The 70,107-nt window shown below is 46.8% G+C and overlaps 5 protein-coding genes across 5 annotated transcripts in view; 1 reads left to right on the top strand and 4 right to left on the bottom strand.

Annotated features, from left to right (window-relative positions):
* LOC135388868 (zinc finger protein 271-like) overlaps positions 1–1,449 on the top strand; it is a 1,599-nt gene extending 150 nt beyond the window's left edge. The window contains exons 1-4 of the mRNA XM_064618723.1: positions 1–442; positions 513–776; positions 847–1,110; positions 1,181–1,449. The exon at positions 1–442 is cut by the window's left edge and continues 150 nt beyond it. Coding sequence (XP_064474793.1) covers positions 1–442; positions 513–776; positions 847–1,110; positions 1,181–1,449 — 1,239 coding nt within the window. The remainder of the gene's footprint in view (positions 443–512; positions 777–846; positions 1,111–1,180) is intronic.
* A 17,355-nt stretch (positions 1,450–18,804) lies between these two features.
* Positions 18,805–39,704, bottom strand: LOC135378745 (zinc finger protein 883-like). The gene is made up of 4 exons (XM_064611831.1): positions 39,496–39,704; positions 37,934–38,086; positions 33,583–33,735; positions 18,805–20,566 (listed from the first exon to the last, which is right to left on the bottom strand). The coding sequence occupies exons 1-4, from the start codon at positions 39,617–39,619 to the stop codon at positions 18,951–18,953; spliced, it is 2,046 nt and encodes a 681-aa protein (XP_064467901.1). The 5' UTR covers positions 39,620–39,704; the 3' UTR covers positions 18,805–18,950.
* A 420-nt stretch (positions 39,705–40,124) lies between these two features.
* Positions 40,125–43,888, bottom strand: LOC135388861 (zinc finger protein ZFP2-like). The gene is made up of 4 exons (XM_064618711.1): positions 43,827–43,888; positions 43,556–43,737; positions 43,335–43,508; positions 40,125–41,599 (listed from the first exon to the last, which is right to left on the bottom strand). Exons 1-4 carry the CDS (start codon positions 43,886–43,888, stop codon positions 40,125–40,127), a joined length of 1,893 nt encoding a protein of 630 aa, XP_064474781.1.
* A 17,654-nt stretch (positions 43,889–61,542) lies between these two features.
* LOC135372503 (zinc finger protein 883-like) overlaps positions 61,543–70,107 on the bottom strand; it is a 15,850-nt gene continuing 7,285 nt past the window's right edge. The window contains exon 2 of the mRNA XM_064606107.1: positions 61,543–64,167. Coding sequence (XP_064462177.1) covers positions 62,552–64,167 — 1,616 coding nt within the window. The 3' untranslated portion in view covers positions 61,543–62,551. The remainder of the gene's footprint in view (positions 64,168–70,107) is intronic.
* Positions 68,782–70,102, bottom strand: LOC135379140 (zinc finger protein 239-like). Its single transcript, XM_064612391.1, has 2 exons — positions 69,934–70,102; positions 68,782–69,852 (listed from the first exon to the last, which is right to left on the bottom strand). Exons 1-2 carry the CDS (start codon positions 70,100–70,102, stop codon positions 68,921–68,923), a joined length of 1,101 nt encoding a protein of 366 aa, XP_064468461.1. The 3' UTR covers positions 68,782–68,920.

The raw sequence follows: 70,107 nt of genomic DNA, 5'->3' as shown, positions 1-70,107 counted from the left end.
TATCACAAGCGAAAACACATGGGCGAGAAGCCCTATAAGTGCGACTTCTGTACAGCGGAGTTCACCCAGAGTTTTAGCCTGTCGCGCCACAAGCGAAAACACACTTGTGAGAAACCCTTCAAGTGCGACATCTGTCCTGCAGAGTTGAGCTCCAGTGCGGGCCTGTTGTATAACAAGCGAAAACACAGGGGCGAGAAGCCCTATAAGTGTGACCTCTGTACAGCGGAGTTCACCCAGAGTTTTAGCCTGTCGCGCCACAAGCGAAAACACACTTGTGAGAAACCCTTCAAGTGCGACCTCTGTCCTGCAGAGTTGAGCTCCAGTGCGGGCCTGTTGTATCACAAGCGAAAACACATGGGCGAGAAGCCCTATAAGTGCGACTTCTGTACAGCGGAGTTCACCCAGAGTTTTAGCCTGTCGCGCCACAAGCGAAAACACACTGGTGAGAAGCCCTTCAGGTGCGACTTCTGTCCTGCAGAGTTCAGCTGGTGCGCGAATCTCGCGCGCCACAGGCGGACACACGGGCGAGAAGCCATACAAGTGTAATCTCTGCCCTGCAGTGTTCAGCCACAGGACAGCACTGTCACATCACAAGCACACACACACGGGAGAAAAGCTGCACAAGTACGACCTCTGTCCTGCAGAGTTCAGCTCCAGTGCGGGCCTGTTGTATCACAAGCGAAAACACATGGGCGAGAAGCCCTATAAGTGCGACTTCTGTACAGCGGAGTTCACCCAGAGTTTTAGCCTGTCGCGCCACAAGCGAAAACACACTGGTGAGAAGCCCTTCAAGTGCGACCTCTGTCCTGCAGAGTTCAGCTGTGGCGCGAATCTCGCGCGCCACAGGCGGACACACGGGCGAGAAGCCATACAAGTGTAATCTCTGCCCTCCAGTGTTCAGCCACAGGACTGCACTGTCACATCACAAGCACGCACACACGGGAGAAAAGCTGCACAAGTACGACATCTGTCCTGCAGAGTTCAGCTCCAGTGCGGGCCTGTTGTATCACAAGCGAAAACACATGGACGAGAAGCCCTATAAGTGTGACTTCTGTACAGTGGTGTTCACCCAGAGTTTTAGCCTGTCGCGCCACAAGCGAAAACACACTGGTGAGAAGCCCTTCAAGTGCGACCTCTGTCCTGCAGAGTTCAGCTGTGGCGCGAATCTCGCGCGCCACAGGCGGACACACGGGCGAGAAGCCATACAAGTGTAATCTCTGCCCTGCAGTGTTCAGCCACAGGACAGCACTGTCACATCACAAGCACGCACACACGGGAGAAAAGCTGCACAAGTACGACCTCTGTCCTGCAGAGTTCAGCTCCAGTGCGGGCCTGTTGTATCACAAGCGAAAACACATGGGCGAGAAGCCCTATAAGTGCGACTTCTGTACAGCGGAGTTCACCCAGAGTTTTAGCCTGTCGCGCCACAAGCGATTAATAAATGATTAATAAATGAAATGAAAGATGAAATGAAAATGACATCCTCACTTTGTGACCGCTTTTCTAGGGAACCATTTCCTCAACAGAAGAGCACCATGTATTTCTCCCCAGTTACCATGACAACTTGCTAAGGTAAAATAAGATAAATTTAATTCGTAATACGTTTTCGTTTTTTTTTTTTTTTTCACTGTTACATCGAGACCGAAAGGGCAGGCCCACAACGCAGACCCTCAAATAAATACACGTATAAAAAGGTAATATAACATAATATAACGTTAATATGTCTGTGACCAAACTTTTGAGGACGGATCGGGTAGAACGTGTCTATTCTGTCCCCGTTATTATGACCACTGACTGACTTTCCAGACGAATGTCGGCACAGTTCCCCCTGAAGTCGTCCCAGGATGCACACTAACCCCCTCCCCCCACTTTTTCTGCTCTGCTGTCCTCTCTCCATCTGTCCACGTCTGCACGCCGCTCATAGCCCCTGTTGATCTCACTGACTATGAACAGAGTTTTGAGGACGATCGGGGAGGGAACACTAGCGTTCTGATCATGTGATGTGATGTGATGTTGAGTGATGGGCAATGATGTGAGGTGATGTTGAGTTTGATGTTGAATGATCGGTAATGACGTGATGGGCTGTGATGGTGATGTCGAATGATGGGCCATGATGTGACGGGCTGTAATTGTGATGTGACGTTATGGGCTGTGGGAAAGGTCGGACACGATGTGATGTTGAATGAACATTTCGGGAAATGTCTACCTATGAGGACAACACGTGGGTGACCTACAACTGAACACACGGCTTGTGACCGTTCAAGTGGATGCAGCAGCAGCGTGAGCAACAGCGCAGTGACAAGGTGTGTATGCCGAGTGCTGCGGAGATTGTTGAGTGTGCGACAATGCCGCAGCTGGTACACAAACGTAAACGCTGGTTGTCGTCTGAGGGAGAGCAGGAGAGAATCAGATGGAGGCCGTAAAGTGAGCCCACCGTAACCTCGATGCGAGTTCCCAAGTGGAACAGTGGTTCCGATGATACTTGTTTTCCAGAAGGTGGGTTTGCCAAAAAATCTAGGATGAACATCAAACATGGCGTTCGTTGTTCGGGTTCACCAAATGTAGAGGAGGTGGTGTCCCTCTAAATGAGCTCTGGCCGTCGATGGTGGAACGTACCAGTGGGCAGATGTTTGTGGCCTCAAGCTTGGACGGCGCCGGTAGAACTGACTTGCAGGCGCAGTTGCGCGCTGGAGCAGAGGTGCGTCATCATCCATGGGCTTCCACAAAGTGGGCAACAAAAGGCCCACAGACTACATTTTGTTGACCCTGCCCCTGGTACGCGGTCTTCCTATGGGCCTGAGACATGGCCAAAAGCTGCAGAAATCTAAATCTAAAGTGGCGTGCAGAGACACCATGGTTTCATTCCCTTTTTAGAACGAGGAAAACGTGAGTCGCAGCCTGGGGAACTGGAACACTCTGACGTGATTTGGTAAAAGCAGTCCTTCGTATTAAACTGGATGAAATGCAACAGCTTGTACACAGTATCACAAAAACATATGGATACGTATTCCAGAAGAAACTTCACGCGAGGCATATTACAGGAATTTTACATAGAGAAGAGGGTCTGCCCTCTATTCCCTCTCCCAAGTACACTACCGAAGGTACAAATTGGGTGGGGGATGAACCTCCGAAGCAAAGCACTGGCTACGCCACTGCTACTATACATATTTGGGTGAAACATGACAAAACACGTGGGGGAGAGCAACCAGAGTTTCACGGGGGCGCACCAGTTCCGACCTCTCCCATGAATTGAGTAGCAGGAATAGAGCTCTTGCGTTACGCTGGTAGATAGGTAGGTGTGTTGCCACACTATAGATGGACGGCGATGTGGAGAACTGCCATACGAAAAAAAAAAAAACAGTACTGTTTATTGTTGGGTAGTGAGGTGCCATAACAGCATGAAAAACAAGAACTGCCACACGAGAACTTTCTTGCAAAGATTCCGTTGGAAGTACTGTGCACAATGGTTTGGCAGGCTCTGGTGGCATTGCTATCCATACTTATGACTACAGTCATTCAAAAACCAGTCAGCGACTTCCGTTATTTTTTTCGTTTTTTTGTGTGTGTGTGTGTGCACGTGCGTTCATCTTTTTATGTATTCAACCTCAGAACAGCCAGTTTCCATCACGAAAAACTTAGTCAAAACAATGCCACATATTGCGGATTATGAATTTTGCGGCGGATTTCACGGTTTTGGTGAATGCTTGTAATAGTAGTTTGCAACCGCTCGCTATTTACATTATGCCTGTGTACAAATCTGTTCACCTCTGTTTTTCTTGATGTCCTTTTTTATCTCTCTCTCTCTCTCTCTGGTGTTTTGACTTCTGGGAGATGAGTGTTGTCGCAAAGGCAAGTAATATCGTGTGCCGGTTGGACTCATAGCTGTAACTGGCGTACATGTCCTTTGTGTGCTCGCGTGGCATAGTCAGTGATGTGATTGGCCTAAGCCATTTCGGGGTTCCTTCTGGAGCAGAAAAAAAAAAGAGTTTTGGAGCAGATATGCTACATCATCATACGCAGTCATATACACTTTATTTTTAATATATACGAATTCAGGGTGAGATTCTTCATACAAAGTGGGGTTATCTCAGTATCTGTTGCACCAAATGCAAACATAAATCACATCGTAGCTAATGTTGCTTTTGCTAATTTGGGTGGTCATAATGTGGGAACATGGCGTAGCGCTCAGAAGTTGCTGACACGGCGCCCATATGCCTGGTTGTGTGGTAGCCGTCGCTCAAACACGAGTCGTCAGAAGGGAGCAGTTTTAGTTTCTTAGATTACACTACAGCTAACTCCTCCTAAGAGGAACTCGAGGGTACCTGGCAAGTCTTGTTCGGCTTATCAGAAGTTTGGCTCAAGAGAAGTGTTCAAAATAACATGCATCCAACTTTTAAATTGCTAATAACTAACATCAAGAGACTTCCATTAGCAGACATGAGAAATCCACTGACTTATTTGAATGGCACAGCATCAAAAACAATGAAAACACTGAAACATGCTTTGCTCCCCACTTGTTAGCTAACTGAACCATTCTGTAGGTTTCAGCTGCCTCTATTGGGCAAAGGTGTCGTGCAGCCACCAAAAAACTGCATCTCTCCAATATTCCTCGCGGTCCTCAATAAATGGAGCGGCACATTCAGAGCACAATCGGCTGCATTGCAAGTCACAAGTGCAACTTCGACATTGCAATCCTCATGGCTGTTGTCATCAATGATTCAGAGTGCCATGGTGATACCAAATTTTTTTGCAATCTCTCTCTTCAAGAGCTTGCCAGAATTAACCTCCAGTAGTATTGCCACTTTCTTTTCAAGATGAATCGATTAACACGTCCGTTTGGACATCGCTGCAGCAGCGTGTAGCACTTGGAAGAAAATGTCGGCGCTCCAGCACAGAGAAACGCATGTGGTCCAGCTCGGCTAGTCAGCATGGACGGCTCCTCCTCATCAGAGGTATTTAATAAGTAACAGCGAATCCATTCAAAACAGAGCAGCACGATTCATCTGTAATGATTTTTCTCCTAGTACATCAGTCACTGCTTTGAAACGCGAACTTAACCTGTCGTCTTTTATTCGCGCCGAACGTGGACAAATTTTAACAATGTATTATTAACGTTTGCAGTTAACTGACCATTGGTTTGGAGAAAGAACAGCTTTAGTTTATTTACTACATCAGCATTACTTATTTGTTGTGGTTTAGTTTATTTATTTTCCGCCTATGTGCAAGTTGAATCTAAATTTGTTTCTTCCAACATACATGTAACCGAAGAAGTCCTTTGAAACCTAGCCAATATAAGCCAGAGAGCAGATCTTTGTACTTTGTCTTTTTTTCTTTTTTTCATGGCGTGGAATTGTAGGTAACTCAGACTACATATGCATACTCTAATCAAGGTTGAACTGAGGTTTTATATGACTGTTAATATAATATATTTATTTTATACTATGGCGAAATTTCATCCTTAGCATTCACAGACTTCGGACCATTCATTCAGACAATTTCGGATCGTTCCCTTAAATTTGTCGCCAGCAATGAAAAGGGTGCCCAGAAGAAGCACAGACTATTGGCTGCTCCCAACTTGAGGCTTTTTTCTTCAATATGTGTCCTACTTGTTCGCGGGATACTTTCGGATTGTTGTATTCAATTTAATTCAATTTTATTTTCCTTTCGGATGGGAGAGTGTAAAAAGCCAGAAGGCTGTGCTGTTCGTGGATGACAAAGGTCTGCAAATAACTAGTGGTCTACCCTTTTTAGCTGAAAAAAAAAGGCAAGAAACACAAAAAAACAGAGGACACTGATTGCCTGCTCCGTATGCTCGAGTCAAAAGTTACCGAAAAAGAGGTGCTAAGGACACGCTGCGAGCTTTGAACTCCCTTCGAACAAACGTCTTTCGAACAAACGGCGTCGATCAAACGGCTTTCGACCAAGCGGCGTTCGATCAAACGCCTTCGATCAAACGGCGTTCGACCAAATGGGCGGACACCCTTTATTTTGTGCCCTCCCTATGCCAGTCTAACGTGTGCAGCTTCGCGATTAGTGAAATGTGTTCGGTTTGCAAGAAACATCTATTCGATTAGGAATTCGAATATCGAATTGCATGTTTGATTCGGAATTCGAATAGAATATACGACTACTCGCTTCGGTTGACCTCTCCTTTTTTTTCAAAAGTAGATGTCCCTCAGGGGACATTTCATTCTCTGGACATTTCTTCCAATTGATAATTTTTCCGGTGGCATTGTTTTTTCGGGAACATTTTTTCCTAAACTCCTAACCAGACCATCTAATAGCAAAAGCAGTGAAGATTTTCATATTCAGTGCAGTTAAACTTGTACGCTTACAAAGACAGCGCCATATAAAGTAGGATCCATGGTCCCTTCCCCGAAAAATTAGCGGCCACTGTGCACAGAAAACAAACAAGGATGATACGACATAGCTGCAGGCCTGCCTGCCGGAAAACGCGCATTGTCATACCGATCAGATCGGAAAAACCCAAGGCAGAGAACAGACTGGGAGATTGCGACACACACACTATCTCCAATCCAATTATCCCAAACAGCAGACGCTTTTGTCGTTCCCTTACCTAATCTCCCAAAAGAAGAGCTGTTTCAAGGACTTCAACAGTGGGAAAAGGAACCTGTCAGGAAAGGGAATCTAGGATAGGGTGTTGGATTTACGATACTGTGTGGCGGAGGGATTCTTTTTACCCCTTTAGCCCGCGATGTGGCGCCCGCAGGGACGCGGCGTCGTGAGCGCGCGGTGGAAGTAGAGGCAGGCTCCAACAGCTCCCCATAGAGCCCATAGTTTGAGATAATTCACACAACACTGGGCACACGACCAATGAAATTGCGACGTGGTGGATATTATGCACAGTCAGTCGGCCAATCAGGAGCCTCCATGTCTGGCTGGCTTTTCGGTCGGTCCTGGCTACCATCGACTTCTACTGGATTTCAGACCTGCCGCCGTTACTCGGTATTCAAAATAACTAAAGCCATTTTGGGGTAAAATAAAGATTTATTTGATACAAAGCACTAATTCAAAGATCTGATACATGGGTGCACTGTGCGTACAAAGCCCACTTGCGTTGCTGACACACTGAGACAAAGTTCGAACATGAAGCAGAACGAACACACCGTTCAACTCCCAATACCGAGCCAGTCTCATGAGTGCGTACCATTTCATGATGAGCATCTTCTTTCGCTGCCTGCGGTGCATCCATTATAGCGAAGCGAAAAGCGCTTGTGTGGCACGTAATCCTGCCTTTGTTGACAGTCCTCGAAGTCCAACGGCGCTCGAACTTGTTCTTCACGCTCCCAATAATAAAACATTCCGGTACCGCAGTTGACAAATTGTTCGTGGGATAACAGTTGTGTCCAGAAACAGCACAACACGCGTAGACTCACAATTACGAACCAATAAACTCGCGAACATATTTCTGCAAACTGTTCTGTCGATTGACACCATCGAACACAGGAGGACGACATGCCGGGCATGCTATTTCGAAACTATGCTGAAACGGCCGAGACGCTGTACGCACATGCGCGCTACAAAATGCGATTTCAAAACGTTCTCGACCAATCGGAGCGCGCACACAGTCTAGGCCAATGGGCTTGCAACATGGTGTATGGGCGCAGTGCTACATACTCTACAGCCGCGTCCGCGGGTACCTGAGGAGGACTGGTAGAGGCACATTTCCACCGCCCCGTCAGCGCGCACGATTTTCCTGCTCCCACCACAGTGGCATTCCGTCGTCCCAAGCAGACGAAAAATCAGGAGGCGTGGCCTTTCTGTGTCACTTAATTGGTCGCCAGCTGTCGTTCTCGGCAGCTCTCGCCGACGTCGCGAGAGAAGTTCGGCATGGCAGCTTTTTTGGCTCGACGTCTCTCCTCTCCCGGCTCCGGAAATGCGCGTCTATATCTGCCGCCAGAGCCATTTATAGGGAGAGTTTGGCCATTCTGTGATCTTTTGCCGCCCAGAGATGGGGGAGCCGCCGTGACGTCACAGACATCATCGCTCCGCCCACTTGACCGGCTGTACCGACTTCAAGGCTGTGCCTCTGCTCCAAAATGGCGGAATGGAAGATTTCAAGGCGATAGCCCTGATCCAAAATGGTGCCACTGGTCTTGGCGCCGCCCATCGTGTGACGTCAAATGGCGCGCTTTGGGACAGGCTCCTCCCAATGGCCAAACTCTCCTAATAAACGGCTCTGTCTGCCGCCCGCTCACGACGCCGCGTCGGGCGTCGCCGAGTGAGAACTGGCCCTTACCTGCCTTCATGTTTTATCATATATCGGGAGAACAGATAATCGGATGCGGATGATCCTGATGTTAAAATGTTCTAGAAAGATTTTTGCTTTGCCACTCCAGGAAAATTTCTGTATAAGTCTCTTAGTTTTTTTAGAAGAGCGTGTCAAAGCTTGAGTATCCAATTTTGGTAATTTCTTGTACTTCAGTAACGTGTTTAGAAAAATAGCTTATGAAAACTAATATTTTTTTTTCTGAACAGACAAAGGGCATTTCCGAACGCTATCCAACAAGACCAGTCTCGTGAAAATCGGTTCATTATTTACCGAAAGAGACTGCAAAGTTTGTCCCATAGAAAATACATGGGGCCGCCGGAGGTGGTATCCCCTCTTAAGTTAACTTACCGCCGCCATGGATGAAGGAAGGAAAGAATGGTGCCGATGCCGTGGCGTGGCGTTAGCGTAAAATGTGGCAAAATACAAACTACGATGATATGCCTAAGAGTACGAAAATCACGGTGTATGGAAGGCAATTTGAACTATCTATTCATCGATACAATTGAATGTGTGTTAGCCTCTTGTGCGCAACAGAAAAAACAAAAACAAAAAAAAACGAGATTATGGCAGCTGACGATGCCCACGCGTCGTCTGCTATGACGGCTATGACTGTTTGCTGGAGCATACGGTTAAATTACTTAAACTTCGTCTTCTACGTCAAAGTTCAGTAGATATGATTCTTACCATCGTTCTGAGTGACGTGATGACACAGCAGTAACGCGCGGCACCGGTCATTTGCAGCAGTAATTAATGGGTTTCGGTTAACATATTTTTGGCGCGGCTGGTAGCACGGTGAAGCGCGAAAGGACGCTCTTCCACCCCCTCATCCCCGAATGAATTACATCAATGAATTCCGTCCTATTCCGCTTCGCCTGAACAAAAACAAGTAAACCGAAACTGATTAATTACTCCAGAAATGACCCGCTTCGGTGGCAGAATCTTCACTAAAACGTGTTCACAGAAGAAGCCAAAAGGGGTAGTACCCGAGTTTTTTTTAGTAAGCTCATTTGAATTTCTACTTAAATTAGAGCTCCTCCCATTCATTCACACGGTCCGCAGCTTGTTGGTGCGGTGATACCCGACAGATATTTGTAAAAAATGAAGTCCTTCGACTGGTGCATCCGTTCGAGAATTTCGCACGGGGATTTAACTGAAACACCCTCTATAAGACTTAACGCAAGTCAAGTTGTGGATGTACTTTAATCATTTCAATTATTCTCGTAACAAGATTTGTACCTCTACCAGTCACAAATTATTCACAAAGGTATACCTCACCCAAATACCTGCTAGTATAATACCCTGACTGCACGCAGCACAAACGGTTTATCTCCTTCGCTTTCCAGTGGTCCAGATGCTGAAAGGTACTGTAAAGCAATAGACAAGCATGATATGCCGGTGATGTGACTAGAGACTTTGTTGCTTCTAAATACCATATGCGGAACCATACGACCGACAACGCGCTATAAATAATTTTAATTTGCTCTGAAAAATGCGGCGTAGCGGAGCGGTGCGACGCCTGGTGTCAAGCAACCCCCTGTACAGCGGGCAACACTGAAAATTGGTATTACACACTATTACATCGGGACTTCGTTATTTTAGTAACCATAATATTAGTTTCCCTGTTTACCTATGCATTCTGAAACCCCTGTTAACAGCGTTTTTTGCGAAGTAACCCAGTGCTGGCCGCTGTTCGGTGGAGGCTCTCCCTACTTCTCTACTGCGCCTGCGCGCTCCTTTTCTTCGCGGCCTCTTTCGAACGAACAAACTCTCTCCGTGAACCTCTGTGAACAAACAAGTTCCGAGCTGTCTGGCTTCTTGAACGTCTGACACATTTTTTTTTTTCAAGGGCTCAGCATTTCATTTCAGTTCGCTTATCCGTTTATCCTCAGATGTGGTTCGTTGTGTGAATTGCAGGGACGGATTTTATGGTGGATTGTTATGTCGGGCCCAGTGTTATACGCATGCAACGTAGTTGCCGCCGTATGTTGCAGGAGTACGGAATCATTTCGAATACCTAGTACAGTGTTGCCCGTAATCTTTAATTGTAATTTTCTAATTAATTGCACCGTCGATTGGAATGAAACTTGCGCAGTTTTTGTCGTGGTGGCTTGGACTATCGAATAGCCACACTAAATGACATTTGATCGGTGCTGCTTTACAGTACCTTGAACTGGCTGAACCCCAACACAACACAATACACAAGGAAGTGTCGCAGCACATCACACGTGTGATGAGGAGCCGTGAGTTGCTGAAGTGTAGCCGCCCACGGTCATCATCTTTCCAAACTTTTAATATCCCGTACCCAACATGAGTGTCTCCCAATGATCACGATGCAATGATCGCGAAAGCCACTCGAAGTCTGTGGATTCTAAGAGCGAAATTTGGCCATGGTACAACGAAAGATATTGTACAGGCATACAAAACCTTCGTTCAACCTTGTTTAGAGTATGCATCTGCACTGTGGGTCCCTACACATGCACGCCATCAAAAAAAGAAGAAGACAGTGCAAAGATCTGCTCTCCGGCTTATATTGTCTAGGTTTCGAAGGACTTCTTCGGTAATATGTACGTTGGAATAACCAAATTTAGATTCACTGGAACATAGGCACAAAGTAAATAAACCAAAACTCTTCTTTCTCCTATACAATGGTCAGCTAAATATAAACATTAATAATACATTGCTAAAGTTTGTCCATATTGGAGGCGAATAAATCATCCAAAAATGTCATAGATTTTTTATTGTCATAGGTATTTGATTTATTTATAAAAATGTCTATTATTTGACATCCAAAGTGTTGGGGATTAGGGGTGAAAAACATATATGACATGTTTAGTCACTATGCGTTAGAGCAGAAAAACCTATCAAGTTGTCGAACGGGCTAGGGTGAACAACCCTGTCTCTTGGACCGCTTTTTGGACGTTAAATAAGTGGGTTAGCATGAGAAATGTGTTTGTGGGCAAGCGGATTACACACGGCACATGTTCCTTAAGATAACGGCAAAGAAATGTGGAACGAGGTCCATGAACGCCTAGCATACTTTTACAAGGCAGGCAGGGTGTGTGCCATTTCAGCGGTACAAGAATGGCTTTTATATGGTTAACGAGCACAAAGATCCCATGAAGCTGAAGATACGAAGGCTGAAAATAGGCAATTAAGAACTACATGCACTTGTACAGCCAACGGCAGCGCATCATCGAGGTATTTTTCGCACGGAATATGCGAACCAAGGGCGCGCGGCCATGCTATTCTGACCACCGAGAGCCACCAAAGATGATGGCGGCGGCACGGCGCAGCTCGCGCATGCGTAGCACGTCCACCTGAAAAAGGTCCATTATCCCAAACAGCAGACGCTTTTGTCGTTCCCTTACCTAATCTCCCAAAAGAAGAGCTGTTTCAAGGACTTCAACAGTGGGAAAGGAACCTGTCAGGAAAGGGAATCTAGGATAGGGTGTTGGATTTACGATGCTCTGTGGCGGAGGGATTCTTTTTACCCCTTTAGCCCGCGATGTGGCGCCCGCAGGGACGCGGCGCCCGACGCGGCGTCGTGAGACCAGCGTTTGCCGGGAGGAATGCACCTCCACCCGATTGGACATTGTGTATGACGTCATGCTCAAACCTCATTGGAAAAAATCGCCGGCAGCGTCGTCTGCTGCATGGTACGCTGTCTGTTTAGCTCCGCGTCCCGCTTGTTTGTGTAATTTGTGTGTGAACCACGTTGTTTCAGGATTATGTCGAAGTTTTCCAGTGTAGGAGCGGGGAAAAGGGTGCTCAAGTCGCAAAAGTCATGCAGGATTAGGAGTCACTGCTTCGCTTCCATGGGTGTAACACGAGAGGAAGGAACCGCTGGTGCACGAATGAAGGTGCGGGAACAGTACACAAGACATAGTGTTGACCCACACTGAACAACAACAACAACTTTATTTTCGGCCTTGGAGAGTGGGGAGTTTCATCGCAACAGGCGATACTCTACCCCAGTGCTTGGTGGAATGGGGGGAATAAAATAACGAGCCCCTTTACAATAACGATCGAAGTCCGATGGTGTCCAGAAATGTCAGAAGAGCTTTGAGCGCAGAGCGTTGCTGGGCTGGATTGGGCCAGGGACCAAGCAATTTCGGTAGGGAGAAAGGGCGAGAGTCCAGCTGACGAAGAGACGCGGAGAGTGTGATTCGGGAAGGTTCGTAGTGAGGGCAATGAAGAAGAATGTGCTCCAGATCCTCAAGAGCACCACAGTGGCAACAGGTGGGAGAATCAATTTGTCTCAAGCGGTAACGCCACTGAGCTGTAAAGGCCACATCGAGGCGCATGCGGTGGATTAATGCAGCATCCTGACGAGATGTGTTTCGTGGCATGCGGAAAGCGAGCATGGGATCAACTCTGTTCAACATAGAGGGGGGAAGAATGTCGGTTGTCCGTTGGCGGGAAGCCAGGGGTGTCACTAGACGTCGCAGAATTGAACGGCGGTCTCCTCTGAGCAGAACAATACGGGTCCGGTTCCGAGACGAGAGTGCTGCTTCTGCGGCGCTGTCGGCCTGCTCGTTCCCCACGACACCACAATGGGCTGGAACCCACTGGAGAACTAGCCTGTGGCCTGCGGCGTAGATAGTGTGGTAAGCCATTAACACGTCGGTGACTAGGGGTGCGGATGGGCCTCGTATGCCGGAAGTTTCAATTGCTTGAAGTGCAGATTTGGAGTCTGTAAAGACTGCCCATTCCCGGGGTGGAAAATCAGCGATGTGTTGTAGAAAGAAAAGGATGGCATAGAGTTCCGCAGCTGTGGAGGAGGTTGGATGTGAAAGGCGTCTTCCGTGCACGACGCCTTCGGATGGAATGACGAAGGCTGAGGCGGACTTGTTGTTTCGGGATGCGCCATCAGTATATGCTGCCGTAAACGTAGAAAACTTCTCGTCTACCAGAGCATGAAAATGGGCTCGGAGGACTTGAGGGGGGACCTGATCTCTTCTTTGCAGAAGGTTTGGGAGGCGTACAGACGTGGGCGGTACCGGGAGAGACCAGGGGGCTTCCGGCGGTATAGTGTCCTTAGTTATGAAGCCAGTGAGAGTCTGGCGTGTCCTCTGCGCTACTCGATAGAAGTCGCTTCCAGGGCGGTATCGAATTTTCCTGAGTAGCGGGTGGCGGGGAATGTGAGCACGCAAACGGACCCACACTGTTTTCAGCTGTCACCCAACGAAAAGCAAGGACTACAGATATAGTGTGCTGCAGTGACACAGTGTATTTCATATTATAAAATAACACGTACATAGGGTCTGACACCTACCTTTCAGCCGATGCCACCCTGTCCATCAACAATTACTTTCTGCGAATAACGATAATTTATTGTGAGACGATGGAGAATAAAGTGTGTTTATTCCTGTACCCTTTTTGAGTGCACACTGTTTAGTCGCATGTGTATAAACACATGTGATGTAAACTTCATATCAAAGGAATAGTAAGGTGTGGGAGACTGAAGAATACTTATATAATACTTTTACACTTTTGATTCCAAGCAACCTGCTGGACAAATGCCAATGGTGGCTGGACAAAAATTACCAACGATGCCCAAACCTGTGAGTAGCGTCCCATTTTACCCCGAATTGTGGGTTCAAAGATAGCACCCAGTCCTTGTCCCCCAAATGCAGGAAAATTTTAAATTTCCTGAGGAAAGCTTTAACACCAAATCCTTCCAAAGCATGCAAAAAGGGTACAGGAATAAACACACGTCATTGTCCATCGTCGCAGAATAAATTATTGTTATTCGCGCGAATTAATTGTTGATGGACAGGGTGGCATCGGGTGTAACCTAAATGGTCAGACCATTTTATAATATGAAATATAATCTGTCACTGCAGCACACCATACCTGCAATCCTTGCATTTTCGTTGGATGACAGCTGAAAACAGCGTCGGTCAACACTATGTCTTGTGTGCTGTTCCTGCACCTTCACTCGTGCACCAGCGCTTCCTTCCTCTCGCGTTACACCCATGGAAGCGAAGCAGTAACTCCCTATCCTGCATGACTTTTGCGACTCGAGCATCCTTTTCCCCATTCCTACACTCGAAAATTTTGACACAATCCTGCAGCCACGTGCTTCACACACCAATCACACAAACAAGCGGGAGAGCTGCAGACCATGCAGCAGACGACGCTGCCGGCGATTTTCTCCAATGAGGTTTGAGGTTGAGCATGACTCAATGTCCAATCGGGTGGGGGTGCATTCCTCCCGGCAAACGCTTGTGTCGTGAGCGCGCGGCGGAAGTATTACCAGCTCCGGTGGCGCAGCGGTAACGCGTGCGCTTGCAGACTGGGAGGTCCGCGGTTCGAATCCGCGGGCCGGCTGTGCGGTCTGGGGTGTGTAATAGGCGTATGCCGGCACAGTTCCCCTGAAGTCGGCCCACGGACGCTATCCTCCCCCAGCTATCCTCCCCCCACCATCTTCCACTTCACCCTCTCTCCTCCTCTCCACCACCTTTCCCTTCCCGAGAAACATGCCGCCTAATCAGGCAGGCAGACCTCTCGGGTTCCTCCCAACGACACTCCTCCTCCTCCTCCCCCGGCGGAAGTAGAGGCACATTTCCGCCGCCCCATCAGCGCACGATTTTCCTGCTCCCACCACAGTGGCATTCCGTCGTCCCAAGCAGACGAAAAATCAGGAGGCGTGGCCTTTCTGTGTCACTTAATTGGTCGCCAGCTGTCGTTCTCGGCAGCTCTCGCCGACGTGGCGAGAGAAGTTCGGCATGGCAGCTTTTTTGGCTCGACGTCTCTCCTCTCCCGGCTCCGGAAATGCGCGTCTATATCTGCCGCCTATATCGACATATGCGCCTGTGGTGTTGGAAAGCAATGCGCCCGGTGTATGGAAAGCATTTTAAACTATCTAACTATCGATACAATTGAATGTGTGTTAGCCTCTTGCGCGTAACAGAAAAAGAAAATAAAACGAAATTATCGTAGCTCATGATGCCCACACGTCGTCTGCTATGACGGCTATGACTGTTTGCTGGAGCATACGGTTAAATTACTTCAGTTCAGTAGATATGATTCTTACCATTGTTCTGAGAGACGTGAAGACACAGCAGTAACGCGCGTCACCGGTCATTTGCAGCAGTAATTAATTGGTTTCGGTTAACATATTTTTGGCGCGGCTGGTAGCACGGTGAAGCGCGGAAGGACGCTCTTCCACCCCCTCATCCCCGAATGAATTACACCTATGAATTCCGTCCCATTCCGCTTCGCCGGAACAAAAACAAGTAAACCGAAACTAATTAATTACTCCAGAAATGACCCGCTTCGGTGGCAGAATCTTCACTAAAAGGTGTTCACAGAAGAACTCAAAAGGGGTAGTACCCGTGTTTTTTCAGTAAGCTCATTTGAATTTCTACTTAAATTAGAGCTCCTCCCATTCATTCACACGGTCCGCAGCTTGTTGGTACGGTGATATCCGACAGATATTTGCAAAAAAGGAAGTCCTTCGACTGGTGCATCCGTTCGAGAATTTCGCACGGGGATTTAGCGGAAACACCCTCTATAAGAATTAAAGGGGCAATAAACAGGTATACAAGGCGCACTGTTTTTGAATGTATCGTGATACGTTGCCGACGGTGAACGTTTTCAAAAAATTGTTGTCGCAAAAAAGTAAATAATGACGCCAAACCGACTGAATATGCAATGCACTCTTTCGCCCTTATGCTCCGCCCTGCGATCTCCTGGCGACAATAGCGACACGTCATTTTGACGTCGCGCATCATCAGCCATTTAGAATGTGGGACGCCTATACATCAATTTTGTTGTAATATCGAGAGGTAAGGTCAACTCTAAACACATTCCCACTTGTCAAATCCAAGACAGCCAGTTCAAGCCGTACCAAAACCCCTCAATATTATATTTCACGTGCGCACTATGTTTCCGATGCTGTATTGCTCCGCGAGGTCACCGCGATGTCCCCACAACCGGTTCCCTCGCGAGCTGCAGCTTGTCTCAGTGGGGTCCGTCATTGGCTAGGAGAGCGAAAACTCCCCCACTTCCAGCGCCTAGAATTCGGTGTTGCTATACGCTGGAATATAATGACGTGACTCGGTTCCAAGGATAAGGAGAGACTCGCGCGGATTATGCACTTTGAATGGCATTGTTTCGTGTTAAATACGCTCGCTAGTAGCAAAAGAATTTCATATTTGGATATCGTGAGCTATGTTCTTTCATTGGGCATAATAATTGGAGAATGTTCCTCGACCTGTTTTGTGCCCCTTTAACGCAAGTCAAGTTGTGGATGTAATTTAATCATTTCAATTGTTCTCGTAACAAGATTTGTACCTCTACCAGTCACAAATTATTCACAAAGGTATACCTCACCCAAACACCTGCTAGTATAATACCATGACTGCACGCAGCACAAACGGTTTTTCTCCTTCGCTTTCCGGTGGTCCAGATGCTGAAGTGGCTGAACCTTAACACAACACAACACAGTACACAAGGAAGTGTCGCAGCACATCACACGTGTGATGAGGAGCCGTGAGTTGCTGAAGTGTATAGCCGCCCACGATCATCATCTTTCCAAACTTTTAATCTCTAGTACCCAACATGAGTGTCTCCCAATGATCACTCCTGAGATGTCATTGGCAAATTGTAATGCATTCCACGACGTATGCTAGTGACCAGAGCTCGAGGTAACTCGTCACTGTAACTACGTTCCATTCTTTTTTTTTTTTTGGTAGCTCGTAATTTAACTCGGAACTTTTGTGCCGTGGTAACTTTCACAGGAACTCCTTTGTCTGTTGGGTAACTTTGCCAAAGTAACTAAAGCTAAGTTCCAAGTTACTTGATTCGCTTTTCACTCACGTCCACTTATTTTCTCGCTTTCCCTCGAGTCCTTTAATGCCATTTTATGCCATAAAACGTGACATTGAATCAATGACAGTATTCTATTGAGGAAGTAAGAACCACTGCATTAAAATGAAGCTGAACCACTGTGCGCCCACAGGGAGTAAGATGCAAAGCGTTCCAACTGTGGAACATATGCAAAATCGATCTAAGCGTGTTGCACTCCTCCGCACGCAACTCAAGGCCCTCAACTGTTCACGCGTGCTGCATCTGCGTAATGCTATTTTATGTCCGAAGTAACTTGGAAGTAGCTCGTTCTTTTCTATAAGTAACTCCGTAACTGCGAGTTACATTTCAGGCCGAAGAACTTTGTTACTAACTTACATTTTTCACACGGTACCTTAACTCGTAACGAGTTCCTTTTTGATGGGTAACTTCTCAATCTATGCTCGTGAAAGAAAAGGTAATTCCCGGGATTCTGGTTACAAGTTGGTTTGGTTGCATAGTGGTAAGTTGGCTGCAAGTTCGTCTTGCAGATTTTTTTTTATTTCTTCAGGTTGATTTATTTGTTTATTTCATCGGTTTAGCAGAGGTGCGTTTGTCACAAGAATAATCAAACGGGAATAGGAATTCTGCGCATGGAAATAAAGGAAATAAACCTTGGTTGGCAGTACACAGCCTGCGTGATGATGTCCTTTCCGTGGTTATTTGTTCCTTGGCACTGGGTACACTATTTCAGATTTCACATGCATCACTGCCCAGTCCAGCACCAATTCAACTCTCTCTAACCTTGGTCCGTTCATGCGTTCGAGTACCAGAACAAGCATCCAACAGAAATAACATGCAACGGCATACAGATAGCATGTGTACAGCCGTGCTCCTTTATGTCACCAGGACAACAACTGAAATAGAACAGAACTGACACTTGGACGCCCTCTTTCATGTGTATGTGACATCTGCACTTGTACAGTCTATTTCAAGTGTGTCATGCCTATCTCTGTGACATTTGTACCGTGTGTTGTGCCGTACCTACCTGCACAATATTTGTGCTACTCTGTGGAACTCTGTGAACTTGTGATTCCCGGCTGGTGTGTGTTTGCACTGTGGCTGAACTCTGCAGGACAGAGGGTACATTTTTCGTGCCCATGCAGGTCCGCTCATGGCAATGCTGCAGGTCTGTGATCTGCCTCGAGTTCATGGAACAGGAATGTTCTGTATATCTCCCCGCCCGTGTGCGTCCACTTGTGGTGCAGCAGGCTGTTCCTAGAGCTGAACTTTGCAGTACAGAGGTCACAGTTGCAGGGCCCTTCGCTCACGTGTGTCTGCTTGTGGTTCTTAAAGTTCCTGCTGTCCATGAAGTCTGCAGGACTTCTCTCCTGCGTGTACTGTAGCTTGTGATACTTCAGGTTTTGTGTTATTGCCAAACTCTGCAGGACAGAGATCACACTTGTAGGGCTCCTCACCTGTGTGTCCCTGGCTGTGGCACGACAGGCTAGCGTTCTGGGTGAACTCTGCAGTACAAAGATCGCAGCTATAGGGCTTCTTGTCCACGTGTTTTTGCTCGTGATAGAACTCGAGCTCCGGCTGAACTACACAGCACAGAAGTAACAAAATAACATATCTAATCCTGCTTATCACTATAGTGCAATCACCAGGGCTGCCTGTAGCATCGTAGGTTCGTGCTGTGAGTGAACGCTGCAGGACAGAGGTCACTTTTTTGTGTGTGCGCTCGTGACAGCAGACCGCTAGGACAGAGATTGCACTTGTATGGCTTCTCGCCTGTGTGTGTTTGCTTGTGACATGACAGGTCCGTGCTCTTGCTGAACTCTGCAGGACAGAGGTTGAACTTTTATGGCATCTCTCCCATGTGTTTTTGCTTGTGATTCCGCAGAGCCCTGCTATCACAGAACGCTGCAGGGCAGAGATCGCACCTGTACGGCTTCTCGCCTGTGTGTGTTCGCCTATGACGTGACAGCGTTGTGCCAAGGCTGAATTCTGCAGGACAGAGATTGCACTTGTAGGACTTTACGCCTGTGTGTGTTTGCTTGTGACGAGAGAGGTCCGTGCTTCTTCTGAACTCTGCAGGACAGAGATTGCACTTGTATGGCTTCTCACCCGTGTGTGTTTGCTTGTGATACCGCAGAGAACTTCTATCACAGAACGCTGCAGGGCAGAGATCGCACCTGTATGGCTTCTCGCCTGTGTGTGTTCGCCTATGACGTGACAGGGTTGTGCCAAGGCTGAACTCTGCAGGACAGAGATTGCACTTGTAGGGCTTATCGCCTGTGTGTGTTCGCTTGTGATGAGAGAGGTTCATGCTCCTGCTGAACTCTGCAGGACAGAGATCGCACCTGTATGGCTTCTCGCCCGTGTGTGTTCGCTTATGACGTGACAGGTGTGCGCCATGTGTGAACTCTGCAGGACAGACACTGCACTTATAGGGCTTCTCACCTGTATGTGTTCGCTTGTGATTCCGCAGCGTTATGCTCTCATTGAACTCTGCAGGACAGAGGTCACACTTGTATGGCTTCTCGCCCGTGTGCGTTCGCTTATGACGTGACAGGTTCGAGCCATGTCTGAACTCCGCCGGACAGAGATTGCACTTGTATGGCTTCTTGCCTGTGTGCTTTTGCTTGTGGCGCAACAGGCTTGAGGTTTGGCTGAACTGTGCAGGACAGAGATTGCACTTATGGGGCCTCTCGCCTGTATGTTTTAGCTTGTGATATGACAGGCTCGTCTTATGCCTGAACTGTGCAGGACAGATATCGCACTTGTGTGGCTTCTCGCCAGTGTGTATCCGCTTGTGACCCTGTAGGTGCCCTCTCTGCCTGAACTCCGCAGGGCAGACATCACACTTGTAGGGCTTCTCGCCTGTGTGTCCCCGCTTGTGGCACGACAGGTTTGCGCTTGAGCTGAATTCTGCAGTAGAGAGATCACACTTGTAGGGCTTCTTGTCCATATGTGTGTGCTTGTGATGCCGCAGGCACATACTGTGGCTGGACCGTGCTGGACAGAGATTGTGCTTGTACGCGCTCAATGTGCATGCAAGTGCACATACCTTGGACTTGCGCGACCCTTCTCCCCTGTGATGTTCTGCATGCACCCGCAGAGTTGATGCATGACGGAATGTCGCAGAACATGTGTCGCAGGTAAATGTCTTCGTTCTATGAGTTTTCTGATGAGCTTCCAAATGGCCAGTATCAACACATGTAGCCAAACAAAAGTTGCACTTATAGGGCCTGTCTTTCTCTCGTTTGCTTGCCTCTCGAGTCTCGCTCTGGTCTGAGGGTCGCTCAGTAGGTCGATTGTCGGTAGTGATCGGTGCAGGGGTTTCGAATCGTGTTTCAACTGTGGTTGTGCTGATCTCGAACTGCGCATTTGAAGAAGTGCAACCCGAAGATGCTTCATCACAAGCGTCACTGGGCTCATCCTTAATACGAAGCCCACCACTGCTTACTTTTGTCCCTGAAATTGCAGAAATCAGACATTGAGACCTTAGACAGTTTGGTAGTCGACTAATAACGTAAGCAGAACATTTCTCACCAAACTAAGGCACAATACCGCACAAAAATGAAATTCGTTAAGGCGGAGGTTCACCGAACTATTATCGAACTTCGTGGTTCGAAAAAGATTCGACATCCTTAACTTTGCACTCCTCTGGCGCTATCAGCGACCCCTCTTGCCTGCACTCTCCTCGGCAGCCTTAAAGAAAGATCTCTTCTGTTCCTCTCGTTCGCATGCTCTTGCAGAAGAATTACAAACCACTTTGTGGATTCTGCCTTTTGCCCTGCTTTTGTATGGAGATGTGTTTTGTTCGTCTGCCTTTTCTTTCTCCGTGTTGTCTGTTCACCAACTGTGTCAGCTTCGAAAAACAGGGTGCATGACTCGTTTATTTTCTATACGACCCGCCCAACTTTCTATATTTCGTGGTCTCACTTGTTTTTAATGTGCTAGCACTAGGAGTGTCAAAATGGAAAAAGCTGTATGTATGTATGCGTGTGTGTGAGATGGTGAAGCCTCACTGAGGCAGAGGGTAAATGTAAATGGGGGTAAATGATTTGAAATCGGGGTAGTCGAATGCAATTAACAGTAAGATGTAAGGATAACTGAATGTTGTCAGAAGTATGTAATTAAAGGCAAGGAAAGCAAAGTTGAGTTTAAAGGCAATGAATGTAATATATATGTAATTAATATAAATATGAAATAAAATTAAAGATTATCGAAGGTAATCCGATGTGATTAAAGGTAATGACCATCAACTAAAGGGGAATTGGGAGCAATTAATAATGCAAGTAAACATAATTAAAGGGAACTAAATTAAATTCAAGGTTACCTCACATATCCTGCAGTTACTGTCCGTAATTAAAGGGTACTTGAAAGTAATTAAGTCTAATTAAGGGTTAATTAAATAAACTTGCATATAGTAATCGAGAGTATCGAACCAGAAGTCAGGTATAGACTGGGGGGCGGACAACCAGAAGTCAAGCATAGACGGGAAATGAACAACCGGAAGTGGGCAACCAGTAAATGTGTACCTTGCACCACGCAATGGACGAGCGTTGATTACGTCAGAGCAAGTGAACATTTTCTGTTGTTTGGTGACAGTTTTCTCTTCAACAAGGCTCCTCTCAAACAGCATCGATCAGCACGTGTCCTGACAGGGGCGGATTTAAGGGTTCGTCGTGGGGGGGGGGGCGGTCTTAAGGAAATCTCGTGCTTTGCGGCGCAGCACCATCCAGGAGAAGAAGTTTTTACATAGGGAACACAGCCGTATGGGGGCACAGCCTCTGCAGTACTGACATGCTGCGCAGGGAGGCCCTCTTCCAGTGAATGCATCATGTTCCAGTAAGTCCAATATGAAAGTCCAATAGAGATCCCAATGGACGTCCCTATAGCATGAAAAGGAGTTTCATATAGACGCGTTTTGGACTTGCACTGAACCAAATTCGCACAACGGTCGAACGTCCACAACATATGCAGGGGGACGTCCCAGAGACATTCCTCGGATCATTTTGTGTTATCTGGGGACCAACGTTGGTCCAAGGTGCAGTGGCCGAAGTCGCCTGCCGACCAAACACCGACCACTGGCCGATGGTTGATAGCTCAAGGGTTCTTTTCCTTTCCTTTCCTAGGGAAAAATCCTTTCCCCAGTAAAAACAGCACATCACAGAAAAAGCGTGCCTTGTTTCTTGGTTCTTCCTTCGCAGTTCACGTGCCGCTTACACATGCTTGAGCCGTGCTGTTGTACACCACTTGTCATGTGTGGGGGAGCAGCATATGTCGCTGCACCGATCATCGCATCGATCATTTTGTTCCGATCGCAGCCCCTGTCGTGCATTCCGCCATCATCGGTGGCTTGTGCTGGTACGTTGATAAAGGTGAAATGTTTCATTGTGGCATAGTTTATTGTCCTCTCGCACAAGGGGGAGGGCACCTGGACGGAGCAGACAGTATGCAAATAAAGCGAGCACGCTTCACCCAGAGGTAATTTTTTGGCTGCCAAATTTTTGTAGAAATCTTGCAAAAAATATAATTTTGGTAATAGTGTGTAACGGCCGCAGGCTTCTGAATTCAGGAAGAGAAATGCCGCATTTGTTTGGCAATGTTTTTAGTGCCAATGTTTAGTGCCATTTAGTACTTAATTACGCAACCTAGTTCAATTAATGCGTAGCATTAATAACGTAAACGGCCGCAATCTATGGCCAATGTCAGTATGAGTGTATTTCCATGATATTTTTAGGATCTCAGTAACATCCTCTCATGAAACACTTTGTATAGTTTCTTTATTGTCTCGCCGGCAACGGTCAGGTCGGCAGCATTCACCTCGGTTCATACTCCACATGGTAAATCGGTTTTGAGGATTTCTCCGTGGTCCCAACAGACAACAGAAATAAAATACAGTGGGATACGGACTGTGTCCGTACCATAGGTGGGGAGTAACGCGTTACGTTCGAGTAGTGAAATATAGTAACGCGTTACATTTTTTACTAACGCGTAACGGCGTCATGCATTACTGCGCGTTCGGGAATATTGCTTCATCGTCTAAACTTGAAAGCTTGAGGGAGGACCGTGCCTGCAAAATCCGAGAAAATCTCTGATATTTTCTATTCATTCTCAACTATGACAAGCAGGTCACAACGTGAAGAACGCAAAAGAAGGATTATTGACCAACCCTGGTTGAGATGTCACCTATGTTTACCACCTCGATTTTTCACTCCCTTTGGTATTTTTCGGATGAATGGAGCAAAAGCGACAGAAAAATAGCCTCTACGCTCTGAACAAGTAACAAAGTACCAAGGGATTGGCTGTTTGGATTTGTACTGTGTGAGATAAAAGGTCACCGTCTCTATCAACCTTGACAAGGAGCACTCGCTGGTCATTAGGCGTCCTCTCAGCCAAACGGGCGAAGCTCACAGATGAAAATTTTGAACATCAACTACTGTGTTGCGATAAATCGTAAATGTAAGTTGTGTTCATGCGAGACCTTTGTTTGTGCCTAACATTGCTTGTATTGATTTGCGGAATGTACTTATGTGACTCAACCAAAAATGGAACATGTTGTAAAGAAAAACAGTGAAGTAATGCAACAGTAACAGCACTACTTATCAGAAGTAACGGCGTTAATAACACATTACCTACTACCGCAACAGTAGTGAATAACGTAATGCGTTACTTTTTGAAAAAAGTAATGAGTAACGTTAGTGCACTACAAAATAAAAGTAACTTCCCCACCTATGCTCCGTACAGCCTTTTTCTCACTGTGCATTACAGGCCTTCTGCGTTAAGGACGTGCGACAAAAATTAAAGGGGTACTTGGATGGTCTTTGAAGTGTACGTGGCCCCTGCACTTGTACATTTTCTATCCAAAGCATGTCTTGGCTACATGTCAAACCACAGGTCAGTGCTCTGGCTGAACTAGCCCGTGCTCGTGTTAGCCCTAGCTGCTCGTAGTCGGAGCTGTATGTGTTCCTGCAGCATGGAGGTTGCATCTGTATGGCTTCACACCCATGTATGTCCGCTTATAGCGTTCTGCCTCAGGTTTGCAGAACAAAGAATGCTCTTCTATGCCTTCACGCTCGTGTGCGTCTGCTTGTTATGCCCCTGTTCCATTGATGTGGCTGAGCTCCGCAGGGTAGTCATTGCACTTGAAGGGCTCCCCGATCATTGTGTGGGTTCACTTATGATTCTGCAGCGTAGCGCTCTGAAGAACATATTACACGTTACATATGTTCATTTCCAGACTGTGTATATCCGCTTGTGATGTTGGAGCTGCATATTATGGATGAACTTCACAGAGTACTTGAAGGACTTCTTGCTCGTGTGTGTCTGCCTGTGACAGTACCAAACGTAAACAGAGCAAGAGACACACACACACACACAAAACGAAGAAGACAACAGGACTGTGTACACTCAACTGAAACGTTTATTGTTGACACGCACTTTAAATACCAGATTTGTTAGGCCATCATGAGTAACTCACAGACAGGAATTTGAAAAAAAAAGAAGTGGCGAACGTATCTAGTAATAGACATATCTAATCTTGCTCGTCAGTTGTGCAATCACTAGGTCTGCTTGTGGCATCGCAAGCGCGTGCCGTGAGTGAACTCCGCGGAACAGAAGACAGCCTCACGACTGCTTGCCTGTGTGTGTCCGCTTGTGACGTGACAGGTTCGTGCTCCAGCTGAATACTGCAGGACAGAGATTGCACTTGTAGGGCTTCACACCTGTGTGCGCTCGCTGTGGCGCGAAGGGTTCGCTCTCACGCTGAACGCTCTAGGACAGAGATTGCACTTGTATGGCTTCTCACGTGTGTGTGTTTGATTGTGACATGACAGACTTGTGCCATTATTGAACATTGCAGGACAGAGATTGCACTTGTATGGCATCTCGTCCATGTGTCTTCTCTTGTGATTCCACAGCCTCTTGCTGTCGCTGAACGCCGCAGGACAGAGACTGCACTTGTACGGCCTCTCGCCCATGCGTTCTCGCTTGTGATTTGACAGGCTTGTGCTATGTCTGAACTCTGCATGGCAGAGATTGCACTCGTAGGGCCTCTCGCCCGTGTGTGTTCGCTTGTGATTTCACAGCTTTGAGCTGGCGCTGAACTCTGCAGGACAGGTATCGCACTTTTATGGCTTTTCGCCCGTGTGCGTCAGCTTGTGACGTGACAGGCCTGTGCTATGCCTGAACTCTGCAGGACAGAGATCACATTTGTAGGGTTTCTTGGCCGTGTGTCTCTGCTTGTGATTCCGCAGTTTCGTGCTCTCTCTGAACGCTGCAGGGCAGAGATCGCACTTGTATGGCTTCTCGCCCGTGTGTATTCGCCTGTGATTCCGCAGTTTCGTGCTATCGGTGAATGCTGCAGGACAGAGATCGCACTTGTACGGCTCCTCACCCGTGTGTGTTCTCCTGTGAATCCGCAGCTTGGTGCTCTCTCTGAACGCTGCAGGGCAGAGATCACACTTGTATGGCTTCTCGCCCGTGTGTGTTCGCCTGTGATTCCGCAGCTTCGTGCTATCGGTGAATGCTGCAGGACAGAGATCGCACTTGTACGGCTCCTCACCCGTGTGTCTTCTCCTGTGATTCCGCAGCTTGGTGCTCTCTTTGAACGCTGCAGGGCAGAGATCGCACTTGTAGGGCTTCTCGCCCGTGTGCGTTCGCTTGTGACGCGACAAGTGTCCACTCTGGCTGAACTCTGCAGGACAGAGGTTGCACTCTACGGCTTCTCGCCTGTATGTATTCGCGCGTGATTCCGCAGCTTTGCACTATCGCTGAAATGTGCAGGACAGATATTGCATTTATATGGTTCCTTGAGGGTGCGTATTTGCCTGTGACACCGCAGTCTCCTGCTCAGGCTGAACTCTGCAGTGCTGAGATTGCCGTTGCGTGAGCTAGACACGCCTGCAAGTGCACACGCCCTGCACTTCTGCAACCCTTCGTCTGTGTGATGGTTTGCATGCTCTCGCAGGGTTGCCTGGTCGTGGAATGTCTCGGAACATGCGTCACGTGCAAATGTCTTTGTGTTGTCACTTTTTGGGTGGACTTTCAAGCAGTTGGTCTCGATGCGCGTAGTTGAACAAACGTTGCACTTATACGGTCTTTCTTTCTCCTGGCCTAATCTTCCTGCCTCTCGAGTCTTACTCTGCTCGAGAGGTTGTTCCGTAGGTCGACAGTTCGTGGTGACCAGTGCTGTGTTGTCGAACTGCAGTTCAGCTGTTGTTGCGTCGACCTTGAACTGTGCATCTGTAGAAATGGGACCTGAAGATGCTCGATCACCAGTTCCTCTGGGCTGGTCCTTAATAGGGAGCATACCGTTTCTTTCTCTTGCTCCTGAAATACTAGTAGGAGTCGGACATCAAGGGTGCAGACATATTCTTGCTAATAAAAGTGACACTGACTTCCTTTTTTTCTATTCCTTAGTCTGACCAATGGAATCTAGATACAGAAAGGCTGCACGTTCGTCAACGTGATGTAACAATTACGAGTCAGCCTACCAAGATCGTGTTTTCAACAGCCATGCCCATGCATGACGTAAAAGCCCCGAGACTAGGGAACACGGAAGGACAGACACAACACGAAGTCTCAAACACAGCTGAAAATTTTACTTCACATACAAGAATCATCATAATCTTCCCTCTGCTGAGAGTTAGCTTCTCCGTTTGAATGATGCTGGTTACCCCCAACATATGCTACTAGGTGCTAAATGCTTTCTTAAACACCTGCTTCCTCGTTCGCCTGAAACTAAGCCTTCTGTCTCCAAACGTGTGGTATTACCTTAGTTCCACAAAGTGTCTCACAACTTGTTGGCCGTTGCGAAGAAATTTCAAATCAACCTTGTTTTCAAGAACAACGTCCGTCTTGATCGCCTCACACCTTTTGCGAATCCTGAAGCTACCTGCAAGAATCACTGGAACAAATTCGTCCCCTGTTCTTCAAACGCTGTGTATCAGATCCCCCTAACTTGTGGTTTCTGTTATATTAGCCAGACAAAACGTTGCTTAAATGATCGCTTCAGAGAGCATTCATTACAAGTAAAAAATAAAGCTTCAAACTCCGAAATTGCCAAGCATTTGGAGGACTGCTCTGATTGCTTCCGTCTATGGGATGAAACAATTGTAAAGGCTCCTGAAGTGGACCCTCACAGAAGGCTTTTGAGAGAGACCCTATGCATAACCTCTTGCGGGAACTGTGTCAGCAACCCATCCGTAATCCTCGGTCTGGCCTTCAGCAGTTCTCCAGGCTCCGGCCTTGTTCTCACGAACTGATCCACTGACCACTGACCCATCAATCCATGGAAAACGCACAACAAGGGCACAATCCGATCTTGGTAGAACTCTAGAGCTGACCCCGGAGTATGGACCACAGGGTTTTGGCCTTCTCTATGGTCTCCTTTGTTGCACAAATCAGTCGTCTCGTATTGTCTGCGGCTTACCTGCGAGTGCGGCTTATCTGCCAGAAATTTTTCAAAGCTTTCCTAAAAATGCGTCCTGCGGCTTATCTGCGGTGTGGCTTATACGCGTGACATTACGGTATTACCAGAGCCACTTCCTCCTCGTGTGGTTTCCCCACCTTTATACTATGAATGGTACAGTTTTCAAAAGTCAGTTTAAAATTTGGCACGCCTCCCACTCTTCTGTTAAATGTGTCACTCTACGACTGCGAGACAACAACAAAAACCCATAATTATTAAAGGGGCTCTAAAATGCAAAAATAAGTTGACTTCAAATTACGAGGGGTGTTCAAGTCAAACCGGGACTTTCTGACTCCTGAGTGTACAAGTGGCTCGCGCTACTTCTTTTTCGTCATTTTCACACGCGACAGGCCTCCGCGTTCACCACGTGGTGGTCCAAAGTTTGTGCAAAACAGAAGACACTTGCTGGACAAGCTGGCCGACAACGAGGTGAGCGCGCACATCGAACAGCGAATTGTAATGAAGTTTCTCGTGAATGAAAGGCGTAAGGCCATCTGAAATTCAAAGAAGACTTCAGGCTCAGTATGGCCACGATACACTTAGCCGCAGCAGAGCGTTTGAGTGGTGCAAACGGTTCCGAGACGGTCGTACATCAATGCAGGACGATCCCTGCCTGGGCGGCTAACAGCCCAGTGTCAGAGTTCCTGAGAACATCCAACGTTTTTCCACGGTTTTCTGGGACAAGGCTGGCGTTGTTCATGTTGATTTTCTGCCCAGTGGTACCACCATCAATAGTGCATATTACTGCCAGGTTCTCAGGGGTGTGCATAAGGTGCTGAAGCAAAAGTGTCTCATCACCAAAGGAGTCCTCCTCCTACAGGACAATGCACGCCCGCATAACGCGCATCTCACGACACGCACCTTACAGGAACTTGGCTGGGAGATGCTGCCACATCCCCCTTACAGTCCAGACCTCGCCCCAAGCGATTTCCATCTCTTCGGGCCACTGAAGGCGTTCCTTGGGGGCCGCCACTTCAGCTGCGACGACGAGGTCAAGAATGCGGTCCGATCATGGCTGCTACGCGCCAGTAAGGATTTCTACGCTGCTGGCATCCAAGCCCTCGTGAAACGCTGGGACAAGTGCATTAGTGCAGCTGGAGATTACGTCGAAAAATAAAACATAATTTCTCGCCTGCAAGTTCATTTTACTTTTGTGAAAAACGAAAATTCCCGGTCTGACTTGAACGCCCCTCGTACGTTACATGTCACGTTGTACTTCCGATCTTGTTATCACAATTCAAAACTTTGATTCTGTTACGGAATTACAATCGAGATTATACCGGGCTCGTTCTTGCGTTGGCGCTATGCAGTGAACGTCGTTTCAACTCGTGCATCGGTGCTTTCAGTACATGCTTACCACTCCATGGAGATACATAGCACGCAATAGTGCACTTTGCGAAGTACCGTAATTTCACATGTACTAGCCACGGCTTATGCACGATTTTTTTCTCTCACGGACGCTCCACGGCTTATTCACCGGCGCGGCTTATCTGATGACTATTTTTTCCTGGCATCTTCCCCATACGTCGGTTTTAACGAAAAGGCCGACAGTGTCTCTGGACCAGCACGGCCCCGCCGATGCACGAACAGGGACGGGTCCACATTCGAGTAGATAGATCTTCCTGGTGCATTCCCACAAGCAGCTTTAACGAAAGTGGTGACAGTGATTCACGTCTACTGGAAGACCACTGACCCATCAATCCATGAAAAACGCCCAACAAGGGCACAATCCGATATTTGTAAAACTCTAGAGCTGACCTCCTTTGTTGTACACCATGCCGACTAGGAGTATGGGCCAACTGGTTTATGGCCTTCTTTACGGTCTCATTTGTCGCACAAATCAGTTGTCTCGTATTGCCCGCGGCTTATTTGCCAGTGCAGCTTATCCGCCAGAAAAATTTCAAAACGTTCCTAAAAATGCGTCCTGCGGCTTATCTGTGGTGTGGCTTATACGCGCGAAATTACGGCAAACTGGCGTCACTGTCCGAAGGATACGAGGACAAATGTTGTCAGTGGAACGTTCGCGAGAACTGCTGTGGGCTACGATTCAGTCAATCGGTATTGAGACACACAGCAGTGAGCATCATGCCGCGCATATACACAACACTACGGTCGTAACCCGTTCCAAATCCTGTTACGGATTCATTAGCATTGAGATTTATTTTTAACAGGTATAGGCAGTGATGGCCAGTAGTTAACTACATGTAGTTAAACTACTAGTTAAACTACCAGGTTGTAGTTAAAAAGTAGTTATCAACTACTTGCAGAAATGTAGTGGCAACTACTAGTTAAACTACTATTTCAAGTAGTTAACTACAGTAGTTAGGTTACTGAAGGCGCAAACTACTTCCGATTTTGCCGCAAGCTTTAAGGCGGGATTGTGGTTCCGACTTTTACCTTGAGCTACTTGTTTGATGAGAACGGAGGTGCAGAGCAATTGTGTCGTGCATGTGTACTAAGTCTTCACTTTTAATGCTTGTCCAGCAGTGTTGCGGATTTAACGAGTCAAATTGGATTTAAATCAAATCCATGTTTTTCGGAACACCGCAAATCAAATCCAAATCAAGTCCGGATTTAAACATGAGGCGACAAATCAAGTCATTTTAAATCCGGATTTGTTTTTGGTGTGCTAAATCAAATCCGGTTTTAAATCAGGATTCATCAAATTCGTCAACGAATCCGGGGGCTAAAGTTCCCGAAATAACTGTAGCATGCAGCTGACCATGTCTACAAGGTCGTACAATTACTGCATGCATTCGCTGAATAAGACCGTGACATGGTATAAACACCTATAAACCTCACCTGCAGCGAAGAGTATGAACAGCCAACATAGCGATGCCAAGGTTGACACTGACATTTTATTTTCGCGTGGAAATCGGAGTAACATATTTGTCAAATACGCTTACTCGGCACATATGATAAAGCCAACTGCCGGGAATTATGTTGTGTTAAATGTGACGGCTACGTGCAGCACACCGCAGTGTGTTATAACAAACTAAATAGTACATCCGCCCAACACGCGTAAGCAGTCTTGTTCTCTCAGGTTCTTGTTTGGAAAGACCAGCTGCTCCAATGTAGCTGGCTGCAGCTTGTTTCTTTTCGCGGTCTTGATCAGGCTGGCTGCAGAGAGCACTCGTTCAACTGCTCCAGAACTTGCAGGTACCGCAAATATATGTTTCGCTACTTCCGAAAGCAGCCGGTAGCGGGCCACTGCGGACATCCAATAGCAGAGAGGGGAAACAACATCATCCTTTACTCTACACTCGCTTAAATAGAGGACTATTCCGTCATTCGTTCTTGCGGTACGAGTTCTGCGGTGGCACCAAGTTGACCATAAGCAAGCCACTATGAAAAAGAGCAACCAACATTCACATTCCTGTTCCTGGACACAAATGACCTCAACATTCAGTCGCAGTTCAGGACCAATACGTCAACAGACAACAACAACAACAACAACTAAATCATGACTATGGCCTGGGGTGATTCACCGCTTGAGAGCAGTACCCTACCCCAACAGACAAAATACGTGTATGGTAGTCCTTTTCTCGAACGTACATTGCCTGAGCTCAGAGCACCAGTGGTGTGCTTTCTCCAATGCGTTCCATTTCTAAGAAATCATAGAAAGCTGTGATACCGTTGTGAATTAGACATCGAATTACCCATGTGATTATGTATGAGAGTATTGCATGACGTACCTTTAGTGCTCGGAAGGGAAGATGGCTATAGGCCTTAGAGGTGGTATGTCTGACAGACAAACCAGCTCTTAAACTTGAAGGAGTCTACAAACAGTGTCCGTAGACTGCTTCACGCAATAAAAAAAAAAATCATGGTGTTTCTTTTTAAACGAAACATAACTTTTGGCAGGACATTGGGAACCGAGATGGCGGGATGCAAGGCAAGCCATCTCAAATCCAAACATTTTTTAGACCTGCTAATCATTAAGAGTTGCATTGCATCATGTGTAAACATACGTGAAATGCAATTCAGCCAAATGTCTTGTAAAAACGTAATTACAGAGACGGCCTCAGATACGACTGACAAAGCATCAGCCCGCCCATCAACGTCAAATTTCGCAGCAGTCAAATTCCAACCATTTTCCTTCAGGAGCTTGATCACATACACAACCAATTCCGTCGAAAAAAACTTGATTCAATCCAAATCCAAATCATGTGCCAAAATTGTGATTCAATCCAAATCGAAATCGTCGCCATATTTTCCTCGTAAACCAAATCCCAAATCAAATCGACGAGCCCTTTGATGGATTTAAATCAAATTCCTGGATTTAAGTCCGCAACACTGTTGTCCAGTGAAGCCTCATTTGCTGTGAAATAATTATGCAACTTAGTTTACAGCGTAGGCACAGAAAGAATCCCGCCGCAAGCTTTGTATTTGACGATCGTGGCAGTGGCTTGAGCCAAAGTTCATCATTGCTTGTGACTCATATTTAGGTGTCTAAGAACACTACAAGGGATTGGTGTTGATGGATAACGTTAAGTAGTTATAGATGTAGTTAAACTACATTGCAGTAGTTAAAGGAGTAGTTTTAACTACTCCCCGGAAAAGTAGTTGAACTACTAGTTAAACTACTCAGTCACGAAGTAGTTAGTAGTTATAGTTAAACTACTGTAGAAGTAGTTAGTGGCCATCACTGGGTATAGGCAACTCGGCTCTGTTTCAGACCTATACGGTAAAGCAGGACTAGAAACACTGGATCGTGGACGCAAGGCAGCTGGATTAAAAATTTCGTATAATATGATCAGTGGAAAAATCAACATTGACACTGGCCGATACGCAGAGTTACCTGCCGGGCGGCCAACATGTAGTACGCGCAGCTATTATACCAAGCCATACGGTTGCAGAATCGATGCTTTTCAGTTTTGGTTTTTCCCTCGCACTATTACCGACTGGAATAGCTTACCGGATGATGTGGTCTCATCTGAAACTAGTGGATCAATTTGTACCTAAACTTGTTTCTTTCAATGATCGTTGAATGCTTGAATTCTCCTGTTTCTTAAATTGTACTGCTCCTACTTTGGCCTCTAGACGGAGGCCAGTAGTATTTCCAAATAATAATAAATAAATAAAAATAAATCCATATGGACATGATAGGTAAGCGTGCACTTCTCCTGCTGTCTCATTGGATGCCGCCAGTCTTTGCCTCCTGTGGATCCCATTCGTTGGCACCAAAGACGGTTGCGTTTTCATTGCGTTTTTCTTCTATACGGTAGCGCTGTGTGAACTAGTTTTGCTCGCATCCCGCTAATTGAAGCACAAACTTTCATTTGAGAGCGTGTGGTTTTTACATTTTAGTGCCCCCTTTAACTGTGCATCTGACAGGGTGAGGCCACGTAAATTCAAATTTTCGGATTATTTCGAGCGTATTGCAGTGTGAGGAAAGTGCCCAGTAATTCAAACATGTGAACATGCGTGGCTGTTTATTCGAGCGAGATATACCCACCTATGCATCGGCTCTAGTGTTGCCACCTTTTCCAAATTATACACATGCCGAACACCAAGGAGGGGTGACCGTCGCACTTTCCGTTTCGCTATCCCTAATTACCCCACGTGCAGTGCGGAACAAAAGCTCACGGAACACGCTCCGGCTCATTCCTTCCTCAGAGCATGGATCGATCGGATTGGACAAAGAATATCTGCGTCTATTTTCACCCCCTTTGGGAGTCTGCCATAGAAGAGAGCAAGTGTTGGAGAGCTGATACATGACAAACAGAAAACTGAAAAGCATTTCTGTTGCATCCCTTCTTTTGACAACATGGTGCCATCCAGTTTGGTGTTGACTAATATACCTGTCACACAGGTAGTCTCTTCAATTACCACTGAAGCCAATGGCCACTGAAAACATGCACAGCACCACCAACTGTACAACGCGACACGTTCTCAAAGAACACTGGGTCCAAATCACTTGGTGGTGCTGCACACATGTTCAACGGCTGTTGGTTTCAATGGTTATCGAAGACTGCGCATACAAGTCCCCTTGAGCATTTTGTCTCACCTTCTGATGCAGAGTTACGGCTGTGTCCCATCTGGTCCTTCTCTGCCAAGATTTCATCGTTATAAGGCTCTGTTTTTACTACTGTGATTGGACGTTCATCCGAAGAGTCTTCTTGAGGTTCTTCTTTAATGCGAAACATCCCAAGCGTTGCACCTGAAGTAAAACAAAAAGGGGAGAGAAGTGAGCCACATTGCAAGTATATGCAAGTCATCTGCCTGCTGCCCCTGTACCCTTTCTAAGCCTGGTTACATGCTCTATTACACCTAGAAAGCGTGCACCACGGCCCCTTAACGAAACGAGTTGAAGCGTGGGAAAGTGCTGTTGGGTGAGAGGTCTTGGAAGGGTGAAAGGGGTACCGGAAGGGTGGGAATGGGATAGCGTGAGAAAGGATAGGCACAGCCTGTGCAAAATATCCTTTTGAGACTCTATGTCTGCCCTGTGTGTCTATCTGAACTTAGTAGAACTTTCTATCGCGCGTCTCATTTCTCGGGTACAAAGCGGCATACTAACTGCAGGAGCATGTCCTGTCGGGAGCAGTTCGGAGCGCTGTCATCGCTGGCACCAGAATGTGTGCCGCGTTGCCGCAGAGTGAGTAGCCCTCAGCACACACCTCGAATTGCGTACAACAACATCAGTCGACAAAACTAGGAAGTCTTTGTGGCTGTATGACACGAGAAAACTAGAACGCTAGAAAACAAGGAATCCCTTGTAGATATATGACACGAGACTACTAGGACGGCTGACACCCAGGAAGTCTTTGTGGCTATATGATACGACATAACTAGGACACTAGAATACTAGGGATCCTTTGTGGCTATAGGACACGAGGCAACTACTAGGACACTAGAAAAATAGGAATCTGTTGTGGCTGTATGACACGAGAAAACTAGAACGCTAGAAAATTAGGAATCCCTTGTAGATATATAACACGAGACAACTAGGACACCACAAAACTAGGAAGTCTTTGTGGCTACATGACACGACACAACTAGGACACTAGAAAACTAGGGATCCTTTGTGGCTATTGGATGTGAGACAGCTCGGACTCTAGAAAACTAGGAACCTTGTGGCTGTATGACACAAGACAACTCCGACGCTAGAAAACAAGGAGTCTCTTGTGGCTGTATGACACGAGACGGCTAGGACACTAGAAAGCTAGGGATCCTTTGTGGCTATTGGACGTGAGACAGCTCCGACTCTAGAAAACTAGGAACCTTGTGGCTGTATGACACAAGACAACTCCGACACTAGAAAACAAGGAATCTCTTGTGGCTGTATGACACGAGACAGCTGGGACACTTGAAAGCTAGGGATCCTTTGTGGCTATTGGACGTGAGACAGCTCGGACTCTAGAAAACTAGGAACCTTGTTGCTGTATGACACAAGACAACTCCGACGCTAGAAAACAAGGAATCTCTTGTGGCTGTATGACACGAGACAGCTGGGACACTAGAAAACTAGGAATCCTTTGTGGCTATTGGACGTGAGACAGCTCGGACTCTAGAAAACTAGGAACCTTGTGGCTGTATGACACAAGACAACTCCGACGCTAGAAAACAAGGAATCTCTTGTGGCTGTATGACACGAGACGGCTAGGACACTAGAAAGCTAGGAATCCTTTGTGGCTATTGGACGTGAGACAGCTCGGACTCTAGAAAACTAGGAACCTTGTGGCTGTATGACACAAGACAACTCCGACACTAGAAAACAAGGAATCTCTTGTGGCTGTATGACACGAGACAGCTGGGACACTTGAAAGCTAGGGATCCTTTGTGGCTATTGGACGTGAGACAGCTCGGACTCTAGAAAACTAGGAACCTTGTTGCTGTATGAGACAAGACAACTTCGACACTAGAAAACAAGGAATCTCTTGTGGCTGTATGACACGAGACAGCTGGGACACTTGAAAGCTAGGAATCCTTTGTGGCTATTGGACGTGAGACAGCTCGGACTCTAGAAAACTAGGAACCTTGTGGCTGTATGACACAAGACAACTCCGACACTAGAAAACAAGGAATCTCTTGTGGCTGTATGACACGAGACGGCTAGGACACTAGAAAGCTAGGAATCCTTTGTGGCTATTGGACGTGAGACAGCTCGGACTCTAGAAAACTAGGAACCTTGTGGCTGTACGACACAAGACAACTCCGACGCTAGAAAACAAGGAATCTCTTGTGGCTGTATGACACGAGACAGCTGGGACACTAGAAAGCTAGGAATCCTTTGTGGCTATTGAACGTGAGACAGCTTGGACTCTAGAAAACTAGGAACCTTGTGGCTGTAGGACACAAGACAACTCCGACGCTAGAAAACAAGGAATCTCTTGTGGCTGTATGACACAAGACAGCTAGGACACTAGAAAGCTAGGAATCCTTTGTGGCTATTGGAGGTGAGACAGCTCGGACTCTAGAAAACTAGGAACCTTGTGGCTGTACGACACAAGACAACTCAGACGCTAGAAAACAAGGAATCTCTTGTGGCTGTATGACACGAGACGGCTAGGACACTAGAAAGCTAGGAATCCTTTGTGGCTATTGGACGTGAGACAGCTCGGACTCTAGAAAACTAGGAACCTTGTGGCTGTACGACACAAGACAACTCCGACGCTAGAAAACAAGGAATCTCTTGTGGCTGTATGACACGAGACAGCTGGGACACTAGAAAGCTAGGAATCCTTTGTGGCTATTGAACGTGAGACAGCTTGGACTCTAGAAAACTAGGAACCTTGTTGCTGTATGACACAAGACAACTCCGACACTAGAAAACAAGGAATCTCTTGTGGCTGTATGACACGAGACAGCTGGGACACTTGAAAGCTAGGAATCCTTTGTGGCTATTGGACGTGAGACAGCTCGGACTCTAGAAAACTAGGAACCTTGTGGCTGTATGACACAAGACAACTCCGACACTAGAAAACAAGGAATCTCTTGTGGCTGTATGACACGAGACGGCTAGGACACTAGAAAGCTAGGAATCCTTTGTGGCTATTGGACGTGAGACAGCTCGGACTCTAGAAAACTAGGAACCTTGTGGCTGTACGACACAAGACAACTCCGACGCTAGAAAACAAGGAATCTCTTGTGGCTGTATGACACGAGACAGCTGGGACACTAGAAAGCTAGGAATCCTTTGTGGCTATTGAACGTGAGACAGCTCGGACTCTAGAACTAGGAACCTTGTGGCTGTACGACACAAGACAACTCCGACGCTAGAAAACAAGGAATCTCTTGTGGCTGTATGACACGAGACAGCTAGGACACTAGAAAGCTAGGAATCCTTTGTGGCTATTGGACGTGAGACAGCTCGGACTCTAGGAAACTAGGAACCTTGTGGCTGTACGACACAAGACAACTCCGACGCTAGAAAACAAGGAATCTCTTGTGGCTGTATGACACGAGACGGCTAGGACACTAGAAAGCTAGGAATCCTTTGTGGCTATTGGACGTGAGACAGCTCGGACTCTAGAAAACTAGGAACCTTGTGGCTGTACGACACAAGACAACTCCGACGCTAGAAAACAAGGAATCTCTTGTGGCTGTATGACACGAGACAGCTGGGACACTAGAAAGCTAGGAATCCTTTGTGGCTATTGAACGTGAGACAGCTCGGACTCTAGAAAACTAGGAACCTTGTGGCTGTATGACACAAGACAACTCCGACGCCAGAAAACAAGGAATCTCTTGTGGCTGTATGACACGAGACAACTAGAACGCTTGGAAACTATGTCGAAAGTGTTGATGTAATCTTCCCTGAGGCAAGTATGTTGAGCTCATAATGTTCAGACAAAGAGATTTCTAGAATACGATTTTGTATTCCATTAGGTGAAATGTGCTGTATAGGTACGCAGTTACTTGTGTGGGTTAGATCTTGCAAAAGTTCCAATAATGCGAAATTCGTTAAATAATTTTCGCGTCTATTTTGCCACCTTTGAGTGCCATCCACAGAAGAGGGCGAGTGCTGATGCATGCCTGACAGAAAACTAGAGAGCCTTTCTGTTGCCTTCCCTTTCCTGGCCATACGACACCATTCAGCTTGCTGCTGGCTACCATCGCTGTCACACAGGCAGTCTTCAATCAACACTGAAGCTAATGCTCGTTGAAAATATGTGCTGCGCACTGGACACGATTCACACTGACAAGCTGACAGGTTACACACCTGGTGGCACAACACGTATGTTCAATGTTTCAGTCAGTTGTCAACAGTTTTCGCGCCGTTTTTCCCCATTCGTGATGCACAAAACTTGCCCACACTATTGCCTTAACTCAGTTCAATGGCTGTTGGTTTCAATGGTTATTGAAGACTGCCCACATGACAGCCTGGGAATAAACCCCTTTCAACATTTTTGTATCACCTTCTGATGCAGAGCCAAAGCTGTGGCCCATTTGGTCCTGATCTGTCAAGTTTGCGACGTTATAAGGCTCTGTCTTCACTTCTGTGATTGGTTGTTCATTTGAAGGGTCCTCTCGAGGTTCTTCTTTAATGCGACACCTGCCAGGTGTCGCCCCTAAGGTAAAACAAAAGAGGAAAAAGTGAGCATCATTACATCGCAATGCTTAGAGTCACGTGACGACCACCACCCTGTACCCTTTCTGAACCTGGTTGTGCTCTGTTGCAGCTAGGCCTGGTTCCACCAATAACACCCGAATAACATTTGAACCGAGATCAAAAGTCTCTTAACTTAAATTTAGCACTCAGCTGCGCTTCACTAAAGGAAGTTATTGTCACTGAAACATTCATCGCATCACCGAGTAGCGTTCATAAAAAAGAATGAACTTGAAGCTTTGGCGGCCCTTAATCTCGGTTCAGAGTTGACCTGCGTTGGTGAATGTTGGGTCTAGAGGCGAGCGCTGCTTCCCGTAACGAAAGGTCAGCACGGCATGAATGCTGCTGGAGCCGAAGCATGGGAAAGGGCTATTGGGTGAAAGGTTCCGAGTCTTGCAGTTTCTTGGGACAGAGCAGCTTACTAAGGGGAGGAGCTCGTCACGTCGGGAGCAGATCGGTGCACCGTCACTGCTGTCATGGGTAGAAAAGTATACGGTGTGCCGCCGCAGAGTGAATGACTAGAGCCCGAAGTTTTCGGGAAATATTTTTTTTCTAAATTCGGGGGGTAAAAATCGGGTAAATAAACATGTGCACTGAATTTGTGCGAATTCGAGCGAAAAAACTTCCGGTATGCTAAATTCGGGGAGAAATCGGGCTCAGTTACTCAGACTAAATGTAGTGGTTTGGTACAAACGGTGATGTAACTGCATTTGCTGCCAAACAAGTAAGTTAGTGCATTCCTACAGACATCCCAGTGAGGGCAATTTGCCGGGTAAAATTGGGTTTCGCCCTAAAGAGTGAACCTTCAATTCGGGGAGCAAATTCGGAGACCAATCGGGTAAACCCCTAAAACTTCAGGCTCTATGAATGACCTGTACATACAAGACCACCTATACGTATCCTACAAGCAAAACAAGGAATCCCTCGCGGCTATGTGACGTGAGGTAGCCGGGCGTATGGCAACATCATCAGAAATGTTCGTCCGCCGTTTGAGAAGCCCGACTTTTACCTCGAGCTACTTGTTTGATGAGAATGGAGGTGCAGAGTACTTGTGCCGTGCATGTGCACTAAATCTTCACTTTCATCGCTGCTTGTGATTCACATTTAGGTGTCCAAGAACACTATAGAATGGGATTGGTGTTGATGGACAACGTTCAGTAGTTAGAGATGAGAGAGTTAGAGATGTAGTTAAAACACAATGCAGTAGTTAAAGAAGTAGTTTAAACTACCTCCCCTGAAAAGTAGTTAAACTACTAGTTAAACTACTCCATCGCAAAGTAGTTAGTAGTTATAGCTAAACTACTGTAGAAGTAGTTAGTGGCCATCACTGGAGTGGCCTAATGCGCTTACCATAGCAAAGTATGATATTACCTCCTGATGAAGACTCTCTGCAGTGCTGTTCCTGCATCTGGGCCTCTTCTGGCAGCCATGCAACATGAGGTGGTTCTGATTTTACTCTGACGAGGTCGCCACTGAACTCTGGAGAGAGCAGCATTTCTTGGGGTTGCAAATTGGATGCGCTGGAAGGTGATGACTCAGAGTATTTCTTGCCTCTTCCTCAATAAATAGCTGGAAACACTTGTCTCCTGCAAATTACAAAGAAACATTCGGGTCGGGAAATAAATTTTTAGAAAATATGCGTCAACAACAGTCGAATGCAGAGATAACAGAAAAGTGCTGAGAACCGTACAGATTTCGTTTCATTTATTATACGTTAAAGTGACCATAAATTGATACGTAGTATACGTAAATTACACTATGTAATCTATGTAATATATGTGTAACGTGTTTGACGTCAAATGATAACATGTACGTTTGACATCAGTCGGTCCAGTGTTTACCCCTTTGTCTCCTGCCGGTAGTAATAGATGCGTGCATAGGAACAGTACGTAGCTCTTTTCCTTTTTTTTGAAAAGGAACATACAAACACAAGGTATGCAAATGGCAGCTGGCCATATAACACAAGTAGGGTTCTTGGTGTTCAGGTTAAACCCAATTTTTCACGATGGTTCCCCCCTAACAAGTTTTTGAGAATTCGGGTAAAACCCGATATCTACCCGAAATCCTCGTGGCCCTTCAATTTGTCGCTCTGCAGGACAGAGATTGCACTTGTATGGCTTCTCACCCGTGTGTGTTTGCTTGTGATACCGCAGAGAACTTCTATCACAGAACGCTGCAGGGCAGAGATCGCACCTGTATGGCTTCTCGCCTGTGTGTGTTCGCCTATGACGTGACAGGGTTGTGCCAAGGCTGAACTCTGCAGGACAGAGATTGCACTTGTAGGGCTTATCGCCTGTGTGTGTTCGCTTGTGATGAGAGAGGTTCATGCTCCTGCTGAACTCTGCAGGACAGAGATCGCACCTGTATGGCTTCTCGCCCGTGTGTGTTCGCTTATGACGTGACAGGTGTGCGCCATGTGTGAACTCTGCAGGACAGACACTGCACTTATAGGGCTTCTCACCTGTATGTGTTCGCTTGTGATTCCGCAGCGTTATGCTCTCATTGAACTCTGCAGGACAGAGGTCACACTTGTATGGCTTCTCGCCCGTGTGCGTTCGCTTATGACGTGACAGGTTCGAGCCATGTCTGAACTCCGCCGGACAGAGATTGCACTTGTATGGCTTCTTGCCTGTGTGCTTTTGCTTGTGGCGCAACAGGCTTGAGGTTTGGCTGAACTGTGCAGGACAGAGATTGCACTTATGGGGCCTCTCGCCTGTATGTTTTAGCTTGTGATATGACAGGCTCGTCTTATGCCTGAACTGTGCCGGACAGATATCGCACTTGTGTGGCTTCTCGCCAGTGTGTATCCGCTTGTGACCCTGTAGGTGCCCGCTCTGCCTGAACTCCGCAGGGCAGACATCACACTTGTAGGGCTTCTCGCCTGTGTGTCCCCGCTTGTGGCACGACAGGTTTGCGCTTGAGCTGAATTCTGCAGTAGAGAGATCACACTTGTAGGGCTTCTTGTCCATATGTGTGTGCTTGTGACGCCGCAGGCACATACTGTGGCTGGACCGTGCTGGACAGAGATTGTGCTTGTACGCGCTCAATGTGCATGCAAGTGCACATACCTTGGACTTGCGCGACCCTTCTCCCCTGTGATGTTCTGCATGCACCCGCAGATTTGATGCATGACGGAATGTCGCAGAACATGTGTCGCAGGTAAATGTCTTCGTTCTATGAGTTTTCTGATGAGCTTCCAAATGGCCAGTATCAACACATGTAGCCAAACAAAAGTTGCACTTATAGGGCCTGTCTTTCTCTCGTTTGCTTGCCTCTCGAGTCTCGCTCTGGTCTGAGGGTCGCTCAGTGGGTCCATTGTCGGTAGTGATCGGTGCAGGGGTTTCGAATCGTGTTTCAACTGTGGTTGTGCTGATCTCGAACTGCGCATTTGAAGAAGTGCATCCCGAAGATGCTTCATCACAAGCGTCACTGGGCTCATCCTTAATACGAAGCCCACCACTGCTTACTTTTGTTCCTGAAATTGCAGAAATCAGACATTGAGACCATAGACAGTTTGGTAGTCGACTAATAACGTAAGCAGAACATTTCTCACCAAACTAAGGCACAATACCGCACAAAAATGAAATTCGTTAAGGCGGAGGTTCACCGAACCATTATCGAACTTCGTGGTTCGAAAAAGGTTCGACATCCTTAAGTTTGCACTCCTCTGGCGCTATCAGCGACCCCTCTTGCCTGCACTCTCCTCGGCAGCCTTAAAGAAAGATCTCTTCTGTTCCTCTCGTTCGCATGCTCTTGCAGAAGAATTACAAACCACTTTGTGGATTCTGCCTTTTGCCCTGCTTTTGTATGGAGATGTGTTTTGTTCGTCTGCCTTTTCTTTCTCCGTGTTGTCTGTTCACCAACTGTGTCAGCTTCGAAAAACAGGGTGTATGACTCGTTTATTTTCTATACGACCCGCCCAACTTTCTATATTTCGTGGTCTCACTTGTTTTTAATGTGCTAGCACTAGGAGTGTCAAAATGGAAAAAGCTGTATGTATGTATGCGTGTGTGTGAGATGGTGAAGCCTCACTGAGGCAGAGGGTAAATGTAAATGGGGGTAAATGATTTGAAATCGGGGTAGTCGAATGCAATTAACAGTAAGGTGTAAGGATAACTGAATGTTGTCAGAAGTATGTAATTAAAGGCAAGGAAAGCAAAGTTGAGTTTAAAGGCAATGAATGTAATATATATGTCATTAATATAAATATGAAATAAAATTAAAGATTATCGAAGGTAATTCGATGTGATTAAAGGTAATGAACATCAACTAAAGAGGAATTGGGAGCAATTAATAATGCAAGTAAACATAATTAAAGGGAACTAAATTAAATTCAAGGTTACCTCACATATCCTGCAGTTACTGTCCGTAATTAAAGGGTACTTGCAAGTAATTAAGTCTAATTAAGGGTTAATTAAATAAACTTGCATATAGTAATCGAGAGTATCGAACCAGAAGTCAGGTATAGACTGGGGGGCGGACAACCAGAAGTCAAGCATAGACGGGAAATGAACAACCGGAAGTGGGCAACCAGTAAATGTGTACCTTGCCACACGCAATGGACGAGCGTTGATTACGTCAGAGCAAGTGAACATTTTCTGTTGTTTGGTGACAGTTTTCTCTTCAACAAGGCTCCTCTCAAATAGCATCGATCAGCACGTGTCCTGACAGGGGCGGATTTAAGGGTCCGTCATGGGGGGGGGGGGCGGTCTTAAGGAAATCTCGTGCTTTGCGGCGCAGCACCATCCAGGAGAAGAAGTTTTTACATAGGGAACACAGCCGTATGGGGGCACAGCCTCTGCAGTACTGACATGCTGTGCAGGGAGGCCCTCTTCCAGTGAATGCATCATATTCCAGTAAGTCCAATATGAAAGTCCAATAGAGATCCCAATGGACGTCCATATGGCATGAAAAGGAGTTTCATATAGACGCGTTTTGGACTTGTACTGAACCTATACTGAAATAATACTGAAATTCGCACAACGGTCGAACGTCCACAACATATGCAGGGGGACGTCCCAGAGACATTCCTCGGATCATTTTGTGTTATCTGGGGACCAACGTTGGTCCAAGGTGCAGTGGCCGAAGTCGCCTGCCGACCAAAAACCGACCACTGGCCGATGGTTGATAGCTCAAGGGTTCTTTTCCTTTCCTTTCCTGGGGAAACTTCCTTTCCCCAGTGAAAACAGCACATCACAGAAAAAGCGTGCCTTGTTTCTTGGTTCTTCCTTCGCAGTTCACATGCCGCTTACACATGCTTGAGCCGTGCTGTTGTACACCACTTGTCATGTGTGGGGGAGCAGCATATGTCGCTGCACCGATCATCGCATCGATCATTTTGTTCCGATCGCAGCCCCTGTCGTGCATTCCGCCATCATCGGTGGCTGGTACGTTGATAAAGGTGAAATGTTTCATTGTGGCATGTTCTCGCCAGTGTGTATCCGCTTGTGACCCTGTAGGTGCCCTCTCTGCCTGAACTCCGCAGGGCAGACATCACACTTGTAGGGCTTCTCGCCTGTGTGTCCCCGCTTGTGGCACGACAGGTTTGCGCTTGAGCTGAATTCTGCAGTAGAGAGATCACACTTGTAGGGCTTCTTGTCCATATGTGTGTGCCTGTGATGCCGCAGGCACATACTGTGGCTGGACCGTGCTGGACAGAGATTGTGCTTGTACGCGCTCAATGTGCATGCAAGTGCACATACCTTGGACTTGCGCGACCCTTCTCCCCTGTGATGTTCTGCATGCACCCGCAGATTTGATGCATGACGGAATGCGTGTAAAATATGAACACTCTCCGCCATTGCTAACACCCCATCTGTAATCACGCGCCCTGGTTCAGCCTATTTTTCGGGAAAACCCGCCGGCTGTCCCCCTCCCAGGCACGCGTCCTAAATATGAAAATACCTTGGAAAGAAAGGAACAATCAGACGTACTCCTAGCAATGTGTCCAAGTTTAACGTACGCAGTGGGGTCGGCTTCTAATTCAACTACGCGGGCGATTTCGAAAATTCAATGAAAATTTCTTGCACTATATCAGTCGTAACGCAATCCACTTGCCGCCATACTGAGATTAGCAGAGAAGTCATTAAAACGCTCTTTTCTTTACAGAAAAGAGCTGAACAGGCCAGTAACATGCACCACAAGAACTGATTCATCGCCAAAGCTTACACCCCCCTGTCTACACTGCCTCACGTGTGCATTGGAATGATAGCAATCTGTCCGACCCATCAACACACGCATTAAACATGAACAGAATGCACTCACCGCAATAGAGTCATAATTACCGCGGAAATTGAATGTACAGCACGCCGCTAGAAATAATCGAACGGTTGACGGGAAACACTGCACCTGGCCCGACCGCCTCTTCCTGCCCCAATTCTCCGGAGCAACAGGCGATAACTGGTTTCCGCGGCAAAGGGAGTGGGCGCTCACCCCCACTGACAAGCAAATCACTTCCGTTCCCCTGGTGACGGGGAAGCTGCGAGCGCCGCCACACGCGAGAGATGGCGATCCGATAACCGCGCGTCGTCTGCTAGCTCCAAATGCGTAGACGTGGCAGCGCTTTCCTAGGAATGCCGAGAGGAATGGAAATTCGGCGCTAGCAGACGATGCCTGGTTATCGGATCGCCATCTCTCCCGTGTGGTGCCGCTCGCAGCCCCGCCGCCGCCAGGGGAACGCGATGACGCGAGGGCAGTACAGTAATTACGAACACCGTGCGCTATTAGCGATATCATATTTTCACAGTTCCAATCACGTCACCGCATGGTCGGGCTAAGCCTAAACGACGAAATCTCGCCGAAGTCCCCTCGTCAAAACACGTACGCGAAAAACCTGGGCTACCCTCGATATCTTTTTGGCACAGTGCCAATCACTTCAGCGCGTGGTCGGGCTAAGCCTAACCGACAAAATTTTCCACCAGCCGCCCTAACCCCCCCCCCAAACACGCAGTAAACACGATAAGCCTGCAATTTTTTTTCTCACACTTCCAATCACTTCAGCGCGTGGTCGGGCTAAGCCTAAATGACAAAATTTCGCCGCAGCCCCGCCGTCCAAACACGCAGTAAACACGAAAAGCCTGCGCTCTCCGCGATATCTTTTCATTTCACAGTTCCAACCACTTCTCGCGTGGCCCCTTCCCACCTTGGCATGCATGGAAAATATAAACACTGTGCTTTCCGCCATTGCTAACACCACATCTCTAATCACGCGCCCAGGCACTCGAGCTAAGCCCCTTTTTTTTTATCGGGAAAACCCGCCGCCTGCTCCCCTCTCAGACACCCGTCGTCAATATGAACACTCCGGGCTTGGAGCCATTCCTAACACCATTCTCTAATCACGCGCCCTGGTTCAGCCTATTTTTTTTCGGGAAAACCCGCCGCCTGCCCCCCTCCCAGACACGCGTCGTAAATATGAACACTCTCCGCCATTGCTAACACCATATCTCTAATCACGAATACGTTCTAACGAAGGATCTCTAACGACGCCCGCCATAAATATGAACACGAGACACTTACCGAGCCAACACGCCACACGTAGTCGGTCATCCTCCCTTTGAACACTCCTCCAGGCATCAGTCCACGTCTGTGAACTAGTGTTCCGTCTCTCGTCAAAAGATGCCTGGGAAAGAAAGGAACAATCAGACGTATTCCTAGCTGTGTGTCCAAGGCTAACGTACGCAGTGGGGTCGGCTTCTAATTCTAAACGACGAAATCTGGCCGAACTCCCCTCGTCAAAACACGTAGACGAAAAACGTGGGCTACCCTCGATATCTTTTCGGCACAGTTCCAATCACTCCAGCGCGTGGTCGGGCTAAGCCTAACCGACGAAATTTTGCAACAGCCGCTCTACCCCCCCCCCCCCCCAAACACGCAATAAACACGAAAAGTCTGCGCTATCCGCGATATCTTTTCTTTTCACAGTTCCAATCGCTTCTCCCTGGCATGCGTGTAAAATATGAACACTCTCCGCCATTGCTAACACCCCATCTGTAATCACGCGCCCTGGTTCAGCCTATTTTTCGGGAAAACCCGCCGGCTGTCCCCCTCCCAGGCACGCGTCCTAAATATGAAAATACCTTGGAAAGAAAGGAACAATCAGACGTACTCCTAGCAATGTGTCCAAGTTTAACGTACGCAGTGGGGTCGGCTTCTAATTCAACTACGCGGGCGATTTCGAAAATTCAATGAAAATTTCTTGCACTATATCAGTCGTAACGCAATCCACTTGCCGCCATACTGAGATTAGCAGAGAAGTCATTAAAACGGTTTTCACGGTTTTGGTGAATGCTTGTAATAGTAGTTTGCAATCGCTCGCTATTTACATTATGCCGGTGTACAAGCCTGTTCGCCTCTGTTTTTCTTTATGTCCTTTTTTATCTCTCTCTCTCCCTCTGGTGTTTTGACTTCTGGGAGATGAGTGTTGTCGCAAAGGCAAGTAATATCGTGTGCCGGTTGGACTCATAGCTGTAACTGGCGTACATGTCCTTTGTGTGCTCGCGTGGCATAGTCAGTGATGTGATTGGCCTAAGCCATTTTGGGGTACCTTCTGGAGCAGAAAAAAAAAAGTTTTGGAGCAGCGAAATGGTGCTTTGGAGCAGATATGCGACTTCATCATACGCAGTCATATACACTTTATTTTTAATATATACGAATTCAGGGTAGAGATTCTTCATACAAAGTGGGGTTATCTCAGTATCTGTTGCATCAAATGCAAACATAAATCACATCGTAGCTAATGTTTCTTTTGCTAATTAGGGTGGTCATAATGTGGGAACATGGCGTAGCGCTCAGAAGTTGCTGACACGGCGCCCATGCCTGGTTGTGTGGTAGCCGTCGCTCAAACACGAGTCGTCAGAAGGGAGCAGTTTTAGTTTCTTAGATTACACTACAGCTAACTCCTCCTAAGAGGAACTCGAGGGTACCTGGCAAGTCTTGTTCGGCTTATCAGAAGTTCGGCTCAACAGAAGTGTTCAAAATAACATGCATCCAACGTTTAAGTTGCTAATAACTAACATCAAGAGACTTCCATTAGCAGACATGAGAAATCCTCTGACTTATTTGAATGGCACAACATCAAAAACAATGAAACCACTGAAACATGCTTTGCTGCCCACTTGTTAGCTAACTGAACCATTCTGTAGTGTAGGTTTCAGCTGCCTCTGTTGGGCAAAGGTGTTGTTCAGCAACAAAAAAACTGCATCTGTCCAATATTCCTCGCGGTCCTCAATAAATGGAGCGGCACATTCAGAGCACAATCGGCTGCATTGCAAGTCACAAGTGCAACTTCGACATTGCAATCCTCATGGCTGTAATTGTCATCAATGATTCAGAGTGCCATGGTGAGACCAAACTTTTTTGCAATCTCTGTCTTCAAGAGCTTGCCAGAATTAACCTCCAGGAGTATTGCCACTTTCTTTTCAAGATGAATCGATTAACGCGTCCGTTTCGACATCGCTGCAGCAGCGTGTAGCACTTGGAAGAAAATGTCGGCACTCCAGCACAGAGAAACGCATGTGGTCCAGCTCGGCTAGTCAACATGGATGGTTCCTCCTCACCCACAGCGAGTCCAATCAAAACAGAGCAGCACGATTCATCTGTAATGATTTTTCTCCTAATACATCAGTCACTGCTTTGAGACGCGAACTTAACCTGTCGTCTTTTATTCGCGTCGAACGTGGACAAATTTTAACAATGTACGTATTATTAATGTTTGTAGTTAACTGACCATTGGTTTGGAGAAAGAACAGTTTTAGTTTATGTGCTACATCACCATTACTTATTTGTTGTGGTTTAGTTTATTTATTTTCCGCCTATGTGCAAGTTGAATCTAAATTTGTTTCTTCCCACATACATGTAACCGAAGAAGTCCTTTGAAACCTAGCCAATATAAGCCGGAGAGCAGATCTTTGTACTCTGTCTTTTTTTCTTTCTTTTTTTCATGGCGTGGACGTGTAGGTAACTCAGACTACATATGCATACTCTAATCAAGGTTGAACTGAGGTCTTATATGACTGCTAATATAATATATTTATTTTATACTATGGCGAAATTTCATCCTTAGCATTCACAGACTTCGGACCATTCATTCAGACAATTTCGGATCGTTCCTTTAAATTTGTCGGCAGCAATGAAAAGGGTGCCCAGAAGAAGCACAGACTATTGGCTGCTCCCAACTTGAGGCTTTTTTCTTCAATATGTGTCCTACTTGTTCGCGGGATACTTTCGGATTGTTCTATTCAATTTAATTCAATTTTATTTTGCTTTCGGATCGGAGAGTGTAAAAAGCCAGAAGGTGCTGTTCGTGGATGACAAAGGTCTGCAAATAACTAGTGGTCTACCCTTTTTAGCTGAAAAAAAAAGGCAAGAAACACAAAAAAAAACAGAGGACACTGATTGCCTGCTCCGTATGCTCGAGTCAAAAGTTACCGAAAAAGAGGTGCTAAGGACACGCTGCGAGCTTTGAACTCCCTTCGAACAAACGTCTTTCGAACAAACGGCGTCGGTCAACCGGCTTTCGATCAAACGGCTTTCGACCAAGCGGCGTTTGATCAAACGCCTTTGATCAAACGGCATTCGAACAAACGTCTTTCGAACAAACGGCGTCGATCAAACGCCTTTGATCAAACGGCATTCGACCAAATGGGCGGACACCCTTTATTTTGTGCCCTCCCTATGCCAGTCTAACGTGTGCAGCTTCGCGATTATTGAAATGTGTTCGGTTTGCAAGAAGCATCTATTCGATTAGGAATTCGAACGTTGAATTGCATGTTTGATTCGGAATTCGAACAACAACAACAACTTTATTTTCGGTATTGGAGAGTGGGGAGTTTCATCGCAACAGGCGATACTCTACCCCAGTGCTTGGTGGAATGGGGGGAATAAAATAACGAGCCCCTTTACAATAACGATCGAAGTCCGAATTCGAATAGAATATACAACTACTCGCTTCGGTTGACCTTTCCTTTTTCCTTTAAATCATCTTCATATCCCCCCCCCCCGCGTTTATTCACACTGTAGTAAAAAGTCGACGTCCAAAGTGAACAAGCCCACGCGTATCAAAAGTGGATGTCCCTCAGGGGACATTTTTTTCTGTGGACATTTTTTCCAATTGATAATTTTTCCCGTGGCATTGTTTTTTTGGGAACATTTTTTCCTAGACTCCTTACCGGACCATCTAATAACAAAAGCAGTGCCGATTTTCATATTCAGTGCAGTTAAAAACTTGTATGCTTACAAAGACAGCGCCATATAAAGTAGGATCCATGGTCCCTTCACCGAAAAATTAGCGGCCACTGTGCACAGAAAACAAACAAGGATGATACGACATACCTGCAGGCCTGCCTGCCGGAAAACGTGCATTGCCATAGCGATCCGGTCGGAAAAACCCAAGGCAGGGAACAGACTGGGAGATTGCGACACACCCACTATCTGCAATTATCCCAAACAGCAGACGCTTTTGTCGTTCCCTTACCTAATCTCCCAAAAGAAGAGCTGTTTCAAGGACTTCAACAGTGGGAAAGGAACCTGTCAGGAAAGGGAATCTAGGATAGGGTGTTGGATTTACGATGCTGTGTGGCGGAGGGATTCTTTTTACCCGTTTAGACCGCGATGTGGCGCACGCAGGGACGCGGCGTCGTGAGCGCGCGGCGGAGGTAGAGGCACATTTCCGCCGCCCGTTCAGCGCGCACGATTTTCCTCATGATTTTCCTGCTCCCACCACAGTGGCATAGTGATGGGCAATCCAGTTCACTTTGGTGAACTCGTTCGTACAGTTCAGTTTGGTTCACTGAACCGTTCAAAAAAATCGTTCTTTCGTTCATCTTTCCGTGACGTCATAACATCATGTGACCGATCTCAACGGCGAACCGGCATCTACTTATGTGCAGGGTTGTAGGTTGTAGACAGAAGAGTTCTGTTTTGTGAGCGAGTGTGTTCCATGATGTTCCATGACATTACCGCGTTAAATCTCACCTGCCGGCCATATTGGTCATATGTTGCGATAAGCGAATGCATGTTTATTGGACCGTCTTTCGCTGTCATGAAGAAGATAAACAATTCATTCTGCCGCACTGTAATTCTCTCGTAGTTTACATTTTCTTCAGTCCACTTTCCGCTTGCTTCCGCCTCTCGGCAGGGCTTTCTTTGGTCACACAAATTCACTTTCATAGTTACTTTTTGGTCCCCTTCATATTAGGTCCATTCTTTTCGCCTGCACCCCGGCCCTGAACTAGTTCAAGCAGTGCAACCCTCTCACATTCTTTTCGCCATGGACCTCTCATGTATTTAAGAACTGGTGATGGACCTTCTTTCGAAAAGAATGAACTTATTCTACGGGAAACAGCGAGACTCACTGCGACCTGTTACAAAGAATCGAAAGCCACCCACGATCGAGCTTACTTCCCGCTCGAGGTAGTGTTTCCGCCGTTCCCGGCGGTCGAATGAATCAACACTCAACTATTCCGGTGCGGGCGCCATCTGTCGGCATTGCTCTGAAGCTTGAATATGACAGGCCACGAGCTCGATTGGCCACACTGAGAGCTTACCGGTTTGTGATTGGCCAAGCCCCACGATCTGGGATGAATCGGAGAGCACTGAAGGCGAGTCGCAAAGCCGGGGATCGAAGAACGATAGAGAACGCAACCGAATCGAAGGAATAGGAGAACGAGGAGAGAACGGTTCACTCGCGAGCTGAATCGAAGAGCAATGGAATAGTTTGCTCTCAAACGACGCACTGGTTCTTCGGTTCTCCGCGACTCGCTGCGTTGTGGCGTTGTTCTTGCCGGTCTCCTTTGGAATCTTAGCGTTTGTTCACTACGGCGCGTCGATATCGAGCTTTCTGGCGAACGTCGTATGGGTGGAAGTATTCAGAATCAAAAATGTGTTTTCTGATTTTTTGTTAATGATCGGCTCGCTATACGTATAGCTGGTGGTGATCTGCACTCGATAAATCCAAGTTATTTGTCAGGTATACCGGAAAAGGGCCTTTCTGGCTAGTATGTGAGATGGCGGACATGTTTTTCATGTACGTATTTAGTAATGATCAGTACTTAGAAATCTTAAACCAGTCCCGTGGTGCCTGCCTACTTCGAATTTGGCGCCTCAGTGGCTACGGTAGAGGCTCCGCATAAAAAAACTAGTAATGATAAGGGTCACATGACCCACTGGCGTTAATGACTCGCGAACGAATCTTTCGAACGAGTCCTCAATGTTCACTGATTTGAACGAACACATCAGATATTCGGGCCACGCGCGCTGAGCTTCGCCTGGCTAACTACTGCGCATGCGTTCAACACTGCTTTACAGCGGCGAACATAGATGGCGACACGCGTACCATCGACTGGAGGAGAGTGGAGAAACGAGAAACTGTGAAGCGAACGCAGGCGGAACCTGACAAAACGGGGACGTCTAAGTGAACTGGTGAACGAGTACGATCGACAATAGTGAATGAGTTCATTCAGTTTGTGCCCGGGATTCGTTCATTCCGAACTGTTCATTCGCGAACGACACATCACTACAGTGGCATTCCGTCGTCCCAAGCCATGGAGGAAGGAAAGCTAAGGAGGGAGCGCAGCGTGCTTTTCTCGCCTTTCTCGCCGACTAAGGGTGTGGCAGAAGTGACGTCAGAGGTTATCACGTGACTCGGACGGCCAGCCAATGTAAATTTCCGGGTCTTTAGTGCCGCCATTTGTTGTGGGCAAGCAAATTGCTATCACGAGGGAAAAACAAGACGGACGTAGAAGTTGCTCAAAAGTAGATTACTTACCCGAGCATACCGCAATGCAACATTGTGGACAGTCTTTGAAGAAGACTGTGATTAAACACGGATTTCATCTTCCTCAGTTCGTGTGACGTAAGTGAACAACACGATTTTGCGCCAAATACTGTTTAATGCGATGAAAGATGTCAATAAAATAAAGTAGCCTGCTCAAGTCGTGGTCATGTAAATATATACATACGAGTACACAGAGAAATATAAGAACGTATATTTGAAATGTAAGATATAGGGTGTGTGCTGAAAAGGTCAGTCATATTTTTGTGCAAGACGTGATACCTCCTTGACGCGTACCTCTGATACGCACAGGCTTAAAGAATGTTTGCTAGAGGAACCTACGAAAAATTTGTGGTTACCTAGCACTCTGTAACAAAATAAATATGACCACAAGCTTTCGCCTCCATCCATGGGTATTGCGCATAGGAAAAACATGAAGTTTGCGTGGTCGTATTTCTTTTGTTGCGCAGTGGCTGGTAACCACGATTTTTTCGTACGTTTCTCTGGCATAAATTATTCAGTGTGTGGCAGCAGAAGTCTGTCTGTCAAGTAGGTATAGCGTCACGCGCGAAAATGTGACTGATCTTTTATAGCACACACCCTGTACATAGGTATCCGGGCGCTGAACGTACCATGGTTAGAGAAGGGAAGCGAGAAATCTGGCACAGCTGGCAGGGCGCCGCTTTCGGTACGGTTAGCTGCACAGCCTGCACTCACACTACTGAACGTATCTACTGTCCCTTAAACTGTGTTAACTTTGTGTACATTTGCCGGACCCTCTGTACGTGCATGTTTTGGGACACTTCTTTGCCAGCATGGTGCAGCCTTATTTTGATATATCTATGTGCTACTGATTTGGTAAGGTGGACAAGGTGGTTATCAAGAGGTGAACTTTCAAACATGTGGTCGTGGACAGATGGAAAGAGGTCCTGGTCGTGCAGGTCATGAACAACCTCTGCAATTAGTACCTGAGAAAGGTTTGGCGTGGATAATTTGTTTTGAGAGATGGCGTGACGGACAACTTTCTCACACTTTCTTGCAATCTTGACTACTCCGTCTGAAGGAAATAACAGTCCTCCTCTGCTCTTGCGATGAATTAAGGAGTATGTTGATGAATCGCTTGCATCTATAGTTAGAACGTCTGAGCATGCGCTACACATCAAGGACCTCTGCAACTGGCGCACAACGAAACCCGCAATGTAGGTGATTGCCCTTCCAGCAATGTCTGTTATTCGTCCTGGGTCCAGGCAATAATCATGGTCAGTTGTGTCGTCAATGTTTGATTCCTCAGAAGATGTCAGGAGCTGTCTGCGCGGAGTTGTCGAATTGATGACTTGTTCGGGAGATGGTACACTTGCGCTACTGACACTCAAAATGGATACTGACTCTAGTGGCAAACAGTTCCCCGTGGTGACCTGCTGTATCTCGTTCTGGACGATCAAACGTTTAAAAGCAGAGCTGAACTGTCTTGCATTTGGGTTATCGTTCTGACGACCATGTGATCTGATAGCGCCGAAAAAGAGTTCCAAGTGGTCTTGGCATATCTTATGTGCTGGAATGTACTTGAGGACCTTCTTTCTTGAAACTGTTTCTTCATATAGCTGCAGCAGGCTATGCATAGCAATTTTAAATCCCAGGAACCCAGTCTTTCGATTTGTGTTGAGTATCTTAGGTCCATTTCGGTACTCTCTGAGGTTGGACAAGTACTGTTGCACTGATTCGAACAAACATGTCACCCTTCCAATGTTTCTGCTGTTTAGTGGTTTTTTCAAGCTCTTCTGGTGAATGCTCTGGGAATTTAGCACGTCAAAGATATCATTGATGTGTCTTAGAAACTGTTCTGTCGCCTGAGACCCCTCAAAGCCCTGTACATGGTTGCAGCGGCACTCAGCCAGAGCATCTGCGACGGAGGTACTCAAAACCTGGGCTGCCAAGCTAACCTTCATTGGCTGTTTGCGCCAGTTGATGTGTGCAGCACGGAGACGGTTGGCCAGGTGGAGACCTTGGTCCCTCTGGATCTGGTGCAGCTTGTCTATGTAGTGCCAAGAAACCATCCTCCCAGCTGGATCAATTATGACCTTCTTGTCACAGAGTGTATTCCTGACAAGCTTAAGCATATGGCACGGGTCCATGAACGCTGCAATTGGCTCATCAGTGCAGGGGTGTGGAAAGGTCGTCTTCATTTTTTCGGTGTCACTAAAGCTGCATCCCAAGCTCCTAAACATTGTGAAGTGAGCTGGTGCACCATCACACGTTAGGGAAACAATGGTGGCCCCATTGTCATGGGCATGGGTGAGGCCCTGAGAAACAAGACTTGCACGCTGTTCACCACCCAAGCCATCAACAAGAAAATAGCCAAGGGGCAACTTCCAGCGTCCATTGATGCCGACCACCATTACTACAAATGCTGCTTTGGCTAGTGGTAGAGTGTCGCCCTCAGTGCCTGTGCCCATGTCAACGTAGCCTTGAAATTTCTTTCCATCCCATTCCAGCTGTTGTCGGATGGACATTTCATCTACCATCATGCTGCAGAGTGTTGGAATTCCAGCTTTTGAGTTGGCTTCCACTTTCATTTTCAGTGCAGCTAATGCCTCCTTAGAAAAGCCTGGTGCTCCATCAACAGTTTGGTACCACTTCGTTAATGTTTTAGGATGAGGGAGGCAAGTGTCAAAGACACTTCGGACATAATTGTACGCTCTTGGCGAGTAGAAATTCAATGTAAGTGCAAATGCCCTAAGCTCCGGGGAATACTGTGTTTGCAAAAGTTTTCCACTGCGTTTAGCTAGCTGTCTTTTCAGGAGATCTTGATTGGCTGCACCCAGATTTTCTAGTACAGTTGCATTTTCTTCGAGCAAGATGTTTTGTCGTTTTAGGTCCCTGATTACGTCCCTGAGTACAGCGTTGCGCTTTTTCAGTCTACGGTGAGCTTGCTGGAGCCGCTTTATTTGCTTCCTGCTCTTGGCTTGTTGCTGAGTGTACCATTTGACTCTTGCTCTAAGGAATGCCTTTTCTGGGGTGTCGACGGGGGCTGTTCCCTACAGTAATAAGGGGTGATAAACAAATCTTCCCTCTTCAGAATGAAAAAGAAAATTGAATAACAACATGAAATTTTGTGGGACGATGCAGAACCATGTACATTTGCTAGGAAGCTTTTAAAACAGTGGGCTCATCATGTCGCAACAGGCACTTGGTCCTACTGGAGGCACCCATGTTCAAACTGACTACTATTGTTTGTCTTTGTTCATAAGTCTAGCATAACCAGACCCTCTCTTGCTAATCACAAGTTGTAGCGGCTGCACGATAGCCTTGGTACCATGATGAACACACCTGTTCTGCTTCGAAACCTTACTCCCACCCTGACTTACTTGAATCACTTAAGTACTGTTGGCAGTCACGTAATGTATAAAGAGTGTTGCAGGCCCATTCATAACTGTCACAGAATAAGTCAGCAATAATACCAAGTAATTGGGAATTGATTGATTTATTGATTCATTTGAAGAAAATACATGCACAGAACATAGTAGTAGATTTAGTAAGAAAGGAGAATCAACCATGCAAATCATCACATTAAATCAACATGCAGCAAAGTGACTCCGTGTCACCTGACTGTAGTGGTAAATATACTACCATCATGCAGTTTATCTGCTTCTCAAACAGCACCATGTTAGCTGGACTTCTGTATATCCCAGTGTTGGCCACTATCTTACCAATTGTAGCTGGTCATATGCCTGAGGTTGCAGATATGGCTGAGATGTCCACTGGAAATCGGTGACAGAAAATTCAGCCGAGCACATTGTGACAAGTCATGTTCTAAAACGTTCACTGAAGAACTCTTAGTCACAGTCCCTAGGAGCCAGCAGTATAGTAAATAAGATAAATGAATAAATAACGTTACATACATCCATATCCTGGTCGGTGGGAGGACTTTGGTAAGGTTGGCGTGGGGACTGGAATCCTGTGCTGCCCTGTAACATTATGCATAGGCATGCGACAGATCATCATGTATGTATCATGTAACATATGCAACAGATGCGCATGTAAGAAATATCGATAACTACTGGTGTAATATGGAGTTTAATGGTCACGTAATTCGTATTTCAAAGGCAGTGCATAGCTGTTTAACACATCACAATGCAGGAATGGCACTCTAGGCTTGCCACTTACCATGTCATTAGCACTAACAAGTGGGTGCCAAAGGAGGTCACCTATTTCCTGCAAATGCAAAATTTGACCTCTCTGACTAATGACAAATGAAAGATTCACATACAATTATCTGTCCCATGCATAAAGAGTAAGGCGCCATAATGTTGGCACTGCGAAGTGTTTGCTCCTGTGCACATTACACTTAAAGTTGTAAGCTTCTCTCAGTATTACTCAACTGCTTGTACAGAAGGTCCCGGCTGTGCTTCGACAACTGCAATGCTGGGTACAACAGCTGCCTGTATCTGGAACTGAAAATGTGGGTCACATCGGTTGATTCTATCCATGAGGACATGACGGACAACGCCTAGCACAAGAAAGTCCATGCGCCATAATGTTGGTGCTGTAAGGCGTTTGTACTGCTCCCATGCACTTTACACTTCCTCTTGTCAGCTTACCTCAGTGTCGCTCACAATGGATTGTGTGGCAGGTTCAGGCTGTGCTTCGTCAGCTGAAACGTCGGGAAGAACAGCTGGCTGTATCTGGAACTTAAAATGTGGACCACGTTAGTTCCTTCTATCCATGAGCACACAATGGACATCACTTAGCCCAAGAAAGTAATTGAGCATGTCACGTGGGTCAAGCAAATCCTGTCAACCCATTTCAGTTTCTGTGTGTTGCGCACTGAACAAAACATTACCGTGTCCACATCCGCAGCCTCACTTGAGTATCCAGGTCCCATGAATAGTCCAGGGGCCTGTCAAAATTTTAGTCTTCAATTTCAGTAAGCAGCATTGGTAACAGATAGTGATGGGCAGTACCTTAAATACCAAGTACTCAAGTAGTACTTTAAGTACATTTCAGTGTACTTGTACTTTACTTTAAATACATTTTAAATCGTGTACTTTGTACCGTACTTTTTCCCGAGTACTTTCCCATCAAGTACTCAGGTGCCCAAACTTGGACTCCAGACAAAAAATCACAAAAGAGTATCAAATGACCACCCTACTAAAAGCGCTAAAGCGACAACAAGAAAATGAAAACACACAGATATCGGTATCTGTGTGTTTTCGTCGTCTTGCCTTAATTTTAGCGCTTTTAGTGGGATGCAGTACGAGGAGTCCCAGTCTGACATTTTACCAAAAGGATTTTTGTGCTGTTGAAGAGCATATTTGTTGAAGCAAATCTATTGTTGAGATTGAGATTGTTGAGAAGTTGTCATTTCAATTCTCTCAATGCAGGGTTATATGCTTTTTTTATACTGTTTCCTTCAGTAGTAATTAATAATCATTTGATATCACAATGTGTGATTGCATTACATGATAAACACTCTGAAATACGCACGTGCTTTCATTTTTACATTGTAACGTTTTTTTAACTGGTCACATGGATTACTTTGCTGCAGATTACAATCGTATAAAAATGATGGCTTATATTGTGCTTGATCCTTTTTTACTTTCTTCATATTTTTTTAAACGTGGTGTATTTCGAAAAGCAGCATGGAATGCCTAGAAATATATAATGTCCGTTGGCCTGTACTTTTTTTTTCTTGAAATTTCCTATCCTGTTATAGCAGAGGATTAGCACTTGATGAATACTTGAAGTACATTTGGAATTGGGTATTTTGTACAGTACTTGAAGTACTAATGACACCAGGTACTGGGTACTTTACTTTAACTATAATTTTGAGGTACTTTGCCCACCACTGGTAACAGAACATATTATGTAGAGGTCTGTGCAAGCATAACAGTAACATCGCCTCTGCACAAACGGCAGCAGTACGCAAAAATGCACCCAGTTTCGCTTCAATGCAGGTTGCAAACATATGCCAGGTTTTAGCCACACGCACACTTTTTCGTACGGTTGCTGTTAGTACAAGCGCCGTGTTAATGCCAAGTGTGCGCAGACCTGCGTACAACACTCCTCCCTGTGCCCTGTCAGCTCGTACCTCAACCATGGGACAGGTTTCAGGCACTTGTGAAGTAGTTTCGGGTGGTGCCACGCTGGCTGCACTTCCTGAGGCTGAGGTCGCAGGCTGAAATTATGTAGCTTCTATGTATTCCTATGACCAACGAAGACCATGTCACATTAGTCACTTTTTCCTACTTGAGATTGGTACGCAGCAGTCGGCACTGCGTTCTCTCGAAGTCGGACATTGGTTAGCGACGATCGGTCTATGTGCTCGTCTCGAAAATGCAGGGAACACACGCAGGCAGACTTCGGTGGTTCCCGCTCTGGAGAAAATCCCAAAGACTGAAGCCATGCCATACGCTTCTGTTGATTTCTGGGTAACCTGAACGAAAACATTTACTTTCCCAGATCTACGTTTCAGTACTTCCCGCTGCGTCGGGAACACTTACCTGTGAAAGGTGACTCCCTGCAAACGCATAGTTGAACGATTCCTGCACCCGCGAACTATACAACTCGGCATGGTTGTTAGATGGTTTGAATCGCACCTTCACTTTGCAGTAATTTTCCTCTGGAGTCTACGACGACATGCCATTTAGTCGCACAAGTGCGGCGCCAATTCGTCCACACAATCGGCTCAGCTGATCACAACACCAGCCGATGGGCGAGAGGGCGGGCGAGGCTTGGGAAAGGGGCAGAGAGGGGGTTGATTGCCCACAAGAAATGGCGGCCAGGGAGCTTCCGGCGTCCCCTTTGAATGACGTCATGCTCCCTCCTTAGCTTTCCTTCCTCCATGTCCCAAGCAGACGAAAAATCAGGAGGCGTGGCCTTTCTGTGTCACTTAATTGGTCGCCAGCTGTCGTTCTCGGCAGCTCTCGCCGACGTCGCGAGAGGAGTTCGGCATGGCAGCTTTTTTTTGGCTCGATGTCTCTCCTCTCCCGGCTCCGGAAATGCGCGTCTATATCTGCCGCCCGCTCACGACACCAGCTCCGGTGGCGCAGCGGTAACGCGTGCGCTTGGAGACTGGGAGGTCCGCGGTTCGAATCCGCGGGCCGGCTGTGCCGTCTGGGGTTTTTCCTGGGTTTCCCTCAGATGTGTAATAGGCGTATGCCGGCACAGTTCCCCTGAAGTCGGCCCATGGACGCAGCTATCCTCCCCGCGAGCGGATTCCGCTCGGTCTTCCACTTCACCCTCTCCTCCTCTCCACCACCTTTCCCTTCCCGAGAAACATGCCGCCTAATCAGGCAGGCAGACCTCTCGGATTCCTCCCAACGACACTCCTCCTCCCCCCGCTCACGACCCCGCGTCGGGCGTCGCCGAGTGAGAACTGGCCCTTACCTGCCTTCATGTTTTATCATATATCGGGAGAACAGATAATCGGATGCGGATGATCCTGATGTTAAAATGTACTAGAAAGATTTTTGCTTTGCCACTCCAGGAAAATTTCTGTATAAGTCTCTTAGTTTTTTTACAAGAGCGTGTCAAAGCTTGAGTATCCAATTTTGGTAATTTCTTGTACTTCAGTAACGTGTTTAGAAAAATAGCTTATGAAAACTAATATTTTTTTTTCTGAACAGACAAAGGGCATTTCCGAACGCTATCCAACAAGACCAGTCTCGTGAAAATCGGTTCATTATTTACCGAAAGAGACTGCAAAGTTTGTCCCATAGAAAATACATGGGGCCGCCGGAGGTGGTATCCCCTCTTAAATTACCGCCGCCATGGATGGAGGAAGGAAAGAATGGTGCCGATGCCGTTGCGTGGCGTTAGCGTAAAATGTGGCAAAATACAAAATACGATGATATGCCTAAGAGTGCGAAAATCACGGTGTATGGAAAGCATTTTGAACTATCTAACTATCGATACAATTGAATGTGTGTTAGCCTCGTGCGCGCAACAGAAACAGAAAATAAAACGAAATTATCGTAGCTCATGATGCCCACGCGTCGACTGCTATGACGGCTATGACTGTTTGCTGGAGCATACGGTTAAATTACTTCAGTTCAGTAGATATGATTCTTACCATTGTTCTGAGTGACGTGAAGACACAGCAGTAACGCGCGTCACCGGTCATTTGCAGCAGTAATTAATTGGTTTCGGTTAACATATTTTTGGCGCGGCTGGTAGCACGGTGAAGCGCGAAAGGACGCTCTTCCACCCCCTCATCCCCGAATGAATTACACCAATGAATTCCGTCCTATTCCGCTTCGCCTGAACAAAAACAAGTAAACCGAAACTAATTAATTACTCCAGAAATGACCCGCTTGGGTGGCAGAATCTTCACTAAAACGTGTTCACAGAAGAAGCCAAAAGGGGTAGTACCTGTGTTTTTTTTTAGTAAGCTCATTTGAATTTCTACTTAAATTAGAGCTCCTCCCATTCATTCACACGGTCCGCAGCTTGTTGGTGCGGTGATACCCGACAGATATTTGTAAAAAATGAAGTCCTTCGACTGGTGCATCCGTTCGAGAATTTCGCAAGGGATTTAGCGGAAACACCCTCTATAAGAATTAACGGAAGTCAAGTTGTGGATGTAATTTAATTATTTCAATTGTTCTCGTAACAAGATTTGTACCTCTACCATTCACAAATTATTCACAAAGGTATACCTCACCCAAACACCTGCTAGTATAATACCCTGACTGAACGCAGCACAAGCTCGAGGTAACTCGTTACTGTAACTACGTTCCTTTTTTTTTTTTGTAGCTCGTAATTTAACTCAAAACTTTTGTGCCGTGGTAACTTTCACAGGAACTCCTTTGTCTGTTGGGTAACTTTGCCAAAGTAACTAAAGCTAAGTTCCAAGCTACTTGATTCGCTTTTCACTCACGTCCACTTATTTTCTCGCTTTCCCTCCAGTTCTTTATTGACATTTTATGCCATAAAACCTGACATTGAATCAATGACAGTATTCTATTGAGGAAGTAAGAACCACTGCCATTAAAATGAAGCTGAACCACTGTGCGCCCACGGGGAGTAAGATGCAAAGCGTTCCAACTGTTGAACATATACAAAATCGATCTAAGCGTGTTGCATCTGCGTAATGCTATTTTATGTCCGAAGTAACTTGGAGGTAGCTCGTTCTTTTCTTTAAGTAACTCCGTAACTGCGAGTTACATTTCAGGCCGAAGAACTTCGTTACTAACTTACATTTTTCACACGGTACCTTAACTCGTAACGAGTTCTTTTTTGATGGGTAACTTCTCAATCTATGCTCATGAAAGAAAAGGTAATTCCCGGGATTCTGGTTACAAGTTGGTTTGGTTGCATAGTGGTAAGTTGGCTGCAAGTTCGTCTTGCAGATTTTTTTTATTTCTTCAGGTTGATTTATTTGTTTATTTCATCGGTTTAGCAGAGGTGCGTTTGTCACAAGAATAATCAAACGGGAATAGGAATTCTGCGCATGGAAATAAAGGAAATAAACCTTGGTTGGCAGTACACAGCCTGCGTGATGATGTCCTTTCCGTGGTTATTTGTTCCTTGGCACTGGGTACACTATTTCAGATTTCACATGCATCACTGCCCAATCCAGCACCAATCCAACTCTCTCTAACCTTGGTCCGTTCATGCGTTCGAGTATCAGAACAAGCATCCAACAGAAATAACATGCAACGGCATACAGATAGCATGTGTACAGCCGTGCTCCTTTATGTCACCAGGACAACAACATGAAATAGAACAGAACTGACACTTGGACGCCCTCTTTCATGTGTATGTGACATCTGCACTTGTACAGTCTATTTCAAGTGTGTCATGCCTATCTCTGTGACATTTGTACCGTGTGTTGTGCCGTACCTACCTGCACAATATTTGTGCTACTCTGTGGAACTCTGTGAACTTGTGATTTGTGGTGTGTGTTTGCACTGTGGCTGAACTCTGCAGGACAGAGGGTACATTTTTCGTGCCCATGCAGGTCCGCTCATGGCAATGCTGCAGGTCTGTGATCTGCCTCGAGTTCATGGAACAGGAATGTTCTGTATATCTCCCCGCCCGTGTGCGTCCACTTGTGGTGCAGCAGGCTGTTCCTAGAGCTGAACTTTGCTGTACAGAGGTCAGAGTTGCAGGGCCCTTCGCTCACGTGTGTCCGCTTGTGGTTCTTAAAGTTCCTGCTGTCCATGAAGTCTGCAGGACTTCTCTCCTGCGTGTACTGTAGCTTGTGATACTTCAGGTTTTGTGTTATTGCCAAACTCTGCAGGACAGAGATCACACTTGTAGGGCTCCTCACCTGTGTGTCCCTGGCTGTGGCACGACAGGCTAGCGTTCTGGGTGAACTCTGCAGTACAAAGATCGCAGCTATAGGGCTTCTTGTCCACGTGTTTTTGCTCGTGATAGAACTCGAGCTCCGGATGAAATACGCAGCGCAGAAGTAACAAAATAACATATCTAATCCTGCTTATCACTATAGTGCAATCACCAGGGCTGCCTGTAGCATCGTAGGTTCGTGCTGTGAGTGAACGCTGCAGGACAGAGGTCACTTTTTTGTGTGTGCGCTCGTGACAGCAGACCGCTAGGACAGAGATTGCACTTGTATGGCTTCTCGCCTGTGTGTGTTTGCTTGTGACATGACAGGTCCGTGCTCTTGCTGAACTCTGCAGGACAGAGGTTGAACTTTTATGGCATCTCTCCCATGTGTTTTTGCTTGTGATTCCGCAGAGCCCTGCTATCACAGAACGCTGCAGGGCAGAGATCGCACCTGTACGGCTTCTCGCCTGTGTGTGTTCGCCTATGACGTGACAGCGTTGTGCCAAGGCTGAATTCTGCAGGACAGAGATTGCACTTGTAGGACTTTACGCCTGTGTGTGTTTGCTTGTGACGAGAGAGGTCCGTGCTTCTTCTGAACTCTGCAGGACAGAGATTGCACTTGTATGGCTTCTCACCCGTGTGTGTTTGCTTGTGATACCGCAGAGAACTTCTATCACAGAACGCTGCAGGGCAGAGATCGCACCTGTATGGCTTCTCGCCTGTGTGTGTTCGCCTATGACGTGACAGGGTTGTGCCAAGGCTGAACTCTGCAGGACAGAGATTGCACTTGTAGGGCTTATCGCCTGTGTGTGTTCGCTTGTGATGAGAGAGGTTCATGCTCCTGCTGAACTCTGCAGGACAGAGATCGCACCTGTATGGCTTCTCGCCCGTGTGTGCTCGCTTATGACGTGACAGGTGTGCGCCATGTGTGAACTCTGCAGGACAGACACTGCACTTATAGGGCTTCTCACCTGTATGTGTTCGCTTGTGATTCCGCAGCGTTATGCTCTCATTGAACTCTGCAGGACAGAGGTCACACTTGTATGGCTTCTCGCCCGTGTGCGTTCGCTTATGACGTGACAGGTTCGAGCCATGTCTGAACTCCGCCGGACAGAGATTGCACTTGTATGGCTTCTTGCCTGTGTGCTTTTGCCTGTGGCGCAACAGGCTTGAGGTTTGGCTGAACTGTGCAGGACAGAGATTGCACTTATGGGGCCTCTCGCCTGTATGTTTTAGCTTGTGATATGACAGGCTCGTCTTATGCCTGAACTGTGCAGGACAGATATCGCACTTGTGTGGCTTCTCGCCAGTGTGTATCCGCTTGTGACCCTGTAGGTGCCCTCTCTGCCTGAACTCCGCAGGGCAGACATCACACTTGTAGGGCTTCTCGCCTGTGTGTCCCCGCTTGTGGCACGACAGGTTTGCGCTTGAGCTGAATTCTGCAGTAGAGAGATCACACTTGTAGGGCTTCTTGTCCATATGTGTGTGCTTGTGATGCCGCAGGCACATACTGTGGCTGGACCGTGCTGGACAGAGATTGTGCTTGTACGCGCTCAATGTGCATGCAAGTGCACATACCTTGGACTTGCGCGACCCTTCTCCCCTGTGATGTTCTGCATGCACCCGCAGAGTTGATGTATGACGGAATGTCGCAGAACATGTGTCGCAGGTAAATGTCTTCGTTCTATGAGTTTTCTGATGAGCTTCCAAATGGCCAGTATCAACACATGTAGCCAAACAAAAGTTGCACTTATAGGGCCTGTCTTTCTCTCGTTTGCTTGCCTCTCGAGTCTCGCTCTGGTCTGAGGGTCGCTCAGTGGGTCGATTGTCGGTAGTGATCGGTGCAGGGGTTTCGAATCGTGTTTCAACTGTGGTTGTGCTGATCTCGAACTGCGCATTTGAAGAAGTGCAACCCGAAGATGCTTCACCACAAGCGTCACTGGGCTCATCCTTAATACGAAGCCCACCACTGCTTACTTTTGTTCCTGAAATTGCAGAAATCAGACATTGAGACCTTAGACAGTTTGGTAGTCGACTAATAACGTAAGCAGAACATTTCTCACCAAACTAAGGCACAATACCGCACAAAAATGAAATTCGTTAAGGCGGAGGTTCACCGAACCATTATCGAACTTCGTGGTTCGAAAAAGGTTCGACATCCTTAACTTTGCACTCCTCTGGCGCTATCAGCGACCCCTCTTGCCTGCACTCTCCTCGGCAGCCTTAAAGAAAGATCTCTTCTGTTCCTCTCGTTCGCATGCTCTTGCAGAAGAATTACAAACCACTTTGTGGATTCTGCCTTTTGCCCTGCTTTTGTATGGAGATGTGTTTTGTTCGTCTGCCTTTTCTTTCTCCGTGTTGTCTGTTCACCAACTGTGTCAGCTTCGAAAAACAGGGTGTATGACTCGTTTATTTTCTATACGACCCGCCCAACTTTCTATATTTCGTGGTCTCACTTGTTTTTAATGTGCTAGCACTAGGAGTGTCAAAATGGAAAAAGCTGTATGTATGTATGCGTGTGTGTGAGATGGTGAAGCCTCACTGAGGCAGAGGGTAAATGTAAATGGGGGTAAATGATTTGAAATCGGGGTAGTCGAATGCAATTAACAGTAAGATGTAAGGATAACTGAATGTTGTCAGAAGTATGTAATTAAAGGCAAGGAAAGCAAAGTTGAGTTTAAAGGCAATGAATGTAATATATATGTAATTAATATAAATATGAAATAAAATTAAAGATTATCGAAGGTAATTCGATGTGATTAAAGGTAATGAACATCAACTAAAGAGGAATTGGGAGCAATTAATAATGCAAGTAAACATAATTAAAGGGAACTAAATTAAATTCAAGGTTACCTCACATATCCTGCAGTTACTGTCCGTAATTAAAGGGTACTTGAAAGTAATTAAGTCTAATTAAGGGTTAATTAAATGAACTTGCATATAGTAATCGAGAGTATCGAACCAGAAGTCAGGTATAGACAGGGGGGCGGACAACCAGAAGTCAAGCATAGACGGGAAATGAACAACCGGAAGTGGGCAACCAGTAAATGTGTACCTTGCCACACGCAATGGACGAGCGTTGATTACGTCAGAGCAAGTGAACATTTTCTGTTGTTTGGTGACAGTATTCTCTTCAACAAGGCTCCTCTCAAACAGCATCGATCAGCACGTGTCCTGACAGGGGCGGATTTAAGGGTCCGTCATGGGGGGGGGGGGCGGTCTTAAGGAAATCTTGTGCTTTGCGGCGCAGCACCATCCAGGAGAAGAAGTTTTTACATAGGGAACACAGCCGTATGGGGGCACAGCCTCTGCAGTACTGACATGCTGTGCAGGGAGTCCCTCTTCCAGTGAATGCATCATATTCCAGTAAGTCCAATATGAAAGTCCAATAGAGATCCCAATGGACGTTCCTATAGCATGAAAAGGAGTTTCATATAGACGCGTTTTGGACTTGTACTGAACCAAATTCGCACAACGGTCGAACGTTCACAACATATGCAGGGGGACGTCCCAGAGACATTCGGATCATTTTGTGTTATCTGGGGACCAACGTTGGTCCAAGGTGCAGTGGCCGAAGTCGCCTGCAGACCAAAAACCGACCACTGGCCGATGGTTGATAGCTCAAGGGTTCTTTTCCTTTCCTTTCCTAGGGAAAAATCCTTTCCCCAGTGAAAACAGCACATCACAGAAAAAGCGTGCCTTGTTTCTTGGTTCTTCCTTCGCAGTTCACATGCAGCTTAGACATGCTTGAGCCGTGCTGTTGTACACCACTTGTCATGTGTGGGGAAGGAGCATATGTCGCTGCACCGATCATCGCATCGATCATTTTGTTCCGATCGCAGCCCCTGTCGTGCATTCCGCCATCATCGGTGGCTGGTGCTGGTACGTTGATAAAGGTGAAATGTTTCATTGTAGCATAGTTTATTGTCCTCTCGCACAAGGGGGAGGGCACCTGGACGGAGCAGACAGTTCTGCAAATAAAGCGAGCATGCTTCACCCAGAGGTCATTTTTTGGCTGCCAAATTTTTGTAGAAATCTTGCAAAAAAATTTGTTAAAAAAAAGCATAATTTTGGTAATAGTGTGTAACGGCTGCAGGCTTCTGAATTCAGGAAGAGAAATGCCGCATTTGTTTGGCAATGTTTTTAGTGCCAATGTTTAGTGCCATTTAGTGTTTAATTACGCAACCTAGTTAATTAATTAGTTAATTAATGCGTAGCATTAATAACGCAAACGGCCGCAATCTGTTGCCAATGTCAGTATGAGTGTATTTCCATGATATTTTTAGGATCTGAGTAACATCCTCTCATGAAACACTTTGTATAGTTTCTTTATTGACTCGCCGGCAACGGTCAGGTCGGCACCATTCACCTCGGTTCATACTCCACATGGTAAATCGGTTTTGAGGATTTCTCCGTGGTCCCTTAGAACAGACAACAGAAATAAAATACAGTGGGATATGAATTGTGTCCGTACCATAGGTGGGGAGTAACGCGTTACAAACTAGTGCGTTACTGGTAACGCATTACGTTCGAGTAGTGAAATATGGTAACGCGTTACATTTTTACTAACGCATAACGGCGTCATGCATTACTGCGCGTTCGGGAGCATTGGTTCATCGTCTAAACATGAAAGCTTGAGGGAGGACTGTGCCTGCAGAATCCGGGAAAATCTCCGATATTTTCTATTCATTCTCAACTATGACAAGCAGGTCACGTCGATACCCATGAAGAATGCAAAAGACGGATTATTGACCAACCCTGGTTTAGAGGTCACCTATGTTTACCCCCTCGATTTTTCACTCCCTTTGGTATTTTTCGGACGAATGGAGCAAAAGCGACAGAAAAATAGCCTCTACCCTCTGAACAAGTAACAAAGTATCAAGGGATTGGCTGTTTGGATTTGTACTGTGCGAGTTAAAAGGTCACCGTCTCTATCAATCTTGACAAGGAGCACTCGCTGGTCATTAGGCGTCCTCTCAGCCAAACGGGCGAAGCTCACAGATGAAAATTTTGAACATCAACTACTTCTGCGTTGCGATAAATCGTAAATGTAAGTTGTGTTCATGCATGACCTTTGTTTGTGCCTAACGTTGCTTGTATTGATTTGCGGAATCTCCTTATGTGACTCAATCAAAAATGGTACATATTGTAAAGACAAACAGTGAAGTAATGCAACAGTAACAGCACTACTTATCAGAAGTAACGGCGTTAGTAATGCATTACCTACTACCGCAACAGTAACGAATAACGTAATGCGTTACTTTTTGAAAAAGTGGTGAGTAACGTTGGTGCACTACAAAATAAAAGTAACTTCCCCACCTATGGTCCGTACAGCCTTTTTCTCACTGTGCATTACAGGCCTTCTGCGGTAAGGACGTGCGACAAAAATTAAAGTGGTACTTGGATGGTCTTTCAAGTGTACGTGGCCCCTGCACTTGTACATTTTCTATCCAAAGCATGTCTTGGCTACATGTCAAACCACAGGTCAGTGCTCTGGCTGAACTAGCCCGTGCTCGTGTTAGCCCTAGCTACTCGTAGTCGGAGCTGTGTGTGTTCCTGCTGAGCATGAACGCTGTGTGTGTTCCTGCAGCATGGAGGTTGCATCTGTATGGCTTCACACCCATGTATGTCTGCTTATAGCGTTCTGCCTCAGGTTTGCAGAATCAAGAATGCTCTTCTATGCCTTCACTCTAGTGTGCGTCTGCTTGTTATGCCCCTGTTCCGTTGATGTGGCTGAGCTCCTCAGGGCAGTCATCGCACTTGAAGGGCTCCCCGATCACTGTGTGGGTTCACTTATGATTCTGCAGGGTAGCGCTCTGGTTGAAGAAAATATTACACGTTACATATGTTCATTTCCAGACTCTGTATGTCCGCTTGTGATGTTGGAGCTGCATATTATGGGTGAACTCCACAGAGTACTTGAAGGACTTCTTGCTCGTGTGTGTCTGCCTGTGGCAGTACCAAACGTAAACAGCAACGGACACACACACAAAACGAATAAGACGACAACAATGTGTACACTCAACTGAAACGTTTATTGTTGACTCACACTTTAAATACCAGATTTGTTAGGCCATCATGAGTAACTTAGACAATAATTTGAAAGAAATGAAGTGGCGTACGTATCTAGTAATAGAAATATCTAATCTTGCTCGTCAGTTGTGCAATCACTAGGTCTGCTTCTGGCATCGCAAGTGCGTGCCGTGAGTGAACACTGCGGAGCAGAAGACAGCCTCATGACTGCTTGCCTGTGTGTGTCCGCTTGTGACGTGACAGGTTCGTGCTCCGGCTGAACACTGCAGGACAGAGATTGCACCTGTAGGGCTTCACACCCGTGTGCGTTCGCTTGTGACGCGAAAGGTTCGCTCTCTCACTGAACACTCTAGGACAGAGATTGCACTTGTATGGCTTCTCGCGTGGGTGTGTTTGGTTGTGACACGACAGGCTTGTGCCATTATTGAACTCTGCAGGACAGAGATTGCACTTGTATGGCATCTCGTCCATGTGTCTTCTCTTGTGATTCCGCAGCCTCTTGCTGTCGCTGAACGCCGCAGGACAGAGACTGCACTTGTACTGCTTCTCGCCCATGCGTTCTCGCTTGTGATTTGACAGGCTTGTGCTATGTCTGAACTCTGCATGGCAGAGATTGCACTCGTAGGGCCTCTCGCCTGTGTGTGTTCGCTCGTGATTTCACAGCTTTTAGGTGTCGCCGAACTCTGCAGGACAGGTATCGCACTTTTATGGGTTTTCGCCCGTGTGTGTCAGCTTGTGACATGACAGGCCTGTGCTATGTCTGAACTCTGCAGGACAGAGATCACATCTGTAGGGTTTCTCGGCCGTGTGTCTCTGCTTGTGATTCCGCAGTTTTGTGCTCTCTCCGAACACTGCAGGGCAGAGATCACACTTGTATGGCTTCTCGCCCGTGTGTATTCGCCTGTGATTCCGCAGTTTCGTGCTATCGGTGAATGCTGCAGGACAGAGATCGCACTTGTACGGCTCCTCACCCGTGTGTGTTCTCTGGTGATTCCGCAGCTTGGTGCTCTCTCTGAACGCTGCAGGGCAGAGATCGCACTTGTAGGGCTTCTCGCCAGTGTGTGTTCGCCTGTGATTCCGCAGTTTCGTGCTATCGGTGAATGCTGCAGGACAGAGATCGCACTTGTACGGCTCCTCACCCGTGTGTGTTCTCTTGTGATTCCGCAGCTTGGTGCTCTCTCTGAACGCTGCAGGGCAGAGATCGCACTTGTATGGCTTCTCGCCCGTGTGCGTTCGCTTGTGACGCGACAAGTGTCCACTCTGGCTGAACTCTGCAGGACAGAGGTTGCACTCGTACGGCTTCTCGCCTGTATGTATTCGCGCGTGATTCCGCAGCTTTGCACTATCGCTGAAATGTGCAGGACAGATATCGCATTTATATGGTTCCTTGAGGGTGCGTATTTGCCTGTGACACCGCAGTCTCCTGCTCAGGCTGAACTCTGCAGTGCTGAGATTGCCGTTGCGTGAGCTAGACACGCCTGCAAGTGCACACGCCCTGCACTTCTGCAACCCTTCGCCTGTGTGATGATTTGCATGCTCTCGCAGGGTTGACTGGTGGTGGAATGTCTCGGAACATGCGGCACGTGCAAATGTCTTTGTGTTGTCACTGTTTGGGTGGACTTTCAAGCAGTCGGTTTCTATGCGCGTAGTTGAACAAACGTTGCACTTATACGGTCTTTCTTTCTCCTGGCTTAATCTTCCTGCCTCTCAAGTCTTACTCTGCTCGAGAGGTTGCTCCGTGGGTCGACAGTTCATGGTGACCAGTGCTGTGTTGTCGAAGTGCAGTTCAGCTGTTGTTGCGTCGACCTTGAACTGTGCATTTGTAGAAGTGGGACCTGAAGATGCTCGATCACCAGTTCCTCTGGGCTGGTCCTTAATAGGGAGCATACCGT

This window comes from Ornithodoros turicata, chromosome 1 (genome assembly GCF_037126465.1).
Source record: "Ornithodoros turicata isolate Travis chromosome 1, ASM3712646v1, whole genome shotgun sequence".
Classification (NCBI taxonomy): domain Eukaryota; kingdom Metazoa; phylum Arthropoda; class Arachnida; order Ixodida; family Argasidae; genus Ornithodoros; species Ornithodoros turicata.
Note: the sequence above shows the minus strand (reverse complement) of the source record. Positions and strands in the feature narration are given on the sequence as shown.

What these genes read in the sequence shown, in the direction of transcription:
- LOC135378745 (XM_064611831.1), bottom strand. Translation starts at nt 39,619, where the DNA reads ATGCTGCTCTCTCCAGAGTTCAGTGGCGACCTCGTCAGAGTAAAATCA. An exon ending in CAGAGAGTCTTCATCAGGAG is followed by an intron (nt 38,087 to 39,495) that starts GTAATATCATAC and finishes GTTTTACCTTAG; the next exon opens with GGGCGACACCTGGCAGGTGT. An exon ending in CCGTAACTCTGCATCAGAAG is followed by an intron (nt 20,567 to 33,582) that starts GTGAGACAAAAT and finishes CTGCAATTTCAG; the next exon opens with GGACAAAAGTAAGCAGTGGT.
- LOC135388861 (XM_064618711.1), bottom strand. Translation starts at nt 43,888, where the DNA reads ATGCATCAAATCTGCGGGTGCATGCAGAACATCACAGGGGAGAAGGGT. An exon ending in AAGGGTCGCGCAAGTCCAAG is followed by an intron (nt 43,738 to 43,826) that starts GTATGTGCACTT and finishes GCGGCATCACAG; the next exon opens with GCACACACATATGGACAAGA. An exon ending in TCACAAGCGGATACACACTG is followed by an intron (nt 43,509 to 43,555) that starts GCGAGAACATGC and finishes TCAACGTACCAG; the next exon opens with CCACCGATGATGGCGGAATG.
- LOC135379140 (XM_064612391.1), bottom strand. Translation starts at nt 70,102, where the DNA reads ATGCTCCCTATTAAGGACCAGCCCAGAGGAACTGGTGATCGAGCATCT. An exon ending in GGAGCAACCTCTCGAGCAGA is followed by an intron (nt 69,853 to 69,933) that starts GTAAGACTTGAG and finishes CTACGCGCATAG; the next exon opens with AAACCGACTGCTTGAAAGTC.